General features: G+C 44.3%; 1 protein-coding gene across 1 annotated transcript; it reads right to left on the bottom strand.

Moving 5' to 3' along the window:
* Nucleotides 1–17,063: 17,063 nt before the first annotated feature.
* On the bottom strand, nucleotides 17,064–70,957 carry LOC103175053 (spondin-1; the record flags this gene model as incomplete). The annotated part of the gene is given in 11 exon segments (XM_042345461.1): nucleotides 17,064–18,107; nucleotides 18,510–18,773; nucleotides 19,219–19,383; nucleotides 20,679–20,846; nucleotides 21,767–21,937; nucleotides 22,049–22,231; nucleotides 22,903–22,978; nucleotides 24,319–24,460; nucleotides 26,277–26,478; nucleotides 31,776–31,841; nucleotides 70,809–70,957. Coding segments are annotated over 9 exon segments (1,446 nt in total). The 3' UTR covers nucleotides 17,064–17,943.
* Nucleotides 70,958–72,089: the final 1,132 nt, after the last annotated feature.

The raw sequence follows: 72,089 nt of genomic DNA, 5'->3' as shown, positions 1-72,089 counted from the left end.
ACCCACCCTCCTCCATCCCACCATATTATTATTATTATTATTAAGCTGCTTTCTCAACCAGTCCCAGTGTCCTGGCCTCAACCACTGCTTCCTGCCAACCTGTTGCAGTCGTTAATCATCTTGATGTCTGTCCCGAATTTGCCCTTTGCAACTCTAAACCTACGTCCTCTTGTTCTACTGTCTTGTTGAATCCTAAAGTACGGAGTGAAATAATAATTTATGCTGGAAAAACAAGAGCTAAATAATAAGCCAGCAATTTGAGGTTTCACTCGCCACTCTCAAGTCACGAGCAAATAATTGACAGGGTTTCTTTTTAAGCAGGCAGTTCACAAAAAGTGAAGTATGGACAAATTTCCTCCGGTTTTATTCAGAAGTTAAAGATAATGAGCTGATCGCAAGTTTATGTGGAGAGAAAATATTACAGGTAGCTTCAGGGAAAGATTGCAAAGTGCCAGACGCAAACTGCAATCACCCTGATCTAAAACTGATGTGCTTTTGTTATGGCAGTTGAGTTACCTTTTGTTGAATGTGGTTGGTGCTTCTGATTGCAATAAGTATTAATGCACAGTACAATTTAATATCATCCAAATGAAAATAAGCAGCTTTATGACACCATAAAAAGCGAATAATGGCTTAATGCCCTTTTGCATTTCCATATTCCCCCAGTTTGAAAACACACTTGTTTGCTGGTGCTTTAATTCAAGCAGATTTCAACGCAGTTTCTTGTTCGATGTTCACCAACTGGATCATTTGATATTGTTTTAACTGCTGCAGTAGATGGTATGATTAGTTTCTCAGGGAATATGCCCAACAGAACAGCTGTTACACCATATACAGTACTCCACGTACCCAATCTAAAAACTCCCTTATTAACAAATCAAGTCTCAGAAATAAATTGACAAGCATCAAGCAAGTAACTTTTTCACATCACTGGAAGATAAGGCAAAACACTCTTCTGAAGATTAAAGAAAACTTCACAACGCTTTCTACATACATCTACTGTCTCTCGGTTTCAAGCTCAAATCCAGGGTCAGGTCCCGATCCGGTTTGTCGATGGCAAGCTCCTTGCAATCTGTCTGCCTTTATTGCTCATCTCGCATTAACTGTGGAGCTTGGAAATGCATTCACTCAATTGGACCAGAAATAGATGTATGCTGACTTTGGCCATTACACTGATGTGACATGTGCCTTTCATTGACCACCTGCTGTTAAATCAAAACATGCTCTTGTTCTATGTTTCCATGTAGTAACATCTAGCAGCAAAGAGGGAAAAATGAGTGTCAGCCTAGAGTATGAGCTCAAAGTCCCAAATCAACGTGGACCTTGAACCCACAAGCTTCTGACTCGGAAGCGAGAGTGCTGCCAAATGAGGTCCGGGTTGACCCATCCAGCATAATTACTGATGCCACATGTGTGTGTTACAAACCAGTTTCAATTTGGGCGTTTATATTGCGGATTGGAGCAGGCAGATGGTTAAGGTAAGGAAGCAGGAAGTTATCTGCCCCTGATTTGGGATTGAGTGCCTTCTGGCTATATCAGATCTGAATCAGACGTTTCACCTCTCCAGTTGCAAACTCAATGCTTTAAGCAGTTCAGCTGCTCTGTAAAACTCCCTCTGGGCCGACATATCAAATGAAAAAAAATGCTACCTGCTTGTTTTTTACAAGACAATGTGGGCCATGTCCTTCGGGCTCAGTAGACACTGGATTGCGGTCAGGCTGTAAATAGGCCAAGCAGTCTATTAGTGTGAGACACCCATTGTGTCCTGATGATTTCAATTGGAGGATCAGGGAAGCAAATGGAGCTTTAGCTGTTATCCTGCAAAGAAGTATGACCCCCCGTGAGAAGGAGGATCAGTAGACCTCCCAGCCGTTAACAATATTGCTGTTAGTGTTGAAACACAAGCGACAGTTTAGATCTGGGATTTCATCTAACCTCTAAGGCTGTTAATCACTTCATTGCTTTCCTCCCCATTTGGGGAATATCACAAATTACAAACCATACATGGTTAGCATCATGGAATGCTTAAGTGCTCTGAACCAACAACAACAAATTACAATTTGTATAGAGTCTTTCTCGTCGGGAGGACGTCCCCAAGACACTGGACAGGGGATTGGGATCAGGAGGGGTGGAGGGCAGGGAGGAAAGGTGTAGGAGGGTGGCCAAAGTGCGGTCGAAGAGGAGGGTCTTGAGACGGGCCTTGAAAGAGGCAAGAACCGACCCACAATCTATGACAGGGCACACTTTGTATACAGAGGGTAAAATAGGAATCGTTGCAGCCAGCTGAGGGAAGGCTGCAGAGTAAGTAATGTTGGCTGATCTGAACGATTTTCTGCAAATTCTCCTCAAAAGCATAAAACCAACGTGAGGCGAGGTAAGGTAGGAGGAGAATCCTCACTGACAGGACTGACCCTACTGCAAATCAGTGGCCAGAAAAACTGAGCTGTAACATACAACAAATGCTCACTTTACTTTTTCCAGAATGATGTACGACTACGATATCACTCCAGAGCAGGCGCGTGACAGACGGCATGAAGCAGCGGCTGTTTGTGGAGCTGGCGACCAAACAGGCACCAGCGGTCAATGAACAGAGTGTTTCTCCGCAGTCCAGCTAAGGAACCTGTCATTGGCCTTTTATGAAATCAATAGTATACTTCGGACAGCCTCAGTAAACTATCTTTTTCATCTGTATATAAAATAAATGATTCTGGCCATACTCCCAATTCCTGCTAACTTTCTCGGCTGAGGAATAATTCACAGTAAGAATGAAAGTCACGTAAACGACCTTTGTAAACTGTCCTCATTTACAGGATAAAATAATTCCAAAGTTTGGATTCCCTGCTCTTGTAAGTCCCCCTCACGTCTCCTTCCATCACTAAGTCTGAATATCCAGAGGCTTGATATGACATCTAGTCTTAACCTGTGTGACCATTCTGCTTTAAAATGTAACCGTGGGGAATTCTTAAATCCAATCTTAACGTACACACACGTCTGAAGCTCTGGCTCCAGTGTGGACAGTGACCTCAGCTCTCTGCTCACTCTAGTCTAGGTTCAGCACCTTGGGTCGTCCTCCCGACGTGAAAGGCGCCATACAAATGTAATGTTGTTGTTGTAGGTTAAATAAGCAATCCTTTGGTTGGTTGGTTTCAACAGGAACAAAGATGAAAAGTCTTATTTGAATACGTTTCCTGGATTTCAGGTAGAGTTGTTTCAATAATAAAAATAAATGATAATAATAAACCTTGCATTTGGTATAACGCCTCCCACGTCAGGAGGACATCTCGCTTTACAGTGTTTGCTGTTAAGCGTTCTGGCACGCTACCCCTCATGACAGGCGCTATATAAATGCAAGTTGTTGTTGTGTGTAGTGACCGTGAATTTTTCAGACAAACACGTTAGTCAATTTGTGCACAACAACATCCCATAAACAGCCATGAAGCAAAGGACCGATTGTATTTTATTTTACCGCTCTAAGATGTCAGGCACGCTACCCCTCAAGGCTCACTGGAACTGCCAAACGTGAAGGGTCTGGAAGGCCCATGTGAATTGGGTGGTGGGGTGGGGGGTGGAGGGGGTGCAGTAAGGGAACCTGCTGAATCGAGGTGATAATAAGTGAAAAGGAGTCTGGTTCTTACACAGCAATAGAAGGGGGGAGAAGAGATCGAGGGTAGTAAAGTGCATCGCACAGCTTCAGTACATCTACTCAGGTTTCATTTCATTAGTTTTGCAGTCATTCATCACATTCGTGCTGCTAGAGGTCAAGTAGCACATGTGAGGAACTCGGAATAAATGGTCTCAAAGTCAAACTTCTGTCAAGGAAATCAGTGGCACTCAAAGACGTCTCTCTCTCTTTGCCGGTCAATTCAGATCACGCCTCAAAATGACTGAAGCAAACGTCAACATTCATCATACCATATCTCAATGATTTACGGTTATTATGGGTATAATAATAATCCTTGTATTCAATGCAGCGCCTTCCACGTTGGAAGGACGTCTCAAAGCGCTTTGCAGAATTCACTGTAAAGTGCAATGACTGTGTGTTTAGTAGGTGAAACTGCAGCCAATTTATGCACGGCAATGTCCCACAGACAGCCACCAAGTGAACGATCGATTTGATCTGAGGGATTGTTAGCCGGAACAGCGGGAGCCTAAAACCAATAGCAAAATTTTGTGTCGCATTGATTTCTGCAACTAAGGTGTGCAACTTTCTCGGTCAGTCCCTGTGAGTAAGACATGAATCGTTCCGCAGGGAGAGAAAGAAAACCACTGGATATCTTGCCACATATCGACAATCTTGTCGCTTTTCAGGGTCGAGGGAAGTTTGTGAAATTAACCCATGGGTCAGCAATTGATGCAAACCTCATGGTTTCAGCCTTACAAAGACAACAACAACTTGCATTTATACAGCACTCCACACGCAGGGCAGCGTCTCAGAGCACTTGAGGCAGGTGAAATGGCCAACCAATTTCTCTTTGCAGTCGAGCACTTATTTGGAGCAATTGAACTAACGGCCCAACCAACACCTTATCTCACACCGAACAAACAGACTTAGAGAAGCCGATTGACCCCCTGACTAGAAATCCAAGAAGAGCATTTTGATTTGTTGAAGTGAAATATCACCAACATTCTGTGAACCTGATGTACGTATGTGTAGAGCATCTCCAACGTACACAGTCTATCACAGGAGTAAATCCATTAGTGCTGTATTTAATTACCTATCGATTGTAATATTTAATTGCTTGATATTTCAAACAGAGCACCAGAAGGTTGCCCAGAAGTGATTACAAGTCCTGACCATCATCTGAAAGTAAGGACAAGCTCGCTGCCTTGTAAGCATTCCTGTTTTCACCATATACAGTGTGACGTTTAGGGGCCAGTTTTATCCTGTTTTGCCAGAGGGTCAGAGTGCTAATGAACTTCATCTGAAGTCAACATCACAGCCGCAAGATTAACAAGTGCTAAGTCTCTCTAGAACAAGAGATAAACCTGATGCCATACATGAGAGAGAAGGGTTTAGTAGACGGGAATAGGAGGTGTGGAGGCTTGCGTGGGGTTTAAACACTGACACAGAGTAATTTGGCTGAATGGTCTGATTCCCCACTGTATCACTCCACGCCAATGTGGGCCAACCTTTTGGCTGGAAGTCCTACTTGAGAAACCTTGTGGGTCATACAAGCAATATCTTTGCCTTTCCCTTCCAGAAACATAACCTTTACGGGTTATGGAGGGAGCGGTTGGGCCAGATGAAATGGAGGGAGGGGGAGAAGGAGGGAGGGAGAGAGAGAGGGAAGGAGGTGGGGCAGATTTAATTGGCCCGTGGGCTGCCAGTTGGACCACCGCACTCTACGCAGCACTGTATAATATCTCCCCACTGTGGCTCAACTGAAGAAAGGGCAGGTGACACATGGAGCTTAGCTACAGCGCCCTTCTCCATTTGTAATTGGCTCTTTACTGGCATTGCTGGTTGTTCTTCTAAACTTACAGCTTGTTTATTGATCAGCCTGTAAGACACCAGCTAAACCTTGTCAAGCATCTTTTACAGCCAACACTGGAGCACAAGCCCGCCCAGGGTCACCAAACTGACCTATTTTTAAAATCACTTTTCTGCTGAATCATCACTATTTACCACTTCCCACAGTCGGCTGTTCCTAATATTCCATCCGTGAATCCTCTGTACCATCTGTGAGCTCCTGTCTTCATAAGCATAAGCTGAACAGTAGTAGATCTAATGGGAGCCAAATTGTGCACAGCAGTGCCCCACAAACAGTCGTGGACTGAGTGACCAAATCATTATTATTATTATTTTCTTTTGAAGGGTTTATTACCCCCAGAAAAACAATCCGCCAATCGACTAACTGCCAGGTTCCTACTTACTGCTCGGCAGACAGAGGAGTGTGGAGTAAGTTGGTCAGTCAATCCACGACTGTTTGTGAGATATTGCTGCCACGTTTCGCACACATAATACAGTCACTCCACTTTACAGTATATATTCTGTGAAGTGCTTTGAGACGTCTCAAAGACGTGAGAAGGCACTACATCAAATACAAGGATTATTAATATTATTATTATAAGGCTGGGATGAAACTACGAGTTTCAGTGAAAGTGTTTCGGTGATGGCAATCAGCCCTGTGAAGCCTGAGAGGTGAGAGATGTTGTCAGGAGAGTGTTGGGCAGGTGGGCTATGTGATTGTATGACTGGTTGGAGTACAGTATCAGTGTCAGGCTGGCAGTGATGAGGACGGATGCTGCTTTATGAATATTTCATGGCAGTGTTTGAGAGCTCGATAACAAGGGCAGTGAGTGGACGAGACAGAGAACGACTGTGTGGTTTGCACTATGCAGTGTACTGTAATGTGGGGGGAGGAGGGAAACACAGAATCAAGTGAATTGGACTTGGAAGCAATCAATGAGGATTTTTTGTGTCATCAGCTCAGAAGCAAAATATGGTGATTTTTAAACATTCCCCCTCTTTCACAGACTTCTCACTTAATTTACTGTGTAAAATACAAAGTAAAAACACGTTCTGGTTCTTAATTATTGCCAACCACATTTTTTGAAAAATATATGTATATGTATATATATTGCATTTCTCTGCTGTTTCAATTGCTCCGCTCCTGAGGCTAAAAGTCAAGCTGAGCTGCGCTACAGCTCATTGACTCTGCCGCACAGGTAAGCCTGGTCTTGCCCTCTCTGAATATCCACACACACACACTGACACAGCACAGGTTAAGTCTCATACACTTTTCAAGGCAAGGTAGGACAGTGTCAATTATTAGTGACAATAGCACAGTTATATTACTGTCATCCGCATTTGTTTTGTATAGAGTTGCGTCATTCCGGGGCAGAGAACTTACAAGAAATACAACATCAATTCACATGAGCAGCAGAATATTATCCGAGCAGACTGGGCGGAGGTTACAAATCCCAATGCATTATTTATAGCCAATCTTTTACTATATGCCGTCAGACTCAACTCACGTTGGCTACTGTAAGAACAAGGTATGTCCAAAGGACAGATGCAGCTTTTTTCATCTGTTGATAGTCATAATGATGTGTGTACATGATGTGTGTATGTGTGTATGTATTTTTCATGATGTGTGTATGTGTGTATGTATTTTTCCCTTGAACCTCTGGATAATATTAATTATCATAGTAACCTTTGCATCTGGTACAGTGCCTTATTATGTGATCAGAACATATCAAACCACGAGACAGAATTTACTGTGAAGTGCAGTGACTGTGTGTTTTGTGGGCAATACAATTTGCATGTAGCAATAGCCCACAAACAGCCACACAGTGAATGAGTGCTTCTATCTGGGGAATTGTTGGCCAGGACACCAGGCAAAACCCGATTCTCTTTTACGGATTGTGTTGTGGGATCTTTCATGTCCTCCTGTACAGACAGACGGGACCTCGGTCACGCCTAAAGAACAGCAGTCCTGATAACGCCCCCCTCCTCCAGAATTGCACTGGAGTGTCAGCCCAATCTTCCAATTTGGGGCTTGAACCCAGTATCCTCTGACTCAGTAGCGAAAATGCTATTAGAGCACTAGAAGAAGCCACTCTAACACCTGAATCACAGTGTTTTCATGCACACGTAAATAGCATGATAAAATGTTTCCCTCCACACTTTTTTGTATTTGAGCACAATGACTGTGAAATCAATTGAAATAAATTCAGAAAATATTTATTGCCAACAATTGATTTGGATTTGGTAAATGACAATGTCAATGCCATCATTGGAGACTTGTTTACTGAGGTGAATCCTTAGCAAGAGAGAAAAACCTTTATCCTCACAGAGTGACTCAACATTGCTTGTTTGTGAAAGGTACTCAATGCACACATTGAAACTTCGACACAACTCGTCTCTTGTCTACTACCTGTGTAAGTCAAGGAAAAGTTTTGTGCTGCTTTGCAGGAGTGGGATTGGGGATTGGCCTTCAGCTCTTTACTGGCAACGTACAAAATTTTTCTCAACCTCTAACAACAACAACTTGCATTTACACAGCGCTCTTCACACAGGGTAGCGTCCCAGAGCGCGATCAACATAATGCTCCAAATCCAGCCCGAATCAGACAAGTCACAGGGATCACAATTTCTCAGCATCTTTCATTGCACGCAAATAAAGCCAGATGGTTGCTGTACTGAAATTATATAATGAAAGCTTATTGTTATAATGATTGTTAATGATCTCTGACTAAATGGCTGGCTTTCGTGGTGGGTCACACGACGAAATACAATTTACATTTTTTACAATGCCTTTCATGTCAGGAAGACAACTCAAAGCACTCGAAGCTGTTGGCTGGGCACCCGAGCTGGGGGGTGGGAGCAGTGAGTGAAAGCATGGATGACTAAGTATACATATATATATATATATATACGTACACATTAATAGATTTTTGGTAGGTCAGGTATTAAGGGATATGGGGAGAAAGTGGAAAATTGTAATTGAAAGGATTAGTTGAGGTACAGATTAGCCATGATCTAATTAAATGGCGGAACAGGCTCGAAGGGCTGAATGGCCTCCTCCTATTCCTATGCTCACAATTATATAAATAAGTCCTATCCCTGACAGTGCTTACATGCTCTTTGGTGTGAACACAAACTGTTTATTCAGTAGCTGAAAAGAGATCCACGAAGGGCAGATGGTTCGTCTAGTTAAAAGGTATGGCGTAGTTTAATAAACTATGACACAGAAACATCCCAGGGCAGAAAAGTTAAATGGCAAACAGGGTGTGGCACCCGATGTTGTACGGAAGATGTTCTCACATCACCGAGCAGTCACTTCAAGACTAATTCCAGTTGACAGGATAAAACACTGGTAATTGGCAGCGTATTGATCTAGCCATGCAGCTGATGATTTATTGATGTCTTCTGTGCTTAGAACTTATTTTTCTGAAACAATACGTTAGAATGAGAAACAAAACAAATGTGAGCCATGAATCTAATGACTCCGCCTTCCTCAATCCAACAATATTGTTTTGATGCGCTGGAAAAGCTCTGGACCGCCAGGTGCTGTGACGAGCAGATCAACACTGTGACTGTCATTACAATGGATATGATTGATCCAAGTTCTGGAACCAATACAAATAATGTTGGACTGGAAACAGCTGTGAAGTGGTTCCGTGGCAAGTTATACATTGGGCTACAATATTCAGAGGCAATCAATCCATAAGGGTGGTCAGTTATTACAACCAATCTATCAATGGACAGTCACAAGACTTTGCTACTAAACTCTTCTCTCTGCTGTAACCCACTGTTCCTACTCTTCTCTCACCTTCCCATACAGGTCCAATATCTCCCCCAATATCTGATCTTTCCCAACTGGGGTCCAATACAATCTTCTCATTACTTCACCAGAGCAGGATTCAGATTAGGGTGTAAATCAATCATTTCCCGTTGTCTCTTGTATACCTGAACCTCTAGTCCTACCATCTCGATGGGTTTGCATTTCTCGCTTGTCCCAGTTGATGAACACTACAGACACCTGGTCTGGTTCCTCGTCACAGTCCAGCTGTCAAATATCAACCAAACACAAGCTCCATTCACTCCCCTTGTGATGATGCATGACACCTCCTCCACACAGTTACAGACATAGTTACAGAGTTACACAGAGTGATCAGGCCCAGAAACAAACCATTCAGCCCAAATGGCCCGTCCCGGTATTTATACTCCGCACAAGCCCCTTATTCCCCCTGACATTTACTCCTCTATTTCCTTCTCATGTATGGGTAAAGTTCTCTCTTGAATTAGTTGACACATTTGCTTCAGCCACATTTCCAGCAGTGAGTTCCATCGTCTCACCACCTTCTGGTGCGAAGAAGCTTCCTCCTAAACTCCTTATTACATCAACTGCTGGCGATCGGATATTTATGGCTATAATTTATCAAAACAACAATAACTTGGCTCCACTGGACGGAGGGCGCTATATAAATGAAGTGAAAACCACTTTACAGTAGAGCAGCAGCATCTCGACACCCCTTTCTGATTCCTCCTTCACAGAATACACCACTCCAAGTCCCCCAAACTCATGCATACTAAATATAATTCATACGCAGCGCCTTAGATGAGAGATTATGGAAATGAATGCTTGCAGGCATGAACCAGAAAGCAATAAACACATAATTGATGTGCCTAGTAATAAAGACTTTTACATTCAATTGCGAAGTGCCCTTCAGATCAGTGACATACCCCCAAAGATTAACACAGTGACAGCAACATCTTGCATTTATATAATGCCCTTCACACGGGGTAGCGTCTCAGAGCGTTTAACAGTGACGGAGCCTGATGCAGAGATGGGGGCCATGGGGAGATGACTGTAAGCACGGCCGAAGAGGAAGGTCTTCAAGTGTCATCTGAAAAAGGGGAAGGAGGGGGCAAGGCGGAGGGATTGAGAGAGTTCCAAGATTTCAGGGCGTTGTGGCTGAAAGCATTGGCTGCCGATGGTGGAGCGGAGAGGGGTGAAGGGTGAGCAGGAGGCCGGAGCCAGCTGGGCGGAGACAATGGGTGGTGATCTGGAGAGAAAGCAGGTCGGAGAGGTAGGGAGGTGCCAGTTTCAGAAAAGAAATGCGTGATGTGAATAATGTTAATGACTTGTGACAAGACTTGTATCACTTCCCTGCTGGAGTGCATTGAAACTTTGATATGAATATCGATCAATAATTTGCTCCTTCTGAACTGAATGTTGGATAGGATTTCCTCCCCCACCCCAACCCAGCCTTTACGTGATCTGTTGACCACAAGCAGAGAAAGTAAAAATAACTCAAAGAGAGAAGAGAATTTCAGAACGTGCAGCGTTACAGGGAAGGCAAGCGATCAAAACTAACACCAACGTTCACCCAAGAAGCCAGACACATTTTTTTCCTTGTGTTCATCCTTTGAGAATCAAACCAAACAGAGGATCTTGTGTTTTTAGGTTAATCTAAGAACGTCGCTGTTAACAACCGATCCATTATTGAGTTTCATCTCTAATAAACACTCGGAAATATTCTCAGCTAACATTTTCAGAAAAGAAAACGCCTTTTCTAACCAAGGCATCAATACCGGTCCTTTGCTGACACCCAGAGAGATCTTTCAGTGTTCAAAGAGATAGATTTAATCAACAAAATATATCCAAGGAGAAATTACTGGTGCAATATTGGTGTAGTAATTGCCTTGTTACGTCTTTGCTGCTTATAACATAGGCTTAACATTCACAGAGCTGTGATTATTGAGGCAAATATTTGAATCCACCGTGCGTTATTAACCTCTCAAGTGGGTATAAATATCCCGTTTCATATTCCACTTCATTAGGATGGATTATTCAAATGTTTGGCACGGTGTTCCTAATCCAGCTCGCTCCCACCCTGTGCTCGCGCTGCCCTCCTGTGGAGCACACCGCACAGACAGACAAAAAACAAGCGGCTTATTGGGATGTCTTGTGGGAAGAAGGTCAGTGCTGGAGAACGGGTTCATTCCCACTCCCCAGGTCATGTCCAGCACCCATTAGGTTCAAGTCAACACTCGTTCAATGGCATCCATTGCACTGACGTTTACACCAGCCCGCAACACACACGAGCATGTATGTATTTCTTCACACACAGGCTAATCAGCAGCTGACTGGGTTACAGGGAATGGGTGGTTGAGGTGAGGACACTGGGGGATGGAGTAAAATCTGGGGGGGGATTGAGGGGAACAAGGACCAACTGAGGAGGGGAACGGTGACTGAAAGTTCGGTCAAAAAGAAAAGTTTTAAGGTGGGTTTTAGATTCTCACCCTGGAGTGCGAGTTCAAAGTCATGACTTTCTTGAACCCACAAGCGTCTGACTCAAGAGGTGACAGTGCGACCAACTCTCAACTGAGCCAAAGCATACAATTCACTAGATAAGGAAGTAGTAAAACCAGATCCAAATGTAAGCGTTGATGAGGAATACAGAGTATCACAGAGCCGCTGGTGTTATAAGATTTAAGCAATGTTACGTCATGAATTCCTAAATTATTCTGTTTGCTTCTCACAGCTACAGTGCATTGCAGTGGCTAACCTTTAGCACAGTCAGCAGGAGACAAGCATCTAGTTAACACACAAAATACTCCCAACAAACACCTCTGGACCTCCGCAATATAATTCACTTGGGCTGAACATTTCCACTTAAATTGAAACGTCAATCAGTTGCTTTTGCTGCCAGAAATAGGAGAAAAAAGCACTTCAGGCCTTTGTAAAAGGACCATAAACCTTTATTAAAACCATCAACTAAGAACTTTAATATCTTAAAAACACACCTGAAACATTGAGAAACACATTAAATATCCACTACTATCCTGGCCCCCTCTTCCTCCTTCTATAAAAGTGTTTTATAGAAGCCAACAGCCACTTTCATCTTTAACAATCTCATTACCTAATCCTAACAACACTGCGCTTGATTTTCCAGTGTGGGAGCTGGACTGGAGCAGTAAAACAGGATTGACACCTTGATTTACAGCTGAGGTCGTATTGCGCTGTTTCAAGTGGGGGTGATATAACTGGCAGCAAGTTAACGTTTCCCTAAAACCATGCACCACCTGAAAGCGTCGATTCCCAGCAGGATGAAACCTTGGGCAAGTTTCCTTCCTCCACACGCCTGATAATAATCCCTCAAGAAAATAAAACAATAATAAATTGGTCACTTCAATCCACGACTGTTTGTGGGGACGCTGCTGTGCGCAATTGGCTGCCACGTTTCGCCCACAAATATACAGTCAATTCACTTTAGTCTATTTTGTGAAGCACTTTGAGATGTCGAAGACGTGAAAAGCGCTATATTGAATGCAAGGATTATTATTGTTAAGGGTCGGTGTAAACAGATTCAATAACAACTTCCAAAAGGGAATTGGATATGTACTTAATAAGGAAACAATTGCGAGGATTTGGGGAAGAGCGGGGGAGCTGGGACTGATTGGGTGGCTCCTCAAACAACCGGCACAGGCACAATGGGCTGAATGGCCTCCTTCTGGGCTGTAATATTCTCTGATTCTATGACTTTCTCCTTGAGGTACTGAGCCCTGATGGTATAAACCTCCTCCAGCACTTTGGCCAAGTACTTTTCGATTGAAAGCATCTGTCAGTTGGTTATTTGTGTCAGTCGTTCTCAGTCTGCAATTCCCTCGCCTCAGAGTCAGAAGGTGGTGGGTTTAAAACCCCAGGGACTGTGAGCTCACGATCCTGGTTAACACTCCAGGTCAGTGGTGGGGGGGAAGTGGGGATGGTCCAAGTTGCATTGTCTGAGATGTCGGATCCATCTATCAAACTGTTCAGGGGGATGTTAAGGATCTCACAGCACTATTCTAAAAGAGAAGGGAGTTTCTCTCTTGCTGTGTCCTGGCCAACAATCCCCACAGATAAAACTGATCATTCACTTCATGGCTGTTTATGAAACATCGCTATGTGTAAAATCACCTGCCACGTTTGACTACAAAATGGAATCACGAAACCTCTCAGTAAATCCCTTGAAGGCTTCGAGACGTCTTCCAGACGTGAAAGGCACAACTGTATATCCGAGACAAAATCACTGTTACGGTAATAATCAAAAGCCTCCTCTGAGCCACGCAAAGGTGAAAACACGTGGCAAAGGACCAAATCGAGTGATCTTTGTGTACGTTAGCTCACAGGGAGTCCCAGTTAGATCAGATCGCCTTCTAGTGGAAACAAAGCAAACTGCAAAACTACAGGCTCAGTTCCTTGCAGTTACTTATAATACAATCCTTGCATTTGATACAGCGCCTCATCACGTCTTCGAGAAGTCTCAAAGCGCTTCAATTCAGTGAAGTGAATTGACTGTGCATTTTGTGAGCGAAACGCGGCAGCCAATTGCGCACAGCAGCGTCCCACCCACAATCCTGGGTTCAGCGACCAAATTATTATGTTAATTTTTTTAAGGGATTATTATCCCTGGAAATGCGATCCGCCAATCCACTAACAACCAGGTTCCTACTTACTGCGAGGTAAACAGGCGTGTTGAGTAAGAAAACCTGCCCAACGTTTCGCCCTGCCTGGGAACAGAACCCAGTTCCTCTCGCTTGCGAGGCGAGTGCTCTAATCACTGAGCTACAGGACTCCACTAAGTACTGGGAGGATGGATCCCACTGCAGACACACATAGATTTGCCCCAGTCCCTTAATGTGATCTGGGACATCGACAATTAGCTTTGCTATAAGTACCCAACAGCAGGTTTAATCTTATCGCACAGCACCATCCTGTGGCAGTCCTGTGCTACAGAATAGTTTATGGAAAAGTGTGTGCATTGAAGGCATTATTGATCAGTTCCTCTCTCTGCTCAGCCACCCACTGCTGTGAGTTACTGAGGCCCAGATGTGCTTCAATGCAGTGTGTCCTCAAAGATAATCTGAAGTAGTTGTTGAGCAGGCACCGGTCTGCTCCATGTCTCCCGCCCGACCCGCCCTACCGTCAATGGTCGGGCTTTCAGCCTCTCTGCCCCCACACTCTGGAACTCCATCCCACGGTCCCTTCGCCTCGCTTCCTCCCTCGCTTCCTTCAAGGCCGGTCGCAAGACCCTCCTCTTCGACCGTGCCTTTGGTCGCCCTCCCACCTCTCTACCTTCCCTCACACCACCCCTCCCCCACGTTCGGGTCCCGACACCTGACTGTTCAGTGCTTTGGGACGTCCTCCCGACATGAAAGGCGCTCTATCCATGTCATTTTGTTGTTGTGTGATGAGTAAACACTTTGTACCCAGAGACATCGCTGCTGACCAGCAGCTTTCTAATCCTGTGATTTACACAGAGGAGCAGATGGATGCTCTAAAATGAGCAAGGAGAGGAGACACTATCTGAGAGGAGGATACACTCCATTACTGACGGTGTTCACATCATTTGCAATTTGGATTGAGCAACTGACCTGTGTATAGGAGCCAACCCAGAGAGGAGAAACTTCATGGAGAACATTTTTATAGCTTTAAATTCAGACCAAGAAAATTCTCCACACTTATTTCAAACAGCTCTAATCAGCTCAACGATACACACCCTATTGCTAATCAATGAGACATACATACACCCCATTGCCACTCACTCAATTATGCACTTTGCAATGTCACTGAATTCTTCATGTGAACTTTTACAACCAAGACAATTACTAATCCCTTTAAACACTGAGAAAGCAAGAACTATAGTAAAACAGGAAAACAATTTACATTTAAACAACATGAGATCAGCATTCGTACAAATACAGTCAATTCACTTTATAGTATATTGTGTGAAGCGTTTTGAGACGTCTAGAAGACATGAAAAGCGCTGTATCAAATGCAAGGATGATTATTATATTATTTATTATATCATCAGTGACTTGAAAGAAGGGCCAAACAGCAAGTGTTGTCTTTGCCACTGATGAGCAGTTATAGATACCAACACTTTGCTGACTTTGAGCCTAAAGGTTTTAAACCAAGCTGGAAGCTTCCGAGCTTTAGTTAAGTATGAAAACAGAACTGCACACTGACTATAGCAGCTCACATGCCTGGCAAACTATACACTGAGTGCTCCACTGCCTGACCAGCTTAAACATCGGTTTCTTTGCCTGCAAAAGCCATAACATTAAGTATCTTTCTTTGGAATTGCACAGAAGTGTGATTGTGTATGTTCAGCAACAGTTGGGTAACGGTTAGAAAATGTATATAGTGCTTATCATAGAGGATATCATACAAACCTATTAATCCATTTAATAGAATAATAGTAATCCTTGCATTTGATATAGCACCTTATCACATTTTCAAGATATCTCAATGCGCTTCACAGGATATACTGTAAAGTATATCGGGTCTGAAATGCTGTACACTATCCAGCGCCTTGGGACGTCCTCCCGACGTGAAAGGCACAATACAAATGTAATCTTGTTGTTGTTATAAAGTGAATTGACTGTATAGTTTGTGGGCAAAACGCAGCAGCCAGTTGCGCACAGCAGCGTCCCACAAACAGTCGTGGATTGAGTGACCAAATTATTATTATTTTTTTGGAAGGATTATCTGTGGAAAAGTGATCTGCCAATCGACTAACACCTGAGTTCCTACTTACTGCTAGGTAAACAGAGGCGTTTGGAGTAAGGAAACTTACTCATTTTGCTTTGCCGGGAATTAAACCCAGGTTCCCTCCCTTGCGAGGCGAGTGCTCTAACCACTGAGCTACAGGACTCCATTTATTCACCTTTTGGAGTGTTCTCACATGGACGTGTTCAGTATAAACTTCCAGGAACTTTGCAATCAGCCAGCCACCTGCTCTGTTGCTTTTCTCCCTCTACCTGTAGTGACAGTACCAGGGAAGTCTACCAGGCGTCTGACACATGCGGAAACCAATCACCATTGCTTAAGAGTCTCCAAACCAAGCTGAGAATTTCCTGCATCCCAACTGCACATGGAAATCCCAGAGAGAGATTGTTGGAATGGAACGCGCTCTCTCTCTCTCCCTGGAGGGACACAATCCTGATTACCTTATTCTGGAAAGTAACAAGCGCAGGTTGGCGAGAGCCAAGGCTTTTGGGGGCGGCGGGGGGGGGAGCCTGGAGTGTGTGACGGGGTTTGAGAAACCACGGGAATCGATCCTGTGTTAATTCACCCAGCACACTTTTGCATTCTGAAATTTCTCTCTAGGAATTAATGAATGTGAATGTGCCGACATTTCACATAAGGCATCTCTGACACTTTTGCACGATTGTGTGGGAAGGAGATACAGACAAAGCAGGGGTTGTGGATCCGCAGCTTATAGATTCATAGTGTCAAGATACCGAGAGACGCCGGAGAGCCGCACAGCGAGAACTCACCGTCTTATTCAGCCTCCTCACGGGGGAAAACACAGGCCTCAGCAGCTAATGAGGTCAGAGTGCAATACACAGGTGTGTGTGTGTCTTCTCATCTCCACAGCCCTGATCACTATTACAGCAAAGAGCAGTGAGACCTCGGCAGTACACCCCAGTGTTACTCAATGTTGTACCCCCACCCATTGCAAACGCACCAGTCGTGTTAAGCGCTCTATAGATGGCGTCTTGGTAAGCAATCTGTTTTTTCCAACACTCGGTTCACGTTGTCACTGAATACAACACCAAACATCTTATTGCCATTTTGTTTTATTGTCAAACATGGTAACCAGACGAGTTAATATATAACCAAAAATTATATATTTTTCTTTTTTCTTATTTTTTTTTACAAATGGTAAAATTGGCTGAGCCAGCCTTATACTATTTTAACTTCATCACACTCTCGCTCTCTCTCTCTCACTCTCGTTCGCTCTCTCTCACTCCACAGGTTACAATGGATCTTATAAAATAATAAAACATGTTGTTAAAACTACAGGATGACTTTGGTCAGATATGTATATGTCTGTGATACTGATACCCTCCTCAACATCTGCAATAAAGATACCAAAACTTTTGACAATCCACAAAATAAAACTTTTTCTTTTAAATGTTAAATTCATTAAGATTTTATACTTTGTTTTCAGCCCTCTCTCCCCCTTTACCCTAAAGACAAACAATAACAGTAATGCTTTCCTTTATAAGGCATCTACAGTTCATATAATAACAGATTTTAAAACTTTTTTTTCTCACATACACAGCGCTATAAATGGCAACTTTTTTTCTTTAAAACAGTGGTGGGGAACAGGGGAGAAATCAAAAAACAAACACTGCACCCAGTAACTTGAAAACTAGGGATATGCAACAGTAAAAGACCACAGGGTAAATACTGATGCAAATTGCTTTAAGTGGCTTCTGTGCTAAGTGTACGCGCGGAGGGTACAGATATGTAGAGGGTGATACAGAAGGGATATTTTTGTGTCACACAGAAGAAAATAAAGAAATGTTCTCTTCGCTCTTGTTCGTAAAGAGCATGGAAAGCCTCTTTGCCCAATCGGCCCAATGCATGAGTCAAGCCGAGCCGAGCCAGGCCAAGCCAGGCCGAGCCAGGCCAAGCCAGGCCAGGCCCCGAGCTTCCTAGCAGGGGTGGACGCTGCACGCCCGGATTTCCTTCTTGTCTCTGCAGCTGGTGGGCTGGGTCCCCCTGTAGCGTCTCTTGGCCACCATGTAACGCTCCTGGATCCCACCTCCGCAGAACTTACTACAATCTGTCCATCCCGTCCACGATCTCATCCTGCACCCTGAGAGAGAGAGAGAGAGTGAGTGAGTGTGAGAGAGAGAGGAAGAGAGAGGGAGGGAGAAAGAGAGAGGGAGCATGAGAGTGAGTGTGAGAAAGAGAGATTGAGGGACAGTCAGTGTGCTCGACAGGACCACAGCAAAAACACGACGACTTGCATCCATCTGAGCCGGCAGACAGGCTCCGGGTTTAACGTCTCATCCAAAGGGATGGCACCTCTGACAATTCAAGGTTCCCCCCAAACCCCAACACACACACACAGCAATGGAGCTATAGGAGTTCAGAGACCTGACACAGAGCTCGAGCAGTGCTCCAAGTTGAGCCAGGCTAACAACAACGACAACAACAACAACAAGTTACATGGCTGCACGCGCCCCAGGTGCAGTGACTGTAACCTGCCGAGTACCTGTGAGCTCCAGGAGGTCAGACTCTTCCCTCGTCTGTTTGTTCCTTCGTCTCTCGGGGGCTTCCTTGCGCCGCCTCTTCTCGTCGCTCGAGCCCCGCGAGCATTTCCGCAGTTTGCACTTTTTCCGCTGGACGGTCTCGGGGCACAGAGCCCCCCCGAACTGCGGCTCCAGTTTGATCATCCGCGTCCTGATCACGTGACCCTTCCCACACGACTTGTTGCACTCTGACCAGTCTGCCCACTCCGTCACCATGCAGTCCGTGGCTGCAACGCAACGGAAACGTAACACAGTAAACTCCTGATAACTCAACCCTGGCTTAACTTGTCACTATCGCTTAAAACACATTGCGTCGTCAATATCCCGGACGTCTTTGTTTATTTTATTTATATATCTGCTCAATTAGCTACTCTGGATAACTCCTCATTGAGCCCTTTTCCTGTGGAGTAGCCAGTTATCAGGATTTTACTGTAATCACTCACTCACTCACTCACTCACTCACCCACCCACCCACCCACCCAATCAATCAATCAATCAATCAATCAATCAATCAATCAATCAATCAATCAATCAATCAATCAATCAACCAACCAACCAACCAACCAACCAACCAACCAACCAACCAACCAACCAACCAATCAATCAAAATAATCCTAGCATTTAATTGCTGAATCTCTTCTCCTCCCTTTCCCATTAGGAATGTGTACGTACGGCATTCCGGCAACATGCACTTCTCGATCTGCTCCAGCTCCTCATTACATTCCCCCACTTCAGATGGAGATTTGAGCATCCTCTGTCGTGTCCGCATGCCGATCCCACAGGTCACACTGCAGTCACTCCATTCCGACCAGAGGGTCAGCAGGCAGGGGATGGACTCTGGTGTGTGGGTGGGGATGGGGGGCAGAACAGAGAGGGAGAGATGGGAGGGGGGGGGGGGTGAAAACCATTAATAGTCATCCAACCACGTCTCGGAGTGCTTCACTGCACAAAGTCATAGAGTTATGGGAACATAGGAACAGGAGGAGGCCATTCAGCTCCTTGAGCCTGTTCTGCCGTTCTGTAAGATAATGGCTGATCTGTACCTCGAGTCCAATTGCCTGCCTTTGCCCCATATCCCCTTAATCCCCTGATCTAACAAACATCAATCCACCTCAGTCTGGACAACGAGAATGGATCCACAGCCTTTTGGGGAGTTGAGGGAGAGAGAGTGAGAGGGGGGAAGAGAGTTCCAGATTTCCACTCCCCTTTGGGTGAAAAACTGCCTCTTGATTTCACCCCTAAACGTCCTAGCTCTAATTTTAAGATGATGCCCCACCCTTGTTCTGGATTCCACCACCCACCTACCAGAGGAAATAGTTTCTCTGCATCTACCCCATCGAATGCCTTTGATCCCAGGTGTGTCACGATCAATCCTACAACTACGCATTGTGAGGCTCTGTGAAGGACACACACCGCACTGTGGGGTGGGTTTGTGGCTGGCAATCTGTCCTGGTGTGGACGGTGTGTTACTGGACAGCGATTACAATAGGTTCTCAGCTCTGCTCATAACGAACATTTGGCCCCAAATTCATGTGACTGTAAACACAGCAGATATTACACACAGGAGAGCCGTGGGGGAGCTGTCAGAGTGTAATTGAATCATCGATTCCAGAGATGGTGATGGTGATGTCCTGCTCAAGGTGGTTTGTGGGGCAACTTGCGACATTTCTTAACTGAGTTTTACACACCCTGTCAATCGGCTAACAACCGGGTTCCTACTGACTGCACGATAACCAGAGGGCGTGTAGGTGGAGTAAGGAAACTTGGCCAAGGTTTAGCCGTGCCCGGGAATCAAACCCAGGCTCTCGCTTACAAGGCGAGTGCTCTAACCACCGAGCTACAGGACTCCACGATAATAATCCTTGTGTCTGATATCGTGCCTTTCACATCGGGAAGGAAGTCTCAAAGGATTTACTGTAACGTGCGGTGACTGTGGATTTTGTAGGCGAATGTAGCAGCGAGTGCGCGCACAGCCACGGTCCCCGCAAACAGCCATGAAGCGAATGAACGATTTATCTTTACAATCCGGGGAACTGTAAAACAGGAGAAAGTGCCTTCTCTTCTCCTTTGTGTGATAACCGCTTGTCAATAGCCAAGCTGCGTCTCTCAGGGTCTGATTCCTGGACACTCACGGCAATCTGGCATCAGACACTTCTCTGTTTGTTCCGCCTCCACTTTGCACAAGGAGCCATCGGACGGGTGCATCTTGATCATCCTATGCCGCCTTTTCGTGCCCATCCCGCAGGTGGCGCTGCACACCTCCCATTCTCCCCACTCGGTCACAAAGCAAGTGCTCGGAGCTGGTGTCGAGCAAGGGAACAAGACAAGATACACAGAGTGACCAAAAAGGTCGTGATGCCATTTATTCTACTAATAATTACTTTATTTCTTCAGAAGACAGTGTTCAGGGCATAAAGTACAGACTTTACGATGAGATCAATGTTCTCATTTCTTAGCTATCCAATTACCCCCCAAAAAATCATCATTTATTTAAGTACATTGTGAGACACTGCATTGGGATCACAATGTTTTGGTCACCCTGTACAAGGCACACTCCCTGTGTCACAGCCTCGATGTGACACTTTCAACCGCATTAACTACTATTCCCGAAGACAGGGCTATGGCAATTGGCACAAACCGAACTGCAAACATTACACTGAAGACAGGGATAGGATAAGCTGCAAATTAATCAATCGGCTTGTCATTGGGAGCGGTTACTAACTGTCAGGAATGAGAGATGGCCTGGGATCTAACACCGAGGAAGCCGGTGGCTGATAGCATTACCTATCACCACGAGGCACTGTTTGTTGTAACCTGGAGAAGGTCTCGGAAGATATGATAGCACAGAGGGCAGCGAGCACTGTAAAGCTCCCATACTCTGTCAACTACTGAGACACAATCACAAAAACACTCGAGAAGATAACGGCAAGTGCTCTTCCTTCCTCCCAACCCCTCCAGCCACAAGTCAACAAAAATAATGATAGAATAATAATAATAATAATCCCTGCATTTGATATGAGGGCGAAACCTTAGACAAGTTGCCCAATGCACCAAGCACGGAACTTAAAACGGACGGCTTCGGAATCGAGAAAGAATGCACAAATTTTCCACAATTCTGCGCTCTCCTAAATTGATTTAAGATCTTAAACATTTTGGAAACAAAAACATGGTAAAGACCGACCCGGTGGCTAACTCTGATGTCTCCTGTTAATGTACTTACTGCACTCCTCATTCACGCTGCATTTCTCCGTCTCTTCGGTGGGTAGTTGGCACAGAGAGCCATCCTCAGGGTACTGTTTGATGTATCTCTCTCTGGACCTCATGCCCATTCCACAAGAAATACTACAAGGCGACCAGCTGATCCACTCCGACATCATGCAGGTAGAGACATCTGTGGGGGTGAGGGGACGGCAGTGGGTCAGAGTGACAGAAGCAGATGAGGATTCATCACTTTCAATCATTCTGCATCTCATAGACACGATAGATATCTGGGCTCACTCACCATAGTCTTGACAACCAGGGCCCATACACGGCTCAAAGTCCTGAGTGTGTGGACAAGGCACGCTGAGGTCCAGCTGTGCCTTCAGCATCCTCTGCCTCATCCGTTTGCCCTTCTCACACGTGGAGGAGCTGCAGGCCGACCACTGCGACCAATTGGAGTAGATGCACGTTTCTGGAGTGTCGTCTGCAAACGCCAGGTTACATGTGTTTAATGATCTTCTCCCCCATTCACAGACCTTCACACACACAACCATTATTATAGATATTATTTTCTAGCAGAAATCTCTCTGAGTTGTTCTTGAAATAAACAACACTTTCTGCTCCCACCCTCTGACTCCCTCGGAAGCCTGTTCCATACTTTTACCACTCGCCCACTGAAGTAGTGTCTCTGCAGATTTGTTCTGAATTTAACCCCCACTTCAGTCTCAGGCTGTGTCCTCTGGCTCTACTGTTCAGTATAAGATAAAACAGCTTATCTAGTCTGATTATTATATTATCCGTGAGGAGTGTTCATCTACACAGGGCAGGAGTTTCAGCAGAGATCCAGCTGGCTAAAGCTTAAGGCATCTGTTATGGGGGTGTATCACAGAAACATTCATGATGTTTGGGTACTTCTTAAAGTGGCTGAACATCTAGTCACCATTTCATGCCTGTAAATAAGGATAAGACCTCGACTGCCTCAGACTTTGAAATATGCTCATATATGCTCGTAATCCATAACCTGAAGGAACGATTTAGGAAGAAATTTTAAATGAAATGATTCTTATTTGATAATAACCTTGTTTACATCAGCGCGGTAATGTGTAGCTGGGGTCTGGGTGACACAATGATTTGGAATTAAATGTAACACAATACCTTCATCCTTCTCCTCGGGGCTAAGATCTGCCACTATATCGTCCACATTATCAGGTTGAATATTGCATTGGTCCCCCTGTGGAAAGATCAGTAAAAGATCCATTACAAGACAGACTCACTCGTGCGTTTCGATGTAAAAGAAACTGAGGCAAAAAGCCAATGATCTCCTTGGGAATTTACATCTCTAATCTGCTGACAATTACTCTGTTGAATAAACCGAGGAAGTGTAATAAAATGTTAATCTGCGATGGCGGTGGGTGTGCACTCTACACTGCTCTCTTTAACCTTGTCTTCCTGCCTTTGGTAGGAAATGTTTACATTTGATACAGCGCCGTTCCACACATCGGGGATGATGTCCCAAAGCGCTTCAAAAGATTTTACTGTAAAGTGTAGTGACTGTGAGTTTGGGTGAACAAGGGGATGTGGCTCGCTCTCCTCCCATCTCCAACAGGACCAATGAGAAGGTCGGGCAGAGGGTGCGAGCAAATTCGCGAGGTGTGATGTGCTCGTTCACATCATTGATAAAGGCAGTTAAAGTCAGTCAACAACTGAAGACCGTCCCTGACTCTGGTTTTCTCTGTCACTCATGCATTGCAGTTGAGTGCCTGGACATCTGCTTAACGTAGGCTGGTTTGGCTGTTCAGCCCATAGCTATGGAGTGATTTTTCAGTCCGTCAGAGAACACATGCCTAATAATAATCCCGCAAGAAAAAAAATCAATAATAATTTGGTCACTTCAATCCACGACTGTTTGTGGGACATTGCTGTGCGCAATTGGCTGCCGCACTTTGCCCACAAATATACAGCCAGTTCACTTTACAGTCTATTCTGTGAAGCGCTTTGGGACGTCCTCCCGACGTGAAAAGCGCTATATCAAATGCAAGGATTATTATTATTATTATTATTATTATTATTATTATTGTTATTATTATTATTATAAAACTCCCCAACAACAATCCTGATCACGGTGGGCGGGACATGAGGACGAAGGAGAACTGGGGGATTTGCTCTTCGAGATCCCAATCTCCCAATTTACAGTCCAGTCCGTCCTGCAGTGTGACCTCGCTGTCGCTGGGCATAAAGTAAAAGCTGTGTGAAGTGCGTCCTTCCTCAATCTGCGTTTCGACTGTTATCCAAATGGGAAAAAAAACATTCCAACTCAATCGACTGTGAGTGACCGTTTTTTTAGTATATCTATATATCTATATCTATACATAAAATAAACGACTAAGCATAATCCACACATGCAAGTGTTTAAATAGTCAAAGGCGATTACACTGGAAACTATATAATTAAGGCGTTGGAAACGTTCCAGAAATAACATTGTAAATTTGACTGTAAATCGTTTCAGATGAATGTAAACAGGTCTCATCAGTCTTGAATAAAAACACAATATACACAGGTTGTTTTTTTTACCTTCCGTGCAATCCTCTCTATCACCACTCTGGACACAGGGATAATAGGGCCTCCCTCAGGGTCATAGAAGGGGCTCCTGGGATGATCCAGGCTGGTCAGGGGGCTTGATTCTCTCTTGGGGGGCAGTTGGCTGGTTTGGTGACTTGAAATAGAGGAGACAAAGGAAACAATGTTAAACTCTCGACCACCCATTTTACTTTAACAATCCTTTCTGATCAAATTCATTGGCAGAAAGTCACCCTCTATCTTCCAGGGAGCTTGGTTGGGCGAGTATGTAGATGGCCCTGTTCTTCCAATGGTTGCTGTTTCTGTTTTGTACCATGGAAATAATAAATAATCATTAATAATACTAATAATCCTTACACTTGATATCGTGCCTTTTATATCGGACGACATCCCCAAAGCACTTAATCTCAGCAGAGAGACCAGCCTGCACTTGTGAGATAGCCTCTCCCCTTCTCGTAACTCACAGCACTGACCTTTCACCCTCTCGGAGGGAGGAGAGATTGCCAATTTCATGTCAAATCAGGTAAACTTGCCTGTAAATCGTTTCAGGTGAATGTACGGACAAAGAGCCACATCTTGAGACAGACTTTTCTTTGCTCAACAAACACGGGTTGTACAGTTGTAATTGCATCATCCATACATCTGAGTATTGAAGTCCCCCGTAGCTGCTGATGTCTATTTAATCAGTGTGTAATTCTTCATTTGTGTTCTCTTCAATTGCAAGGCATACAGACACACTGACTCTCTCTCTCCCTCTCACCATTCATTCTGGCCTAAAGCCAAGTGAATCTCACACGTGTCCAAGCCCCACGATAGTTACTCACACCTTGGAATTCACTGCCGCCTAAACAGGGAGCTAATTCAATGCTGTTCGACTGTTAATCCTGAAAGGGAACTGATGGGATTTTGTGAAATGAATGTGAATAACGTGGCTCAGATTGCAATGATTTCCATCAATGGTAAAGTTGGCGAGAAGCTAAGAATGTCCCAAACAAACATTTACTCTGTTTTCTGCTGAACATCATAAAAAGTGGGAGGGAGGGTGGGGTTGTCAATAATAATTCCCCAACAGCTGGTGTTGGGAGCCAAGTGTGTGTGTGGGCGTTGGTGAGGGGTGGGTGGTGGTGCTGGTGAGGGGAAAGTTGATCGAAAGTGCGGACAAAGAACTACATCTTGAGACGGACCTGAATCGCCATTGGCTGAAGTTTATATTGTCAGCCGAGAATGTCACTATTTGAAAGGAAAACACACTCAGTCCATATGTTCACTGGAACAGACGAATGACTGAACAGACAGTCCGGGTGTTGTTAAAACTGAATTCCATCCTATGCTAAGATGAAGGAATTCAATGCATTGGTAAACCATCGAGTGGTTTGACCACATTAAAGATTTACCACAATATCTGCTGTAAACTGTACCAGGCCACTGGAATACAGAAACACACTGTTTTTTGTTCATTTAGGAGTTTCCGTTCCTGGTGTTTGAAACCGTGACAACAGAACATCATTAGATCCCAGACGGACACAGCTCTTTCAGCTCTTTGACACACACACACACACACACATCCTCCCAGAAATAGCTTCATTCATTTTGGCTGTGAAGGAGCTGGCTGACTTGCAATCATGAGCAGGAATGGGGCTGGCTTTCAGGAAAAAACTTTGGAAATTGCTCAGTGGCTCAGTCGAAAGGGTTTGGTCTCCCAGCCAAAAGGTTTCATGCTAAGAGTCTCCAGGGGCCAATGCACTCCAAGGCTCTGCTGGCTTTGCTTTGAGGGAGGGAGGGAGGGAAATCATTCATTAAAAAAGGAGAAAATAAAGCCAATTGGCTTCGAGAGGGTCACGCCACTGGGATCAAAAGGGATCGGTTAACGATCTAGAGAAACTGGTGGAACAGGCTGGGGGGGGAATGTTCTCTTACATTCCCAGAGGCTACGGCTAGTCGTGGGCCCTTACCAGATAGGTGACCCCGTTGTCGGTCCCGGCATCCCAGGGGATGAGGTCCTGAATGACCCTCTGCACCCACCCGCAGTCCTTGGTACACAGGTCCTCGGCCGACAGCCCCACATTCCAGTCAGGGCTCGGGCCCAGCATCGTCACGAAGGACATCAGGTGCCGGTTCTGGTCGACCGAAAACTCAGCAGATGGCGCTGCCCGTCTACACTCGGGGAACAACGGAGAAGATGTAGCTTTAGAACCAGAGAGAATTACAGCGCAGAGCGAGGCCATTCAGCCCATCGTGTCTGTGCTAATCTTACATCTGTTCGTGGTTGGAAAGGTACACTGGTGATTATAATAATAATAATAATTTGGGCAAATTTCCTTAGTCCACATGTCTCTGTTCACCTAGCAGTAAGTAGGAGAAGTAGGAACTCGGTTGTTAGTCGATTGGCGGATCGCTTTCCCAGGGTGATAATCCCTTCAAAAAAAATTGATAATAATAATTTGGTCACTCAATCCACGACTGTGTGTGGGACGCTGCTGTGAGAAATTGGCTGTCACGTTTCGCCCACAAAATCACAGTCAATTTTTATTACAGTGTATCCTGTGAAGCACTTTGAGACGTCTCGAAGACGTGATAAGGCGCTATATCCAATGCGAGGATTATTATTATTATTATTATGTGAAGTGAATTGACTCTATATTGTACACAACACACCCCCTCCCCTCCCCCCCACACACAAAAGCAGGTTTCTTTAACTTTTTAAGAATCCGAAACACGTTTAAAGCTATGCGGCAGAAAAAGTACTAATTGAACTCGATGGGATAACATTGTGTCACAGGGCTAACAACGAAAAAACTAGGGCATTTTATTATTTAAAAAAAACTCTCCACATCAGTGGATGAATAATTAATGAGCTGTACATATGTTTAGTTTAGAGACTCATCAAAAGCTGGTTGGCAATCTGTGTGTGTGCGTATGTGTGTGTGTGTGTTTTAAAAAAATATCCTTCAGAAACCCTTCCAGTAAATCATTCAGAATTGAATTCCTAACTGTGAGAGTCACAGTATTGAGAGAGGGTTGGAAAAAAGTTTCCAATAATATCTACACCTGAAGTAACAATAGCAGTGCACACAACATGCCTTTCATGTTGGGAGGATGTCTCAAATAGTTTTGTGGGTACCCTAGCTAGAGTGACGGGGCAAAGCTGCGGGAGGGGGGAAAGACAATAATAATAATAATAATCTTTGCATTTGATATTGTGTCTTATCACGTCTTCGAGACGTCTCAAAGCACTTCACAGAGTATACTGTACAGTGTGGGGTGACTATATTTTGTGGTCGAAACACAGCAGCCAATGGCGCACAGCAGTGTCCCACAAACAGTCACAGATTGAAGTGACCAAATTATTATTATTATTATTATTGTTTTAAAAGGGATTATTACCCCCAGAAAAGCAATCCGCCAATCGACTAACAAATGGGTTCCTACTTACTATTAGGTAAACAGAGGCGTGTGGAGTAAGGACATTTTCCCCACCCAGAGGCTATCAGAAAGTGGGGAGTGAGACAGAGGGATTGGGATGGGATGGAGTTCTAGACTCATGAACAAAAGCTTCTGCTGCGAGGTTCCTCAACGAACAGAGGTCGGGCAGCTTTGATCCAGTCAGTGAACAGGTAGAACAAGACTGGCCTCAGCTCAGCACTAATTGGCAACACATCGCCAAGCCATATTCAACACAACCCTGAGGTGTGTCACACTGGTGCAGTGGAGGGGATGATTACCTGAGGCTTCTCTCAAGGTATATTTAGTCGGATTCGTCAAGTCCTCCTTAAAGACAGGTAACTTTTGGGAGCCCAAGAATATATCCAGCACACAGAGGGTTAACCTGTGCCTGCCGTCTGCGAATTTCAAAGACTTTGTTAGATAGCAGTGGCCAGCCAGCCCGAGAGTCGCAGCAGATCATTCTCTCTGCAGTTCTGGGCTCATCGCATTACTTGTGCCCTATTAAGGTGAGGTGAAATATGACCGACTGGATCGTAAATGGGATTAAACGAGGCAGGCCATCACTCATGCAGCGGTGTAAGTCAATAAGCACGAGATAAGGAGTTCAGGCCATTCAACCCATCTGGTCTCCCTCTCGTGTCACTATTGTACGACTTGGTATTCTGTCCTCTCGGCATAATTTACTGTTTTTCGAGCTGTTACTCAGGAATTAACCCAGGTTTAGTTATCATAATCTTGGCCTAGATCTGAACTGTTGCAACTCGGATTTCCTTCCATCAGAAACCTATCGTTTTTTGGGGGAAATATGTCTAATGACGTGATGTTCAGCACAAAGGTGGAAATTTATTCCATATATTAATAGCCCATTGAGACAAAGCATCCTTCCTGCACTCCTCGCTGTGTCAGTGAAACTCTGCACTGAGTACCCCTTTCTGTTGGAAACAAAATAATCTGAGTTCCTCTTTGAGGCTGTGTGTGCAGCTCGGTCACCCAATGGACACGGACCAATCCGACTATTCTTCCCTGTAACTTTCCCAGCTCTTTGTACTTTGTGTTTCATTTGACAACGTGCTATAGGAGAGCAGGTGGCCCTGTTGTCTCTGGGGGAGAGGGTTTACCAATGTTTCCTGAGTTGGGGCTTAATCCCACAATAATAATAATAGTAATCCTTGCATTTAATACAGTGCCTTATCACGTCATCGAGGCGTCTCAAAGCTCTTCACAGAATAGACTGTAAAGTGAATTGACTCTATATTTTGTAGGTGAAACGTGGCAGCCAATTGCGCACAGCAGCGTCCCACAAACAGTCGTGGATTGAAGTGACCAAATTATTATTGGGTTTTTTTCTTGAGGGATTATTATTAGGCGTGTGTTCTCTGATGGATTGGATTGAGCGACAGCATTATTATTATTTTTTATATATGGCGATCAGACCACAGCAGTGCATTTGTGTTAGCCTTAATAATTACCGTTTCTCATTGGAAGCTTCATCAATTGGCCCACTTGCAAACCTCAGTACCGTCCCTGTTACTCAGGAATTAATTGCTTGTCCTCCCTGTGTGATACCATGTCATGTTTCTGACTACAGCAGGCATTTGGCAGGGAGCTGCCCAGGTGCTATATCCCTCATTGCTAATTGACCATTGTTGGTACCCGGGCCCAAGCTGTCACTTTGCACACAGCTAACGGAGTTGATGGGCTCTGAAAATTTGCTTCCCCAGGTTCATTATTGAACATGTGATTAGAAGAGGTTGAGGGATCAATTCCTCCACAGTCCTTACACTCACAGCTCCTGATTCTCTTTGTTCTCAACCTTCCGTCCAGTTTTCCGTCCATTGTGCAAGGTTCTCTCTCTCTCGTTCCCCCCCCCCACCCCCAAGACAAAAAGAACCTCTCCCGGTGTCATCAGGTACCTTGACACTCAGCGCGGATTCAGTGAATTACCCCCGGAAAAGCAATCCGCCAATTGACTAACAACCGGGTTCCTACTTTCTGCTGGTAAACAGAGACGTGTGTTTGGAGTAAAGGAACTTGCCAACATTTCGCCCTGCCCGGGAATTGAACCCAAGTGCTCTCGTTTGTGCTCTCGAGCGCTCTAACCACTGAACTACAGGACTCCACAAAGTTTTAGGACTGTAAACTGTGGAGTGAGTGAGTGAGTGAGTGAGTGAGCGAGCGAGCGAGCGAGAGAGGGAGGGAGGGAGGGAGGACGGGCGTTCTGACTGTGAATTAACTTCCCCCATTAAACGGCTAACCTGTGTTTTTACTACAATCCCCGTCTGAAGGGCAGTGGTTTAGCAACATGACTCTCAGGCGTGTGGGAGACGTCTCTGCTGCCACAGACACAGAAGCACAGGCGACAGATGTCTGACCTTCAAACTGTTCCGTGCTCCATGTGAGTGTGAACAGAATTGTATTTACAACTTCATATGTGGGGGCGAAGTGAACGTCCCCAATAAATTATCAGAGTAGCAAACACGGTAGGACACAGCAGCACTTCTCAACATATCCCTTGTTTAAAGATAGCCGGCGAAGGAGCAGATGGGGGAGATTAAGAGAATTTTTCGTCACGCACAGAGCTGTTAGGGTTTACACCCACATCCATATTACCTTTCAAAAGGGGACGAGGTAGATGTATAAAAAGGACAGTTAAATTGTCCTGAAAGAATTATACTTCAATAGAGCTAACACAGACACAAAGGGCCAAATGATCTTCTTCTAGGCTGTAAATTTCTAAGGTTCTGATACAAGCAATTTGTGCATATGCTCGTCAAAAGGACAAAAAGTAAAATTATTGAAATCCGGATTGCGATGGGTGCTGAAAAATGTATATATTGTGTATTATTTGCATTTGATGTACAAACATACAAACGTTTCAGCCCAAAATATACAGTCAATTCACTTTACAGTTTATTCTGTGAAGGCTTTGAGACGACTCAACGACGTGATAAGGCGCTGTATCAAATGCGAGGATTATTATTTTAGTAATAGGGAGAATGTCTCGAAGGACTTCACAGGGTTACTGTCAAACAAAACACCTCTGCAACTGTAGGCAAATGGAGCAGGCAATTTGCACACAACAATGTCCCACAAACAGCTGTGAAGTGAATGACCAAATGTAGTAGACACAGAGGGGAAAAAAATACTGGCAGTAAATTAGACTGCGTGAATTTTAACAGCCAGAAAGTTATGAAACCTGAGTTGAAAGCGTAACTTTTGGAGTGGCAACTCCATAGAGATATCTCTCAGATCAATTTCAGGTGACAAGTATAAGGCAGTAGAAAGGAAAACACGATAAAGTTCAAATAACTCCACGTTCCATTCCACCAGATGAATAACGCAAAAAAAAACTTTTACTCTAACCCTCAATGGATTTAACAGGACCTTTTGTGAGACACGTAATACAATATTCATGGAGAAAAGAACCCTTTCCCTTTTTCTCCAAAAAAAGTACAATTCCTGGAAAACAGTAACACAAGATTTTTTAATATAATAACATAATAATCCTCGCATTTGACAATAATAATTCTTACATTTGATACAGCGCCTTATCACGTCTTCGAGACGTCTCAAAGCGCTTCATAGAATATACTGTAAAGTGAATTGACTATATTTTGTGGGCAAAACGCAGCAGCCAATTACGAACAGCAGCGTCCCCACAAACAGTGGTGGGTTAAGTGACCAAATTAGCATTAGTTTTGTATATTTTTTTTGAAGGGATTATAATCCTCGGAAAAGCGAACCATCAATCGACGAACAATCGGGTTCCTACATACTGCCAGGTAAACAAAGGCGTGTAAAGTAAGGAAACTTGCCGAACATTTCACCCTGCCCGGGAATCAAGCCCAAGTCCTCTCGTTTGTCAGATGAGTGCTCTAACCGCTAAACTACAGGACTCCACATGCACACTTTTTTTTTCCATAAATGCTCCCAGTGACACTGCGCGACTGTAATGATAGCTTGAAGAACAAATGTTCAAAAGACGTTAGGTAAGGATTCGGACTTACACGTTCTGAGGTTGCCAGGCAGGCCACTGTGCTTTAGCCTTGACCACTGTCAAAATGTCATCGACCCTGGAAGAAAAAATAAGAGGCAATTTTAGGAGAAATGAAAATAACACGAGGTGTGGTGTGTCAAACCAGCAAACGCACCAGCAGGCTCCTCAGGAACGAACGGCTGAAGATCAAACCCTATCCAAAGGTTTTAGCCACGAAGATTAACATTAACAATAACAACCCTCGTGGCTGTCACAGCGACACATCACGGACAACAGACGCCTCAAAGTGCTTCGCGGAATTGTACAGTGAAGTGTTCTGACTGACTGCGTGTTTAGCAGCTAAATTTGCAACTTGCCAATTTAGTGGCCATGGCGCAAGTGACTTTATCAGGAGGGAATTAATAGTTAATCTAATCGTTATGCCCTCCCCTCCCTCTCCCAGCCACCCCCTCCCCTATTATCATTTGGTTTGTGGGCCGCTTGCTCAGACACCCACACCACAAAGGCTGATGGCGTGACTGCCCAGAGATCGGGCCAGAAATGAGGCTTTCAAATCAAAGCGCTGCACTTGGTGAGACACGAGCGAGTGTTTCTACACACTTCTACAAATCCCTTCAAAAATAATAACAATAATAATAATTTGGTCACTCAATCCACCACTGTTTGTGGGGACACTGCTGTGTGCAATGGCTGCCGTGTTTCACCCATAAAATATACAGTCAATTCACTTTACAGTCTATTCTATGAAGCGTTTCGAAGACGTGATCAGGCGCTGTATCAAATGCAAGGCACGGTCAAAGGAGGGTCTTGAGATGTGCCTTGAAGGCGGCAAGGGAGGAGGCGAGGCGAGACGAAGGGTCTGTGGGATGGAGTTCCAATGGGTGGAGGCAGAGAGGCTGAAGGCCTCACTCAGAGGTGAGAGCGCCACCAACTCTTGCATTTATTTGCAATCCAGAAAATCGCGAGCAAGAGTAATACTCTTTTTCGTAACCCTTAGGAATTGTGGCTCTGCTCAACAGGACCCAGACATTCTCAGTGAGAATCCTCTCCTCCTGCCAGCTAACCTCATTAGAACCCAGGCTTAGCATCAGTATGCAGTAAAGCAGTTCCTTCCTCCTGTTACATGAGTCAGGTTGCACATGTGAAGGTACAGCAGCCATAACAGCGGGAGCAACAAAAGATGCAAATTGTGTTGGGGGAAATGCCAATGGAAGCAAGAGCGAAGAGAACAAACAGGATTTTGACTGTGTTTCACAATATAAAGAAACCTTGTTTTTCCAAAGTACGTTCAAGGCTGTAGCAAAACCTTGGGTTTCAATAGCTGTGTCTTGCAAGTGCGTTACCATGTAACACAGTCCCCAGGCTTCATTTACTTTCTGTAAATTCATCTTGTTCTGGCAAGTGCACTACTTCACGTTGGTGCTAAAGGTACTGTCCACACAATGCATCTGTTGTTCAGAATTAAATTGAAGCTGTAACTCAGGTTTTAAACAAGTACTACTTTGGACAGTAATAATAATAATCCCTGCATTTGTTATAGCGCCTTATCACGTCTTCGAGATGTCTCGAAGTGCTTCACTGAATAGACTGTAAAGTAAATTGACTGTATATATTGTGGGTGAAATGCGTCAGCCAATTGCGCACAGCAGTGTCCCCACACACAGTCGTGGATTGACCGACCGATTGATTGATTGAAGGGATTATTACCCCCGGAAAAGAGATCAGCCAATCAACTAACATCCAGGTTCCTACCTGCTGCTTGGTAAACAGAGGCGTGTGGGGTAAGGAAACTTGCCTAATGTTTCGCCCTGCCTCGGAATTGAACCCACGTCCTCTCATTTGCGAGATGAGTGTTCTGACCGCTACATCACAGGACATCACAGGACATTTGCATGTATGTGTGTGTTTGTGTGTGGATGCAAGTGTGGGTAGGTGTGGGTGCGTGTGTGGGTGCGTGTTTGTTTATTTCAAAGGTACCCACGTGGTACCTTTGGTACAAGACAAACTTTACACGGTCACTTTGGGAATTGTGACAGGTCCCAGAGCAGGTCCCAGGATCTCCCACTCCCTCGTTTTACAGCTCCCCAGTCACTGCGCTTTGCAAAAGAACATATTGGTCACCGGGACGAGGGTTTTTTTTCCTTTCGCAAAACATTCTGATGGTGTAAGCCTAGCCCTCACTCGCTCGCACGCTCGCCAGCCCCTGTTCCTAGCACAGCCTGCCTCTGTCGACATGGTGGTTTTGGAGATGAAATCAGCAATCATTTTCGATGCGCTTCCACGCACCGCCAGAAAGCTGGCAGTCTCCACGGGCCCCGATCTGAAGCGAATGAATCAATTATGCATGAGAGAAACGTTAGACTGCCAGCAACACAAACAGTGGTTGAATGCGCTGTTTGTGCTGATCGAAGAGAATTTTCCTTTCCGACTGAGCGCATGACAAACTGTGACAGGAAGAATGTGGATATAGCCCAAGGCGTCTGCGCCATGACTAACATGGTTCGTCACCGCTACCCAGATCACCGGCAATTACCACAGGAGCCTTTGAAGACATCCCACCCTCCGCCACCCTCCGCCCCCCACTCTCCACCATCCCCCCCCAACCTCCGCCCTCCACCACCCTCCGCCCCCCTCCCCCACTCTCCACCATCCCCCCCACCCTCCACCCCCGCCCAGTTTATGCAGCTCCTTTCCCATCAAGGGGACGCCTCGAGGCGCTTTGCAGGAGTTACTGTAAAGTCTAGTGAGACCATGTTTTTCATATGCGAACGTGACACCCCATTAGCGCCCAGCCACACCCTCACGTACAGCCATGAAGCGAACGACCGATTTTGTTCATGTACAACAAGTTGTATTTGTACATACAGCCACCTTGATGTTGGATAAGGTTTCAGAGCACTTCTCAGTAGCGGGATCGTAGGAGGTGGGAAGGGACAGGTGAAAGTGTAGCATGGATTAAACACAGTGTAAAGGTTTCGCTCGCTCTCTGCATCAGCCTCTTCAGAAGCACTTTCTTCCCTCCATTCCCATGTGGAATTTGACGTTAATGGAACAAGCTGAAGTATTGTGACCTTTTGCACTAATAGAGTTAGATTTTCCAATGGATTAATCTCCACAGAGAGCTGAGCCCAGACTGTCTAGACTCATTTGACACCAGGCAAGAGAGAGAGTAAAGCTGGAATCTCATATACCTGAATTGGAATTTACGTGGAGATAAATACTGCACACCTAGCACCGAATCACATATAATCATCTCCAACATCTACTGCTCTTGGCTGTGGTGTAAGATAGCTCCAGCACATCTTGGTCTACAAGCGAACCTTGTAGATGTAATAATAATAATAATCCTTGCATTTGATACAGCGCCTTATCAAGTCTTCGAGACGTCTCAAAGCGCTTCACAGAATAGACTGTAAAGTGAATTGACTGTATGTTTCTGTGGGCGAAACGCGGCAGCCAATTGCACACAGCAGCGTTCCCCACAAACAGTCATGGATTAAGTGACCAATATTTGTTTTAATGTGAACCTCTTTACTTTGATGTGGAACTCGAGATATTGAACGTGCGTTAAACAAAGTCTGAACTCCTGTGTCGGGAGCAAACAGTTTTATATCTAGGGACCCGGAGTATCGTCCCAATCATCTGAGCCATGGAACACACACACACACCCACACCCACACCCACATACACACCCACACACACACCCACATACACACACACACATCCACATACATACACACACACACCCACATACACACACACACACCCACATACACACACACACACATACACACACCCATACACACACACACACACACCCACACACCCCACACCATCGAGTCACGCAGATACAGATAGCAGTGTAAACTGCTCTGCCAGTCAGGGTGTGAGTTCTCCTTCCACCCTCTGACGTCACAAATGCTGCTTGGAATTTTGGCGGTGGCATTAGCGTGAGCGCTAGCGTGTGGTAGACTCATTTCCACCAGGCTCGAGCCAGGGAGAATGTCAAGCGTTTTAAAGAGGCAGCTGGGATGTATTACAGAGAGGAGGGCGTCATGCACAGACCACATGCAAGGGCTCTAATAATCATAATAACATAGTTAATGCAGCGCCTCATCACATTGCCAAGACATCTCGAAACGCTTCATGGGATTTACTGGGAAAGTGCAGTGACTGCTGCTGACTTTGTAGGTGAATGTGGGAGCTGGGCCTCGCGCACAGCAAAGTTCCGTGAAGCGAATCATCCATTTTGTCCGGGGGGGACTTGTTGGCCCAGACTCCCGCAGAAACTCCCTTCTCTTTTCGACGAGTGCCACGGAATCTTTAACGAGGCACAGACCCGAGCTCGGTTTAGCGTCTCATCCACAGCACGGCACCTCTGACAAAGCCCCGCTCTCCCGGCACTGCACGGCAATGTAGGGCTGAGACGAAAAACTCATAAAGTCCCGCCGCGAGGCCTGAATCCACAACCTCCTGGCTCAGAGGCCAGAGTGTGCTATTGACGGAGTCGGGCTGAGCAGAACCTGTGCAAGTTAGGCCTGTGTTCGTTGGCAACTCCGTGCAGAGGTGTTTCAGGCAAATAGTCAGAGAACATCCAAACAGTGTCTGTCTTCTGCAGTTAGACCAGTGGAATTCATGGCATCAGCAAATCCGTAGCTTACAGCCGGTACTTTGAATAACTCAAGCAAGCGTCCCACTAACAGTGGTGGGTTGAGTGACAAGTTTTTATTTTTTTAATTATTACCCCCGGAAAAGCGATCCGCCAATCGACTAACAACCAGGTTCCTGCTCACTGCTGGTAAACAGGTGTGTAGAGTAAGGAAACTTGCCTAAGGTTTGGCCCTGCGCGGAAATCAAACCCAGGTCTCTCGTTTGCGAGGCGAGTGCTCTAACCACTGAGCTACAGAACCCAACAAGGTTCCTTTCACACATCAGGTGGGGGGGAGCATCTCAAGGCACTTGGCAGGATTTACTGTAAAGTGTAGTGATTGAGAGTCTTCGTGGGCGCAGTCATACAGCACCTCATCCTCACCTACAAGGCCATTCACGGCCTCGCTCCCTCCTACCTCTCCTACCTACCCGCCCATACCCTCCGTTCCTCTGGCTCCGGTCTGCTCCACATCCCCCGCCCCAACCGCCCTACCATCGGTGGCCTTCAGCCTCTCAGCCCCGAGGCTCTGGAACTCTATCCCCCAGTGCCTTCGCCGCTTCCTCCCTTTCCTCCTTCAAGGCCGGTCTCAAGACCTTTCTCTTTGACCTTCAGCCTTCAGCTCCCCTCTCGACTCTCTACCCCCTCCTCGCCCCCTCCCTTCCCTCCCCTCACCCTGACCATTTCCCCAATGCTCAGGTCCTGACCCAACTGTACAGCGCCTTGGGACATCCTCCCAGCATGAAAGGCGCTCTATAAATGGAATCTTGTTGCTGTTGTTGTTGTTCTTGCTAATAATCTGCAGGGAGAAAAGCAGGTTTGCTGCATAGACCTGTCCACAGATACTCTGATTCAAAAGTAATTATGAAGCAGGTTATCAGTGACTCTCTTCTCCCTGTGGAACCCAAGTGACCTCCTTCCCTTAAGGACTGAACAGCATCAAGCCGAGCACTCGATGCTTTAATGCATTTTAAAATAGCTTGTTTACCAACACTGTTCATTCCCAGCCTGTCTATCCCGGCCCTTCGCTGAGGCGCAATCTGCAGGGAACCAGCACTTGGCCCTTATCCTATATTATCTCCAAATTAACCGTAAAAAAGGGTCTGATTTAATGATAGCAAGCATTCGTCCTACCTTCGAATAGTCTCTGATTGCTCAACTCAGCTGCAATCAAGGTGTTTTGATTGGCGATTTATACACCACACTCCTGTGAGGTAGATAGCACACGTAGCTATGGAAACAAATCCCTTTTTCAAACACCCACAACAAACATATGTGGCTGATTAGAAGCTGTCCTCAGTTTCCTTTCATGCATGGGCGGAGTTATCTGTAGGACGATGAACACCCCAGGCACCCAGTCTTATCTTCACATCAAATCAATAAAAAACAGACTTCAGCTTAAACCCACAGTGGTAAATGAGCTTCCATCTCCCTCGTACATCTGTCCATCACACATCTAAAGCCAACACCGTGCAAGAGTATCCAAAGCGGACTGTGAGTTCCATGTACGTACGCCACTTACACACAGCAATTTCCCTGGGTCTTGAATCCAATATGAATTCTCTCTCTCTCCCTGGAGGGACACTCCCAGCTTACGTAACTCCTGGGAGAGCAATAGGTGCGTGTTGGCGAGAGACAGTGGAAGCAGAAAGTATAGTTCGTTTCAAGAACAAATGAGATGGATTTGTGTAAAGAAATAATATCTGGGAATACAGTATATAGACCTGTCTACAGATACTCTGATTTGGGGGCGCGACGTGTTAAGCAACGGCCAGGATGGTGGAAGGCGAACTAGGTGGACCTTGGTCTTCTTTTGCCAGCAAATTCTTATGTTCTTATGACTAGACGGAGACTGGTGAGAGGTCAGACTTGAGGGGACCACAGAGGGTGACTGCTGGAGTTTAACCAGCTAAAACAGCACAGTTTGACACAGAGAGCACTACTGCTCTCTTCAACATGGCAGAGTATGAGAACTATAAAAGTTACAACTATACAACTATAGAAGCCAACATTTGCACGCAGTCGTGGAATCAATGTTGCAGTATTTCGTTCTTAACGGATTCTCTTAATCAAACCCGACACTTTATATACCCTGCAAATACATCTCAGCATCGCCGCAGGCCTGATAAAAGAGGTCCCTTTCTCTCTGCATCTACCTCCATTAGTCCCGGAATGACATCCATAACAACCGTGAATAATCACCCGGCTCCTGCCAGGGATCATTACCGTTTCAAACCCATTACTTACAGGTTCGGTCGAGTTTCACGCTCAATGATGGGGGAAGGGACCGGCTGGCCTGGTTTATCATTGCCTTAAAAACGCAACGATGATGGGGGTGGCACATGGGTGGGGGGTGGCAAGATAAATGAATTTAATCTTTGATGCTGACTGTCCAAACACCCACTGATCATTCTCATATCGACTCACTCACCACCCCTCTCCCTTGACCCTGTTGTAGATATAATAATAATCCTTACATTTTGAGAGAGTACCTTTCACGTCGGAAGCACGCGCTAAAGCATTTTACAGGATACACTGTAAAAAGAGCAACTGCCTGTTAGACAAAGCCCTTGAGGTGTCACCAAACACTGACCCACGTTTTCAGGAGACATAACCTCTGCGGAGTTTCACTTGTTATTGGGAACCCACGTGATCCCCAGTGTGAGAGCTGTAGAGAAATTGCTGCCTTTGGTTTGCATGACGTGCGTGTGATTAACTTGGCTGGTTAAGTGGTGTGAGCGCAGCAGTTAGTCTGCTCGTGAAACTCCCCCCCCACCCCTTGTACCGTACAGTTGTCTGGATACCAGCAGATAACCTTAACCGGGATCATGATTTAATGTTCCCCTCTGCTGGGAGTATTTTTCCACCCTGGAGAGAGAAACAGTTGGGAAATTGCAAACAGCTGTGTGGGTGTGTGTGTGCATTGCAAGCTATTTTCTGAGAAGCTTCTCCCCACCCTCCCCAACCCCTTCCCTCCCCCCATCACAACCACTTCACATCTGCACATTTACTAACAGCATGGTTCCACATCCAAAGCTAGCAGCCAAAGCTCACTTTTATTTCTAATCTTCGTAATATCTGCTCAATCTTCTCTTCTTTAGTGCTGTCCTGAAAAAAACATCTCAACTACAGGACTGAACGTCCTTGGCAAAGACCTTTCTCTCTCTCTCTCGCTCTTGTTTCTTTTTAAAAGTTGACACCATTCGCATTTGAGGCGTCTTTCATCACAGCTGTTACCTGACCCTGTGAGCTGACCTTGTAGAGGGTCCCAAAATTCCTTGTGTTTATTTCTCTGCAGTGATTTCTCTCTCTCTCCCTCTCTTTCTCTTTAATCTGTTGGTTTCTTGGTAATTGATGGATTATACAATGCCTCTTTAGGATTTTTGTTCCAAAGTTTCACATGTCAAGCGAGAGCTCCCCGGGCAGGGTGAAACGTTGGACAAGTTTCCTTACTCCACCCAAAGGCCTCAGTTTACCTCGCAGTAAGTAGGAACCCGCTTGTTAGTCGATTGGTGGATCGCTTTTCCAGGGGTAGTAATCCTTTCCAAAAATATAGATATATATATTTATAAAAATAATAATAATTTGCTCACTCAATCCACGACTGTTTGTGGGACGCTGCTGCGTGTAATTAGCTGCTGTGTTTCACCCACAAAATATAGTCAATTCACTTTACAATATATTCTGTGAAACGCTTTGAAACGTCTCGAAGACGTGATCAGGCGCTATATGAAATGCAAGGATTATTTTATTATTATTATTATAACACCAGTTTTATGTGAAGCGCTGCTCTGCACCCAGGTGTGGCTGTGACCTCCAGTGTCCTGCCATATAGAGAAGTGACCTCTGTGCTCTTTGTGTCGAACACGCTAATTGCTGCTCAATGGTCTGTAGATCCCTGCAGCAAGAGCCTCACAGTGCGTTACATTTAAGAACCGGAAAGTGTGACGGAGACAAGGTGCCAGCTCACCGCAGTGGGTAGATTGTTAAGTCTAATCCCCAGCTCGGAGCTATCACTGACCTGCCTTCACACTAACACGGCACATTGATCCCTACCATATCCTGGGCTGGCAAAGTTGCTCGATATGCTCCATTTAACACTGGGGCGGAATCATAACACAGGCACAGACACAATCAGAGACAACAGTGACCTTCTGTAAACTTTCATCACCAGAGATGTAAAACCCAAACAGTTGGCCAGTTAACATGGGCTCAGATTAATAAAAATATGACACTCCGACATTGCCTGACACCTCTCTCCCAAGACAGTGAGAAGGACCCAAATACGCCATCTCCATGGAGGGTCACTCAGCCTGAGATGTGTCTGATGGTTTGGGAAGAAGAAAAAAATCTCTTCTTTGTTTGACAATTTCCTCCCGGCCGTCCTGTCCCAACCCAACCCCACCCTCGGGATCACAAAGCTCAGCCTCCGGCGAAGACCCAGATACTAAACGTCAACTGAACCTCAGGCAACAGAGTCCTTAAAAGCTCACATCAAGAGCCCTTCAGAAAGCTCTCCGCACACCACCCACCTTTGGGTTGCTCTGATTACCTTCAGCACAGTGGGCAGCAGCATTAATGACAGAGGGTGAAAGCTGACATTATGTCGCATTTCACGGTTCGTTCATCTCTTGCTTGGAAACTGCACTTTTTTGGACGTCTTAATATTACAGAGAGAAATAGTTCAGCCTCTCTGTACTCCGTCTGATCCCTCAAATCACTTGAATACGCTGCCGTTCTTAGGTAATGCTGTGCAAGATGGAACTGACTTAAGGTTTACAGTGAGCGCTAGAGTCGAACAATATGTCAAGACAAATGATAAAACCATCCAGTTGTGAAAGGAAAGATTGATGCAATTCGCATGGAAATAAAATGCTCTCTTATAAACTCATATTTGTACTGCGAGTTTATTGCTAGGAGCTATGCATTATGTATCCAAACCAAGTTAAGCTGAATGTATATATATAAAAATATCTATACATATATATTTTTAAAATCTCTTTACTGTGCAATGCTACAGCTTCTCATGGTGAAGGAATTCTTGCTCAACTTAGTTATAAAACGCTGAACAAGGACAGCTTAGCTCTCTTTCCACCGCAGGCTACTTTAAATGACATGAGGAGTTCTGCCGAGCTGGGTGCCCTACATACCGAGCTCAGCTTGCAGAAGCCTCTGTGTGTCAGTGTGACACTGACTCACTCCTTTGTGTCCTGGTGTGCTCCACACGCTGCTCTGTTCTTCACGTTGACATCAAGCAGTTTGTGGCGAATGCCTTAAGATATTGGAGCTTAAGATCTCCTCGGGCAAAGGCATTACTGCTAATTGCATTCCCAATTTAGCAACCTTGGACTAATGTGTGTAGCTGGAGTAGGTATTTAAGAGAGCTAATGGGCTGTGATGCACACCCTACTCTGCAGTGGACTGCTAACCCACCCATCTCCTGCTTTATGAATGAAGAGGCTGACATTGCAGACATCACTTGACAGTGGCTACAGATGTAATAAGAGTCCACGCAAGCCTAACTCTCATTAGGCCAAGTCTTACTCTGAGAAGAAATATTTTTAACACTCAACAATTTTCGTTTGTTGTAGTTTAGTAAAAAAAAATTCTTGCATCTGATGTAGTGCCTTTTCTGACTGGGAGAATGTCTCTTCACTTTGCTCTGAGACATCAAAGTGTGTATACATAAAACTGCAGTGATTTGTACTGTGTAGGAGTAAAATATTGTGTCCAACGTAATTTATCATCAAGGCTAAATTTTAGACCATAATTTCTGTCGAGAATCATTGTGACATAAATTACTAGCTATTATATTATATTGTCCACACCACAATATTCTATGGTTTTATTTGTGGTGATAAAACTTAACAGTTATCGAGATTCCACCTCAATAAATATAAAAAATAAAAATGTCCCGAGATACACATTGGTTCCATGAAATTCTTTAGTATATATTTTTTTAAATGATATTAATCTGTGAGAAATATACTGCAGCCAAAGACGTAGTTCCTTGACCGCACCTTCAGTCATCTTTCCCTCCCCTTCCTCCACCAACCCCCAGCTTGGGTGTCCTGCCAGCAGTGTAAAACACTTGAGGACATCCTCCCGATGTGAAAGACGCTATATAAATGTAAATTTGTATAGTATTTGTACAATGTCTGAAATGGAAATGCACTTTGAAATGGATAGCGCTCTGAGCCAGCCAGCAGCATAGGCATGTTGGGACTATAAGAGGAGACAAGATGGGATAAATGAAGAAATGAGGGCTGGATAATGCCAAGCTTACGCTTTCAAAGCCTGTAGATTATATGAGGAAGCGAAGACTGAGGGAGGTCAGGAGTTTCTCACTATTGGGGTCCTGGGAAAGAATGTGTTAAGAGTGGGACAATGTGTAACAAAGTTTAATTTGAACACAGAGTCAAAATGAGGAGAGAAAAAGACTGCATGTTTATAGGCTGGGAGGAATAATGAAGAGAGGTCTGAAGAGGAATGACTGTAGCGTATTCATAAAGAAAGAACTGGCGTTTTTATAGTGTTTCATCACGTCAAAATGTCTCAAAGTGCCTCAAGAAGAATTACTTATCAAGTGTATTGACTACTTGTGTAGGCAAATGCCATTTGCAACAGTAAAGTTCTGCACAAAGGCATGAGATGAATAACCAATTAATCCGAGGGGATTGTTGACCTAAGACACTTAGGCCTTTTTGAAAAGTTCCATGGGAACTTTATCACTGACCAGAAATAGGCAACTTGGGATCTCGGCTTTACAACAACAACAACAAGATTCCATTTATAGAGCGCCTTTCACGTCGGGAGGACTCTCGTCTGAACGGTGGCACCTCTGACAATGTGACTCTTTCCCCAGTACTGCACTTGAGAAGCTTCTGATGGAGCTTGTTCACAAATAGCTACGTAGACATGACATGTGACTAAGTTTTACCAAGGAGCACATTGGGCTCTTTTGACAAGGTGTGGGGCCATCCATATTGACCAGCTTGAACCAATTCTGTATGAGATATCTCGTTCTCAGTGCGTGAGCAGATCAGTGCACAGCAATGATGCGTCTCACTGCAAAGACAATTCAACTGCCTGGGAAAAACTTAAACACACAGTGATTAGATTAGACTTGATAAGATATCCCATGAATCTCTTTGAGAGGTTTCTCTGCTATTGGGTAATGTATTATAGGTTTATTATTATTATACTCACTTTGGACAACCACTGCAGTGTCCAGGATCCAACCAACGCCTGATCTATCAATGGTGATCAGAACAAATTCAGTCCAAGGTGTTTGTGGGACAATTGGCTGCAGCGTTTCACCCACAAAACATTCAGTCAATTCACTTTACAGTGTATCCTGTGAAGCACTTTGAGATGTCTCATTCCTCTCTCTCTCTGTGAGATTAACACATGAAACAACAACCACCACAACGATGATGTAATCTTGTGCGTGCGCATGTGTCTGCATACGTGTGTGCGCGCGCCTGTTTGTGTATATATGTGGAGACCTGTAGCTCAGTGGTGAGAGCACTCGCCTTGCAAGCGAGACACCTGGGTTCAATTCCAGGCAGAGGGCGAAACCTTGGGCAAGTTTTCTTACTCCACACACCTAATAATAATCCTTCAAAAAAACCAGTAATAAATTGGTCACTTTCAATCCACGACTGTTTGTGGGACATTGCTGTGCGCAATTGGCTGCCGGGTTTTGCCCACAAATATACGGTCAATTCACTTTACAGACTATTCTGTGAAGCGCTTTGAGACGTTGAGAAGACGTGAAAAGCGCTGTATCAAATGCAAGGATTATTATTATTATTATTATGAAAAGCAGGGATTATTGTTATTATTGCAGATTTGAAATGGAGTGCACTGCCTCAGCCTCGAGTGTTCACTTTTTTGCTGTAGCATTTGACATCGGGAATCCAGGATGGCTCAGAGCTTATGTGGGATTGACGGTGAGAATACAGCCTCTCACCAGAGTAAAGCCAGCCTCAGCTAACGTACTGAAAACCATGTGGCCAAGGGCAACAAAAGGGGGGGGGGGAAGATGGCCTCAGTACACCTGGATTTAAGTCAGGCTCCAGCTCCAGGCTGCCGATGGTGAGAATATTTCGAGTTGGAATGAAATGGGTTCCTTGGCTGTGTTGTGGCCTTGGCTCTGATTGAATGCTGCTGTTTTGTCCTCGTCTCCCGGCTGCCCCCAGGAACCCATGACACCAGGCCTTAGAAACCGTTCCCGCAGCCCCCGGGTAATTGCTTATTTTGACTAATCGAGGCACGAAAACATCTCAGCTGTTGTGCAGAAACTTGATTAGAGAAATGCATCCCATTATCCCCCGATCTTACGGATCCTGTTGTTTTTTCTGGCTAAGAAAGACTAAATATTTATTTCCATATTCGGGTTTGTCTTTGAGAAAAAGGAAGCTTAAGAACTTTCCTCAACTCGTCCTCCAATTTTCTCCCCCTCCTGCCCTGAAGGCATTGAATGAAGCTCCCTTGTACAGATGGGCATCTGGCAGCATCTTAGCCAAGTGGTCACTGTTCATGTGCAATGCTAAACACTAATCACAATTCATAATAATAATAATCCTTGCATTTGATATCGTACTTGATCATGTCTTGGAGATGTCTTAAAGTGCTTCACAAAATATACTGTAAAATGGATTGACTGTATATTTTGTGGGTGAAGTCCAGCAGCCACTTGAGTACAGCAGCGACCCACAAACAGTCGTGGATTAAGTGACCAAATCATTATTTTTTGAGGGGGGGTTTATTACCCAAAGCGATGCACCCAATCAACTAACAACCGGGTTCCTTCTTACTGCTCGGTAAACAGAGGCGTGTGGAGTAAGTCACAAGCTCCCGAACATGCACATTTGTACAAGGTAAGATGACTTGATTGTGAGCATGAAACTTGGCAGCGTTTCTTCTCTGCCTTAGCCCCGGGTGCTGAGCATAATTGCAAGGCCCTCCCACTGAGATTGGCTGACTCAGCACAGAACTGCGGATGGGTATGTGGGAACCTTCCTGAGCTGTGTGGCCTGGTTCCACGTGGGGCATTCCTGTTGCCAACAAAGCCATCTGGGCAGCATTGCAAATAGTTTCCTTTCTTTTTTTCAGATTTGGAAACTCCAAACCTAAATTCTTTCTGTCCAGCCTCTTGGTTTAAACAGTGAAAACACCTTGTGAAGACATTGCAAACACCCACCCGCCTCCAAACACTCGACACTAACGCTGCAGGTAAATTTCCTGTCTTCAGGGCTAATCTTCTCCGAAGGCAGATTTGACTCATGCTGCAAGAATGAATTGGAGCAGACTTGATTTATAGTTTTCATTTGTCATGGTTTAATGTAAAATTGAGCCATTACCTAAAGACATTTCCTTGGCTGTTCCTGTGGCACACAAAGGGGTTTAATATATTATCCCCCGAAGCGTGTGTAGCATAGGTGATGGCACAGGAGGTTTCATGAACTCCATAAAGAATTACGGCTCTTGGTAACACGAATATGGCGATATATAAATATGGGCTTTGTCATGAATCCTTTCGTGATGGAATTCGGAGAAAATAGAGAGGCAAGGAGCATTCCACAGGAAGGCCATCTCTCTTCTCCACCAGATGGGTTTGTGTTTTAACGCGTGCATCAGCAGCTGCAAAGGGAATAGGGAAATGACTCCTACAAAACCTCCACTGTGCAGAGTGTCCTGGGAGATGCTTCTCTGTCAAACACTGAATGTAACTCCGCAGGAGAAGGCAAATTTCAAGCAGCGAGCCAGATTGACTGACAGTCAAGGTGTAACACATGGGGTTTGGTACCCGTGGGAGATATCTTTTCTTGAGTATTTGGACATTCCTTGTCTCAAGAATAGTCACGTTAAACAAGCTGTAGAGTGAGGCTCAAAATAATAATAATAATCCTTGCATTTGATATAGCACTTTATCACATTTTCGAGACGTCTCACAGAATATACTGTAAAGTTAATGGACTTGTGTATTTGGCTACGTGTGAGACTGTGAGACCATTTTCGTCTTAAAATTGAAGGAAAATCCTTCTGTTACAATTTGGAAGCCACAAGTTCCTGGAAAGAAACTGTCTTCTAAACTAGGACTGATATTAAAGTTCTATTTAGGATATCTTAAGAAGCGAAGAAAAAAATGTTTCTTAAAGGTCAAGGACATTCTTAAAGGGTTCCTGGCCGCCTGGCACTTTTGCGTATGGCAGTTACTGACTTGTTTGTATGGCAGTGGGAATCTGAAAGCCAACTGGAGGTACAGTTAATCAGAATGTAGTTACGGCAATCAATAGACTATTCCTGCATGCGCAAGTGTACGTGACTCTTATTCAAATTCCAATCAGCCTGCACGCCACTGAACTTATGATGCTTTTTGATCGTACTTATGGTCACCTCCCCCTTCCCTCTCCCCCCGGCTCGGCCTCAGACTCTGCCACTGTCAAGTGCCCCGGGATGCTACCCCGCGTGAAGACCGTGACATAACTGCAAGTTGTTGTTGTTGTTGTAGAAAAGCGTAGAATGACATGTCTGGGGCAGGAACACAGCAGACAGCCATTCAGCTCATGGAGTCCACTGTTTAGGTCATGGCGGTGTTCGTACTCAAGTGAAGTGGTCGGGAGTTTAATTTGATTCTTTAGAAAGCTGCGAGCTGCCCCCCTCAACCATCAGTGATGATGGGAACACCCTGAGAAGGGGCTTCCTTGTGAGCTCAACCGCTCAGTGTCAGGGAATGGATTCTGACTGAGCCACTCTGCCACATCAATAGCTTGGGAGTTTGTCTGCCTCTTGCTGGGGATTGATGTGGAAATGGGTTGGACTCGATCTCTTTGCACAGACAGACTCATTCGATGCGGAGTGTGGGGTGCGATGTAAACTCAAGTTGTTGTTGTTGTTGACCACAGCCTGTGCACCACACAGGAGCAGCCCAACACACGGGGACAAAATCTTCCATCAAAGCTGGTTTTGTACTTCAGCTTGGTTACATTCACCATCAGAAAGTACAGTAAACAGTTTGACTGCGGAACACTTGTGCGTGTTCAGTGGTTAGTGCTCAGTGGTTGAAGTCAAAAACTGTCTCAGCGCATTAGGCATCAGTGGACAGGTTGGGAAATTTTCATTGAACGATTCTGCTGTCTCCTTCTTTGATTGTGTCTGTACTTATGAGGGAAGCTTTTAACGAGTGGGATTGGAGGGATTTAATCATTGAGTGATTGAAGTAAAACAGGGTGAGTTCTCTCTCTCTCTCTCCATCTCAAGATAGTATTTCTGCCCCCGGTGAAGTTGCAATGTCTCAAATCACAATTCTGCAGGTTTTAATCACTGCACATAAAAAACTATTGCTATAGGTTTAGTCAATCCTGAAGGGCAGGTTCGTAATTAAATGTTTTATATCCAGGACCAAACAGCAGGAGGAGATTTGCTAAACAAATACACTCTTCTTGTTAAAATGGATTAAAAGACAAATGTGGGAATTGGAGTTCATAATAATAATAATAATCCTTGCATTTGATTTAGTGCCTTACCACGTCTTCTAGATGTCTTAAAGCACTTCACAAGATATACTGTAAAGTGAATTGACTATATTTTGTGGGTAAAATGCAGAGGCGAATTGCGCACAGCAGTGTCCCACCAACAAATGTTTTTGTCTTTTTAAGGGATTATTAGCCCCGGAAAAGCGATCTGCCAATCAACTAATAAACGGGTTCTTACTTACTGCTAGGTAAACAGAGGTGTGTGGAGTGAGGAAATTTGCCCAACATTTTGCCCTGCCCGGGATTCCTCTTATTTGTGAGGCGAGTGCTCTAACCACTAAACTACAGTTCACTCACTGCATAGTCAAGGCATTGCGACGAATCCAGGGTTAGGAAACAGCTCTCTGTGTGAAACATGAGCTCCCTGCAGCTGTGGAGAATGAACCCTGGTCCTTCTCCTGAATTCATTCTTCTGACATTTGAGAAGAAAGTTGGCTAAACTATCTCTCAGTTAAGGCTGTATTAGTTTTATGGAGACACAAGAATCCGTACAGTTCAAAATAGCCAAATATTTCAAAATTCAGCTGATACGCTGCTGGCGACGAGGCCAAGCAAGACAATGCCTCAATGAACACATCTCTGCTCTGATGTATCGCAGAAGGCCCTGGTCAGTGACATGTTATCCTACTTAACCTTTCCCTGCAGCTTTGTACATCATATTGGACATCGGAAACTCCTAAAGTTTGACTTAAGGTGCTTCTAAAGTGATGTACGAGGCTGTAGGGAAACAGATTGTAATGTTTTTCTAAATCCTTGGAAACTAATGGCAAGACTGTGGGTGGGAATGTCCCTCCTAACAAAGGCATGTTCGGGCTCTTCAGTCTTGAGGCAAGAGCTTTCGGAGGAGACCTTCGAGAGGTGTGTAAAATGTTAAATGGGATTGAAAAAGTAAAATCCAGAACAATACTTCAGAGTACAGTAGACAGTAGAACAAGAAGAACAAGAGGATATCAGTTTAGAGTTGCAAAGAACAATTTTCAGACAGACACCAGGAAGTATTTCTGTACCCAGAGGGGAATTAATGATGGGATCAGGTTGCCAGGGACTCCTTCTGAGCAGAAGTTTGTGGGTTCAAGCTCCCAAACCAGGCAAGAATGCTCCCAGTCGAGCCAGGCTGGCACTTGTGTCTGGATTACAATTCAGATCAATAAAAAAAACCTCAACATTCGCCTTGACAGCAATTACCCTGAGGAAATTTACACAAGGCACGCAGAGTTTAAGAAGTTATCCAAGCCCAAGTGCACTGGCCATAAAGATATATACCAGCTGTCTTCCACCATGCCCTCATTCCCTCTACTGTAAGCCAAACATCATACCAGCTGGCCTTTATATACTTATCACTCTCTGATGTTATTTCCTGCCAGCATTCCCCAGGCTGCAACCACTCCTGACCAGCATAAATGATATTATTTGATCTGACTTCAGTTGGCAATAATCTTTTTGTTCAGCAGCTTTAATTTACAATATGTGGAGCCCTGTAGCTCAGTGGTTAGCACGTCGCCTCGCAAGCGAGAGGACCTGGGTGCGATTGCCAAGCAGGCCGAAACGTTAGGCAACTTTCTTTACTCCACACACACGCCTCTGTTTAGTGAGCAGTACGTAGGAACCCTCTGGTTAGTCGATTGGCGGATCGCTTTCCGGGGGTAATAATCCCTTCAAAAAAATAATAATTTGGTCACAGGATTCACTACAAAGTGCAGTGACTGTGTGTTTAATGAGGCCAACGCAGCAGATAAAGATCATTCACCCCAGCGTGAAGATCCCATCGCACCTGAAGCCCTTCCTCTTCAACCAAGCCTAAGGTCCCCTCCCTTCTCTCCCTGGCTCAGCCCCAAGCTCCCCCACTGTCAAGTCTTGCGAGACTCTACCCCACGTGAAGGGCGTAATATAAATGCAAGTTGTCGTCATGGTTGAAGACCACACAAAGGAGGTCTGAATGCAGACGCTCAGCCTAGCCAATTCCATCCGATCTTAATCCTTGCAGAATCCCCAGCACATCGTCCTCCTGCCATTACATCGAGCTGCTCTTTAAACAAACCCAGAAAAGATCCCACCATCACACGGCGAGACGAACTGCAGAGCTACATTCCATCCGCACCAGCTCTCAGCACAAACTCACTGTTTGCCTTATCAGCTGGAAGGTTCGAGGCAGTGGAGAGAAGAGGCACCAGATGGCTAAAGCCTCCCAAAGCACCCGGTCCACATTGATATTAATTAGTTATGGAAGCGTGGAATTTATATTCATTAGGGTTCCCTCCACTTGGGGAGAACCAAAGGCAAATTGTGCCAAACGTAATGAGTGTTAACAATCAACAACCCACTGTCAACCCCCGAGTGTGCGAGAGAGACAAACAGGGAGTAAAAGTGGATTACTTTGGCGAAATTAGTTTGACATAACATCAAGTCAAGTCTGCTGTTTTCTGGCAATAAACGGCAGAAAATCAAACAAATTGGTACAGGTTGGCTGCGTGGCTGTAATCCTCTTGTTGATACAGCCCCCCGCCTCCGGTCTCACTTCAACACTGCAGTGCATTGGACAGTAACAGACAGATCGCTTTTGTACATGTCAAGGTTGAAAATAAACAGAAGCTGCAAATTCTATTCACATTCAGTGCATTGGGACATCCTCCTGACCTGAGAGGCGCTATACTATGCAATTTGTTGTTGCTGTTTGATGCCACTGATAGTGGGAATGCTACTTAACCCGAGCGCACCACTGGACAGAAAAGACCAGTATTCTACTCTTATATTCTCTGAACTGGAATAGACTTTCCTTAAATAGAGATAGGAATTGCGAGTACTTGAGGTGGGGCAACAATGAATAAGTGCTGGTTGTAATTTGTTTCCTCTCTCTAAGTGCACAGTAATGTCACATCTTTCTACTTATGATTTCGGTTGCAGCTTGGTAGTGTTTTGCAAATGTTAAACGCAGAAAACACAAGCAACACCCCACAGCAAAATACTCAGCATTAAAAATGGAACAGCATCAAAAAGGAAACATCTGGTGCAGGACCTGAAGGGTTTACTAAATAGCGCATTACAGAACTGTTATACTAATTGCATGTTAATCATTATGCTAATATCTTCATTACCAAATATTAGGATGCAAATGATTTAATTAATTATTTATTCCAATCCTTATACCGAGGCACAAAAATCTCCGAGCATATGGTTAAGAGGCCAATCTAAATAGTTAAAGAAAGTTTTCTTTGTCCTATGCATTGCTTTGCTTACTTCCAGTCGGTGATTGAGCCAAAGAGCATATTTGACTGCACTGAAGGATACAAAGTTGAATGACAGCCCAAGAACACAAGCCAGACACAAATGAGTTGCAAAGCGAATGAATTACAAGTAGATTTCCATGCGTCAGGATTAGAAGTGCACAGGAATCCAGCTGCTGACATTTTATGAGATGGAAATTGCAATATTGTATATTTAGCACTGGGAAATGAAGGGTGCCAGAGAGAGAGAGAGAGATAATTGTCATGCAAATATTATGTAAATAAGCTCCAAATCCAATTCAGCCTGAAGAAAGTCAGGTTAACAGCTGACAACTCAACTTGTGGATCCTGGACCGCAAACTGGAGAATTCTAGCTGCACAATCATCTGCTCATTGGCCGAGTACCTGCTCACAGGAAGGCTCACAGTGACAGGTGTGTGTGAAACCCGCTGAGTCGAGCAAGTCATTACGGCCAAATAAATGTTCATTAATTAATCCTCCTCAACCATCAAGGCACTGGGATTCTGAATGCCAAAATACTAACACATTGGTGGGTAGGAAATGGAGCATAGGATAATTCCAGAGAATATTTCTTCCTTCAGTGCGGGTTTCACCCACACACCTCGCTCTGTATTAACATGAAGGACTATCAAGAATCAATGCCCAAATTATCTTCAGTGTCAGCCAACATCTACCAGAACAGGCACAGATGGGTTGAACATCTCATCTGAAGGATGGCACCTCTGACAATACAGCGCTCCCTCACAGTGTCAACCTAGACTGTGAGTTTAAAGCCCTGATGTGGGGCTTGAACCCACAACCTACTGACACTGAGGCGAGAGTGCTACCCACTGAGCCAGGCTGGCGCAAGGACAGGTTTACGTTGTACTGTTCATATCGCTGTGGTTTGCTTCCAGTGTTACTGGTCACTCATTGGGCTGGTAGCAGAGCGGAGTTAGAATAGTTATTTGCTTCAATCACGTTTTGAATGTAAATAGAATATCAAGTCAATCAATAAACTCGACATTGCAATATGCGATATTTAATGTGCTTTATCTGCATTCTCCAAACGTGGCTATTTTAGCCATCAGAAATATAAACAGTTTACATTGTAATATCTCTCAGCCTAGACTTTTAGATATTCCTTTGTTACTGTCCATTAAACCTAATTCACTGAGATTCATTGAAAGAGACATCGGCGTAAATATCCTGCAAGTCACATCACAATATTTGTCAGCACAATGGATATGAAAGCAGGAAGGGCTTCCTTTCGCCTCGGAGTCAGAAGATGGTGAGTTCACGCCCAGCCCACGTCAGGGCTTTAAACTCACAGTCTAGGCTGACACCCCAATACAGCAGTAGGGGTGCATTGCATTGATTGAGATGGCGTCTTCAGATTAGAGACCATCAAACCGAAATCCCATCTTGTTGCTCGTGTGGACATTAAGCATTCGCGTGTACGACTCAAAAATATAAAGAAGTTTCTCCCAGTGTCTTGGCCCACAATTCTCTCCCCAACCCCCTCGGATAAAATGAACCATTCACTACAGGGTGTTTGTGGGACGTGGTTGTGTTAATTCTGCTGCCGAGTTCGCTCACAAAATAATCTCAGGAAAATGCTGTGAAGCACTCTGATACACCCTCCTAACATGAGAGGCCCTATATCAAATACAAGTATTATTATAGGTTCCACAATGACATGACAGATAATTTAAGTTACATGTCAAATATATTAAACAGCATAACAATAATAATCCTTGCATTCGATATAACGCTTTACTACATCACTGAGAGGTCTCAAAGTGCTTCACAGAATATACTGTAAAGTGGAGTGACTGTGTATTTTATGGGCGAAACATGGTATCCAATTGTGCACAGCAGTTTTAAGAACCAAGAAGCCTGAAGTTTCTCGTTGTCATAACCTTAAGAACTTGCGATTTTAAGATTGTGCAGAACTGTGGAAATTTCACAAACGCAGTTTTGATTTCATCCCGCAGTTCTTAAAACAAAATCGCGACCAAGCAGCTGGCTTCTAACTTGAACCCCACGTAAGGATTTTCTACGATTCTTAAATTTGACCACCAAGTAGCCATGAGGCTGGAACCAAGTGCAATGTCAAGCCTGAGTTTGCAAAATAAATTTCATGCTGCTTGACCTCAAATGCAATTAAGTTTCATCCCCCACTGAGGTCAACAGGCATCAAACTGTAGTTTTGAGAGATTCGAAGGCTCCACAATGACATGAGAAATTCATTAACACTGTGCCGTGTGACAGGCAGTTTTGAAGAAACAGGATGGGATGTGCCAGGCTCCTGCTTGATACTTAACATCTGTAGTGTAAGCCCCACGTAAAGCTCGTAAAGTCAGAACCAGATGCTAGCCCAAGATTTGATGGCAGTTGTTGGAAAGTACAGCGTGTCTGAGCAGTGGCCTTTCCAACCTGATTTGAGCAGCGTTAAGCCTAAACGATGAAGCCCTTCCCACCCCCCACCCACCCCTCCAACAGATGCTCTTAACACTCTCCATCATTCAGCAATTGGGCACTTTTCCCCACGCATAGAATCATAGAATATTACAGCACAGAAGCTACCCAATCAGTCCCGCTCCTCCACTCTTTCCCCATAATCTTGCAAATTGTTCCTCTTCAAGTACCTACCCAATTCCCTTTTGAATGTTGTTATTGAATCAGTGTCCACCACCTTTTCAGACCGTAACAATAACAATTTGCATTTATATATTATATTATATAGCGCCCTTCACGCAGGGTAGCTTCTCGGTGCGCTGAGCAAGCAAAGATAGCAGTAGGGACAATCTGAGAAACGACTTTTATATAGACGTAGGGTAGACTGACTGGCTGCCAGTTCTTGGGAGCTGATGAAAAATAGGGGATGCTATATGGCGGATTTTATAACACTTTCCACAACATGTGGAATCTGTTACAAAGCATGGCATTTTTCACCCTCTCTCCCCCACACATCCACTCATTTCGAAAACCGTCCATTATATTTGGTTTGGGAATCCGACAGCTCATTTAAAAGCGCAGCGTAGTTCCACATTACACTGTGGAGTGTGTGGTTTATTAGGGAGAGCACCGCAACTGGTTTGAACAAGGCTGAAGTAATCTGCATTATTATTCATGCCTTTCAGGATAAAACTATCCTAATTTGTCAAAAATGTCGAAAGAGGTGGCCAAACGGATTTGACACATTTTTTTCTTATTGCAGATCTCATGCTGGGCTTAGGGGAGAGGGAAAGGAGGGAGGGAGGGAAACAACTGGGACAAACAGGACAGAAGAATTACCGCCAATATATATCCAGCTTTAAAAGCCTGGAAAATCCACCTAGTCTGACCCCATAGGGAACATTTTTTACGCTAAGTTTTAAAGTGAGGCTGAAATTACGGGGCAAAAAATTCTTCAAATCGGACGCCAGTCTCTTTTTTTTTATATAAGGTATTTCCAAACTACAATGGAAATCATGAGATTTCCACAATTCCGTTTAAGACAAAGTGGTCCTACAGGTTAAAGCCTAGGCAGGATGGTAGGTCTTTACAGGGTCCAATGTCATTGAGATTCTCAGTGTGCAGCAAGAGACAGCAGAAAGCTGAGCTCAACCAAAGTGGAAGCAATGCCGGCCTCCCACATGAGAACATGGATTTCCAGGCCAGTGTGGACACACTGTCCTGCACAGTACAGAGAGCTCCGTTTCCAGTATACCCCCTTTGGGAGGCTGAACACTTGCACCTTTCTGAGGAGTAACCTTCACCTTGTTGACCCTCCCAATGAGCACCCGCCCTCCCTCCCAAGCGTGTTTGGGAATAGTGATTCTCTCCGCTTGCCGGTGGACTGTCAGAGATACTCCTCTAAATTCTTGTCAGTGCCGAGAAAAATTCTATTCACACCAGCACCAAGGTCATTTCCCATTCAACAGCAGTGCTTTCTGAATCAATCACCTGTATCCACAGTCACCTCTGTTTCAGGTTAAAATAATAATAATTTACCGTCAAGTGCAGTTGACCGTGTATCTTTGTCGGTGAGCACGACAGCCAATGTGCACACAGCAATGCTCCACAAACAGTCCAATTTTATCTGAGCTATCGTTGGCCTCTGTGGAACTCGGTCAGCCGGCTTTGGGTACTCTTTTTAAGTATGTTGGTGAGTTGGTAACACTCTCACCTCTGAGTCAAAGGTTTGTGGGTTTAAGCCCCACATTTACGACTTGAAACTCACCAAGTCTGGGTTTACAGTCCTATGCACTGCTGTGCCCAATTGGCTGTTGGGTTTCGCCTACAAAGTACATTCAATTCACAGTATATTTTGTGAAGCGCTTTGAGCCGCCTCGAATATGTGATAAGGCGCTGTATCAAAGTTAGGGATTATTATTATTATTATTTTGTTGCTCACCCATTCTGTCACATGTGGGAAGTGAACAACTGGGCACCATTTTTTTAATTATCTGTTCTCGATCCAGAACCCGATGAAATTTATGGACTACAGGAATTTGGAGGAAATTGCTGGGTTTATCTTTATGTTGTGGCAGCTTTTAATCATGTATAATTTACGGATATGAAACAGTGAATGAATTGTGTGTGGACACAGATTGCAGCCATATGTGTAAAAAGGCTTGCAGTCGTCCTGCACTTCGTTACTGGGCAGAAAACCTCACCCCACAGACTCGATCACACACAATCTGCATCAGTGGATGTACAGCTTTAGTTCAGCTTCAAGTTGCTTAATGGGAGGACAGGAGGGCAGATATTCTGGGAAGGATGAGATTAAAATGGCCTAAAGAGTCTTCTTCTTCTTCAGCCAAATGTCTCTTGTGAACTAACATTTTGCTGCGTTCTCAAGTGCCCAATTTCCTCTTTGTCATCTGGGTTTATTCTGGAGACAATTAACCTCTGACGGACTTTAATGTGATTTTTAAAAAACTAAACAAAAAACGCAGAATTAAAGGCAAAAGAAACCCACCAAAGTGCGACTCTATATCTTTAAGCCAAATCTCGAGGCCCGTTCCATTTATTGGTTACTAAGTTCTGTTCCGTTTATGTCAAGAGGCAGACTCCCAATGTGTCCATGTTAATCATAACTTCAACCAATTCCATTTTGAGATGTCCAGAAGACGTGAAAAGCGCTATATCAAATGCAAGGATTATTATTATTATTATTATTTACAGCTGCACAGCAAAAATCTCTGCAGTTTTTTTTTCTTTTAAATGAATTAATTGATGCAGTATTAGCTGGTTTGGTTAGTGTAAGTCTCTGAAAATACTTCTGTTAAAAAAAGCTGCTTTTCGATGTTTACTTTGCAATATGCCTCCCACAGCGACCAAGGAAGTCAAATTGAACAAATTTGAATTCGGAATTGTTCCTGTCTCGGGGTTCGCCCCTAGTTAGGTCACGTTCCATCAAATACCTTGTTACAAAGTGATTCCCATTTATTAACTTCACCAGGAATAAGCCTGCAGATTCATACGGCCCGCCCTGCCCCGAGTTTCCGAATGAATCTGGCATTAAAAAGGATCAGATAAAAAAATGGAGAGCGATTTATATTCAGAAATTCAGCAAGATGCAAGTGAGCTTACGTTGGCTTGAAAGCAAATTGAGGCTTTCAATATATGTCTCCTGTAAAGCATACAGATTCCAGTAAGCCTTTCCTTTCCCAATAAATTCTGCATTAAGTTTCTAACTCCATCTTTTAACCCTCTGGGCTCAATGCGATGGACCCAAGCGATCTCTACGCTACACACATAACCAATATTGCTATTGTTTCAAGGAGTGAATAAAGTTAACTTTTTTTTGCTTTAGGGATTCAAGGAGAATTTCTTTTTCATTCCTTAACTTCCCGAGTGTGCGTTTCCCTCGGAGAGTGTAACTAATTTTTATTAACGGTTCCAAACACTATCATTCTTCTTTTGCCTGCATTAGTATTATCATCATCATCATCATCATCAAGCAGGTTTTAAATTAAATACTACAGGCCCTCACTGTAAGAGTGTCTGATCATTGAGAACATTGGATGTCACATACATTTTTGCAATGTTAGAGCACACAATGTGCAGGACTATTGAATGGACTGACAAGATTCAATTTCCCCTCCGGGATTCTGGTCTCAGTTCATTCTCCTGTCGGGAGAAAGGAATCCTGAATCAAAACCCCTTCTTTGGAGTTTTCCCCCATCGCTAAGCTGATTGTGTGGGAGCAGAGGCAATGGGAATGAAGGAACTCTAGTATTATTACTATACTGGTCTAGAAATGTTCAGTAGATCAACCAACTATCTGAGACTTCTTCAAACATGCAATGTTCAAACATGCTAAATAATAGAGTACTATTACATGCATAACAAACGGAGAGCGGGTTGTTACACACCTGACAGGTTTAGACTGACTACGAACAAAATGTACTGTGCGATTATTTCTCCAAATTCAGTTTGCAGGTGCACATTTCCTGCAACTGCCTTTGCAGAAAACTTACTGGTCCATGGAGTCTTTGATGAACAGTGCGCTTAGCTTGAGTTGGGGCTGTGGCCCTCACAGATTAGTATGCGTGCTGTATTCACCAAACTCGGTAGAGCAGCAAAACAGCAATTAGTTTCAAATTGAATTACAGGATCCTCCAGCTCCTGACAATTATCTGCGAACATTTTCAAACCACACAGTATTAACACTGATTACATCTCTGACAACACGGTCTATTTATAGGTAGGTGTGATGCAGATAGCGCAAGATAGGGTCTGAGGAAGATCGCAAAGGGCACCCAAAGAGTTGGGTCCTGAATGAGGTCCAATTAATGATCAGGCAGTGACCCAACTCTCTGGCAGGTTTAGGCCTGAAATTCCACCTACTTTTAGCCTGTGAAGGTATTTCCCCTCAAAGTGAAAGAAACACTGTTGAAAACATAAAATGAATTGCAACGGGATGTGCAAAAGTTTTTAAAATTGATTAAAAAAATTTTGTAGCGAGCTGGAAAATATATCGGCCTTAACATGTACAAAGAGACAACGGCCCTATTGTAAGGCACAGACGTGATGCTCTCTCAAGGCCACACACACACAAACACACAATGCGTATTCAGCAAAGACATTCATGGCCTAAACTTTTAAGCTGTTCAAAATGGCCAGTTATATAAAAATACAGCGTGGCTGAAAATAAATGCTTCTGTTTGCCCCTGGAGGAAAATCAATCTCATTGGAGTGGATGGTTTATCAATCTATCAACACTTCGGAATTGGATAAATTATGGAGCCAAAGCTATTATTGACACTTACCTTGCTATGTGAGCAGTTAAGCCAGCAATTATAACACCTTAAAAGTCACCAATTTCTGCAGTCTGGACAATTTCCTGTCCCCACCCTCCACGCACACACACCACACACGTACAATGAATTGAGGGTTAGCTCAGTTGGGTGTAGTGGATAGAGCTGCAGTTCACAGACTAGGAGCTCGCTGGTTTGAAACTAAATACGCATAAGCCTTCCCATGGCTACAGAAGGGATAAAATAGCCATCAAAAGTATCTCAAGCCAATGCATTTCTTTTATACTTACGATTTTTAATTGCTTCCCTCTGAATTTTATAACGATATTTGATTCTAATACAGTGCCTTCACATAGTCAAGACGCCTTAAAAAGTGCTTTATAGAATATACCGTAAAGTGGATCGATTGTGTGTATTACACCACAAAAGATTTTTTTTTAAATAAACAGTGCATTGAGACATCACAAAGTACTTAACATTCATTACTGTCAAGTGCAATCACTGTTTTTGTAGACAAATGGATCTGGAGGATTGTTGGCCAGAACATCAGGAAAGACTCATTTCTCATTTTGAACGGCGTTGCGGGATCTTTAAGGTTGGCCTAAAAGAGGCAAGGCCAGACTTTGTTTTCATCTTTCATGCAAAAGTTGGGGCTAACAACACTGCAAGCCTCCCCCAGACCAAGCCAAGGTCATGGGCTAAAGACCCAATGTGTTAAATAGGAGGAAGGGGGGAAAAAGACGTACAGTACTATCCATCCTGCAATTCACGGGTTAAACTTCCAAACAAGTGACTAAGAAATGATCTTGTTGAATTATTTATGACTGGCATTGCATAACCCACGGAGCATCACTTGCGAGCAACTCTGATAGTCTGGCAGAGCAGTGCACATCTGGTGAAACACATGACACAACAACAACAACAAGATTGCATTTATAGAGCGACTTTCACTTCGGGAGGACGTCCCAAGGCACTGTACAGTTGGGTCAGGACCCGAGCATTGGGGGGAAATGGTCAGGGTGAGGGGAGGGAAGGGAGGGAACGAGGAGGGGGTAGAGCGTCGAGAGGGGAGCTGAAGGCTGAAGGTCAAAGAGAAAGGTCTTGAGACCGGCCTTGAAGGAGAAAAGGGAGGAAGCGGCGAAGGCACTGGGGGATAGAGTTCCAGAGCCTCGGGGCTGAGAGGCTGAAGGCCCGACCACCGATGGTAGGGCGGTTGGGGCGGGGGATGTGGAGCAGACCGGAGCCAGAGGAACGGAGGGTACGGGCGGGTAGGTAGGGGGATAGTAGGTCAGAGAGGTAGGAGGGAGCGAGTCCGTGAATAGCCTTGTAGGTGAGGATGAGGATCTTGAATTCGATCCTCTGGGGGATGGGGAGCCAGTGGAGGCGAGCGAGGGTGGGGGTGAGGGTGAGGGTGATGTGGTGCGGGACAGTACACGAGCTGCAGAGTTCTGAATGACCTGCAGTGTGGAGGGAGGACCGGGAAGGCCGGCGAGGAGAGAGTTCCTATAGTCCAGCCTTGAGGTAATAAAGGCGTGGACCAGAGTTTCAGCCGCGTGAGGGGTGAGGTAGTGCCATAGTCTGGCGATATTCCGGAGGTGATGGAAGGCGGTGCCAGTTGTGGCGCGGATATGAGGGAGAAAGGACAGCTCAGGGTCGAACAGAAGAATCTCACCAGCAGCAAAACACTGAACGCACTAATTCCACGGCTTTCGCGATTTACTGTAATGTTCATTTAATAACCTACCCGGCACAAATAAGGCTGCATTTTCCCAGCCCCCCACCCTGCCACCCACCATCCCCCCTCCATCTCTCCCTCCATTTCCCATTATCTAACACCTTCTTGGGGTCCGCCTGCAATCAGCGACACGGAAATATTTGAACCATATTTTCTGAAGCAGAAAGTTTCAGACAGTAGTAAGTTTTGGAATGGGCCCAATATAGCAGAAAAGATCCACTAACCATGTAACCCTATTAAAACAAGGGGCCACTCTCCAGGGCTTTGTTAGTTTTAATTTTGTTCCTTGAAACATCACAAAATGTCCCCACTGACTATCCAACAATGCTTGTTTCTCACTCTAGGTTTGCATTCCACTGAAAGTTTCCTTCCATTGTCCAGTTATTTTCCGAAGGATAAGCACATTCTCTAAATAATTAACTATATTAAGAAAAACACACACACGCCGTTCCAAACACCGTTTACTTAAACAATTGTGTCAGTAATTCCATTAATGACCGGCAAATCTTTTCATAGAGCCTTAGAAATTTGCAGCACAGAAGGGAGACCATTTGGCCCATCGTGCCAGCCTGGCTCTCTCCAAGTGGCATCACCGTGCTTAAGGGTATGGAAATCAGACTGAGAGAGCCATGGGTCCCAGCTACATGTGAAAATTCCAGCACGGTCAGAGATTTCACACTCGTCAAAGTGAATAAAACCCTATTTTACCATTGCGAAATCTCACTTGAATTGGACACCCCATTTCTTTAAAGATCCCATGGAATTAATCTAAAGGAGAAGTTTGACTTGGAAGCACAGTCAGTCACGCATTTAAACAGTATGTGAAGCACCTTCCTCATTCCCCAATATATTTGTGGAATTAAATTCTTGGTTTATTACTGGCTAATGGGTAAGGACATTCAAACGCTATAAATAGTTTTACTGCATTATTTATTACCCGATAACCTACAAAACTCACAGCAGTTGAGATCACAAACTGCTTTGTGCTGTAAAATGTACCTTTTCCCTGGTCATTTGAAGCAATTATAAAAGAGTCTTTCTCACACAAAGGGTTAAGAGAATAACTAACTGGTACAGATGATGTGGTCTTATTGGGTTTTCGGTGGATATGATACCGTAACATAAAGAGTGCATATACACAGAGACTGTGTGAAGAGGAACAAAACTGGAGTCAGTTTGCATCAAGAAATACACGGTGAATATTGGCCAGCTGCATGTTCCACCCCTCACCCACATCCATCTGACCCACCATCGGCGGGTAAGCTTTCAACCCAACTCCATCCCAGAGTCCCTCTGACTCCCTCCCTCACCTCTTTCAAGGCACATCTCAAGACCTAACCTATTTTGACTATGCTTTCGGTCATCTTTCCCCTCCCCCGTCCCCTCCAGCTCCCACCCCCAGCTTGAGTGGCCAGATGTGTGAAGCACTCTGAGATGTCCTCCCGAAGTCAAAAGCACGATATAGATATAAATTGTATTGTGTTGTACGAGCACCATCTGAGAAACATGAGGCAGCTGTAGACAGGCCCACCGAGGAGGAAAATACTTAAACACACAACAGCCCTCTGTGACTGACTGAGTGGCTCAGCTTTGGAGACGTCTTCCAGGTCAATGTTATACAGTATTTTTCCACTGATTTCTTAATTAAGAAAATTGTCAAGGCGGACTCCTGGATTTCTTAATGAAGAAATATGAAGAAATGCAGTGGTGTGTGTGTGGGTGTGTGTGGGGGGGTGGGGGAGAGTGGAGGAAGGCTAACCAGAAATCTGTCCTGCACATTACTCCAACTCAAGGGAAGCCCCGGCCAAAAACACCACTGACATGTAGCGGTGTTCCTGCAGACTGGCGTTGCAGAGCAGACTACAGGATTTCTTCATTTAGAAATCCACGAAGAAATATCGCAAAAATCAGAACCATTATTTCCGCAAAAGCTTCACTAACTATATGGACACCACAAGCTCTTCACAGTCGGCTACAGTGGTGGGATTCCGCTCCGTTGAGCTTATCTGATGATAAAAGTGTCTTTGTGTCACCTGCACACAGAGAGACCTTAAGCCCTCACGACAAGAAATAAATACAGCCATGCTGTTCCATTGACTGCCGGAGCAGGACAAATTACAAAAGCAAAGAGATTCCCTGTGCAGATGTCTTCCAGAGATACATTTTAAAGAGATAATAAAGTTAATAGCAGTCGATGCTTATGCCTAGAAACGAAAAGATTGCTTTTAACTGCACAGAATAAATTTACCATACTGAAAAAACAGATTGAGAGAACATTACTCTGACTGTAGACACCCCTCAAAAGACAAAGTAATTCTTCCGTTTTGATATAGCGCCTTATCGTGTCATCAAAACCATCTCAAAAGTGCTTCACAGCAAGAGCTGAGTATTTTATAGTTGAATGTAGCATCTAATTTGTACACAGCAGTGTCCCACATACATCACAAAGTGAATGGGGAAGGGAGAGAATTGTTGGCCGGGGAGAAATTCCCTCACCTTCTTGAATAAGTAAACATAAGTAAAAATTGAATTAAGATATACATGAATATGAAGTACCATTTTGGTCTCATGAAATCATTAAAGTGCGGGTAAAATAAGCTGGTAGAGGAGCGGGGTTTGTGACTGCCAGGAACAGTCACGCAGAGCAACACTGTAATGAGCATGTCTCTATGACATCTGAGCCAAGTTGCACAAAACAATAGGGAGATGGATGAGTCACTGGGATCATTTTTACATATATTTATATATTGTCTTTTAAATCCTCAAGAGATACCATCTGGACCCCTCCCAGCGAGCAAACATGAGCCAGAAGACGACTTGGTGGGTCTCCTTGAGAGACGAGAACCACTCCAAAAAAGTAGCCAGGGAATTGTGTTAACAGCGCATGTTAACTTCACTCCTGTGTGTACACACGCACACACGCGAGAAAGACACCCACATATACACAGACTACGTGGATGAATAGAGATGGAAATCATTAAGGTTTCGCTGGGTGGCAAAGCAGGAAGAATTCAGGCATCATTCGTGTTAGCTCGAACGCTAACTTACAATGTAATGCACTTTCCATTGATACAACGCCTTTCACATCAGGCAGATGTGTCCAGATGCTTGATACAACTGTCAGGGCACATGAGCTGGGGGTGGGAGCCAAAGACAGTGGCTGGGGAGGGGAGAGATGACTAAAAGCCGGTCAGACTTTGCTCACAGAGTGTCCACGTGCCATGTTGGTGTCAGACTGCAAGACAAGGATTTGGTTCACAGCTTTCTTTTACACTCATGCTGGGCTGTGAGTTAACAGACCAAACGATTGCACCCCACCACCCCCCTCATACCCCCACCAGCATTGCTCTGGATTGTCAGCCTAAGACTGTGAGTTCAAAGTCCCGACACAGGGTTTGAACTCACAAGGTTTTGACTCAGAGGGGAAGAGTGATCCCAACTGAGCCAGGCTGGTGGAACTGAAGGACTCAGGGTGGGGTGGAGAGGAGAGGAGGTTGGAATAGGGCCAAGTGTAAACTAAAGTGGAGTCCTGTAGCTCAGTGGTTAGAGCACTCGCTTTGCAAGTGAGAGACCTGAGTTCAATTCCAGGCAGAGGGCGAAACCTTGGGCAAGTTTCCTTACTCCACACGCCTAATAATAATCCCTCCAAAACCCAAAACAATAATAAATTGGTCATTTTCAATCTACGACTGTTTGTGGGACATTGCTGTGCGCAATTGGCTGCCGCGTTCGCCCACAAATATACAGTCAATTCACTTTACAGTGTGTTCTGTGAAGCGCTTTGGGACGTCCTCCCGACGTGAAAAGCGCTATATCAAATGCAAGGATTATTATTATTATTAAAGGAAACCTTAACATTGTGTGGAAGCTAAAGAAAATTGTGCAACTGAAAATAATATCTAAGATACAGCGTTGGTTCATTAAGCAATAATAACGGAACTAAACAACTGACCTTTCTCTTTTGATGAGTATCCACAGGAAGGCTAGTAATGAGGTTTTGGTGCAAGTGCCGAAATGTGAATACTTTTTTCCAATTGTAATGTGGGGTTGGCTTTTGCGATGAATCAACACTGAGAACGATCCAACGAAAACGTTCAACTCTTTCTCTCCCCCCCACCCCCCTTTCTTTCCCACCACCACCACTTCCCCACCCTCTTCAACCAAAAGCAAATCGTGGAACATCTTTGTTTCCAAGTCCGGCTTTTGTTTGCTTGACTACACTGCAAAAAAAACACACAGGGTTCTGCCGTGCCAGCAGATGTTTGGTGTGGATCCTAAACATCTGTTCCAAGTCTCGCGACAAAGATGTCACAATAGTATGTAGAGCAATTCCAATATCCATGGCAAAGGTTTCTCCATTCTGCCTGTCTGACAGAAATCTGATGTCTGCACTGGGCTGTCTGTCTCTCAGTCTACACAACATCATCTTTGGGCAGTTGTCAAAACTGCTAAATCCTCGTAATTGCTCATTCATATCATGTCTTAACTGATAATAATAATCCTTACATTTGATATCAACAACAAACAACAAAATCACACGGGTCTTATCAAGTCTTTGAGACGTCTCAAAGCACTTCACACAATATACTGTGAAGTGAGTTGACTGTATTTTATGGGCGAAACGCGGCAGCTCATTGCACACAGCAGCGTCCCACAAACAGTCGTGGACTGAGTGACCAAATTATTATTTTTTTTGAAAGAATTATTACCCCCAGAAAAGCCAATCGACTAACAAACAGGTTCCTGCTTACTGTTAGGTCAACAGAGGTGTGTGGAGTAAGGAAACTTGCCCAATGTTTTGCCCTGCCCGGGAATCGTACCCAGGTCCTCTTGCTTATGAGGCAAGTGCTTTAACCACTAAGATACAAGACTCCATATTTCCACCCCCACACTCACTGGAACTCCATCTTGGAGTCTTTCCTCCTCGCCCCCTCCCTCTGCACCTTCAAAACCTTCCTTAAAAGCTATCTGTTTTGACCTCCTGCACTGCACGCAGCCTCCTGCTCCATCAAGGCAAAGATTAATCCCCTAAATCTACTGCCTAGTTTCTGGATTAACTGGTCGAAAATGCTCACAGGCATTCTTTCAGCAAAAGAACAGAGCGAGATCAAATCAAAATCAAAATTATTAACAGCTCTGCTTCCAAACACAAAAGGCTTGATGTATTTAATTCCGGCTTTGCTTCACATGCCTCATCTCCCTAATACTTAACTGGATTGAGTGAAGCACATTAAATGATTCAAAACATTTAAGCGCCTCTTGTTCATGCTGGGCTGTATACTTTAGCTGTTCGTACTCCTTACGCCATGCCTCCCAAGCTTGCCTTGGTCATATGTGGTGTTGCTGTGAATTTTCAGAGTTGGGTGAATGCAATCAATAATAATAATAATAATCCTTGCATTTGGTATAGCGCCTTATCACGTCTTCAAGACATATAATCAAAGGAGAGACAGAATGTGCTGACAATGTCAAATAAATACTATAAACTGAAGGACTGTTTACTTCACTCTTCACATCATTTTCTGCAAAACATATTTCTCTTTTCATCCTCAGGGAAATGGCTCTTTAGTGTTCCCGGCCAACAAATAACACCTTTCTTCAGTGGGTCCTGCTGCTGATGATTGGATAAGGTATTGAAGCCCACCTGCCTGTGTGGTGCATCAACTGAAATAATAAGCGAAAGGCGCCTACAGCCCACGGTTTAACTCAGAAAACAAATGAGCTAAGCCCTGAATTAGGGAGGATGCCAGTGGATAGCATTTGGGAGAAAATTGGGTTCTGTAGTAAGAGTCGGCCAAGCAGTAAGGCAGCTCTTGTGTGAACCGCAGGCAAGCCATCACACCTGACAACAGTAGCTGGCTTCACTAATGAGAAAGCTTACTCTTCAGCGAGGCTGTGGATTGCGCACACTGGCAACTGGGTTTTGCGTCTCAACAACTTCCCTGGAATCACTGCGAAGGCTCCCTGTTGTGTGCCACTGTGATGAAGGGGTGGTGAGCAATTGCTTTGCAGCCCTGCTTCTCTACGTCTTCAATAAGCCCTTTCCCGAAGCACAATTTAAATCATGGATTTGTCGCTTTGGCAGTGTTTTTTTTCCCGCAGTCACATCCTATATATAGCGTTTCAATCTCATTTCTAATAGAGCCAAAAAGAGATCAACATTGACCTCCTCACCCCCCTCCCTCCTTGCTGAATAGCTTAGTGGCCCCAAACATTTACCCAGAGAATCTATTACATTCAAACAATGATAAACCACACCACACTCTAACACACATGCAAATCAATGCCTGATTGCCATAGTCTTTAGCAGCACTTGGGAATTAAATGTTCATTTCAATAAAAATGTGCAATAGATTGAAGGGGGAAAAAATAAGCATCTGAACAAAAACTGCATGATATATGGCTGACCCAGGAGATGCTTAAGTGGAGTTCAAATCAACATGAATAGAACCATCAAATGGTGCACATGTTTCCCTTGGACTTGCATTGTAAGTGGGTCATTATAACACTAGTGTTATTCCATTCAGGTTCCAACAGTAAGTGAATTAAGCCACTGGATCATTTTTCATCAGATAATGGACATTTTATCATTAGAATAATAATAATCCTTGCATTTGATAAAGTGCCTTTCGTGTCAGGAGACTGTCTCAAAGAGCTTCATAGGATTTATTGCCAAACGCAGTGACTGTGCATTGAATGTTACAGTTCACCACATGTTGGTCTGGCCTCGAATATTTTTTCGACCCAAGTTGGCTCTGCCCACAAAATATACAGTCGATTCACTTTACAGCATATTCTGTGAAGCACTTTGAGTCCTCTAGAAGACGTGATAAGGGGCTATATCAAATGCAAGGATTATTATTGTTGTTTCAAACTCATTACTAGTTATCGGGGAGATGTATTTCCTTGATGTTTGCAAAGCTACAGCTCTGTTGTGTCCCTCTGTTGTCTAAGAGAGAGACCGAGACAGAGAGAGTGAGAGAAAGAGATAATTGAAAATTACTTGGTGGGTGCAGTTAATGAAGCAATTATGAATCACAGTGGGAAGCTCATTCATTGCCTTACTTTGATACCTGGTTTTGAAGTTGTGTTTGTGTCATTTGTGTATTCAAAAAACTGAAATGTTTTACACAATAAATAGGTGCTAAAATTACAAATCGGCTCAAAGGAAATTTTACGGATGCTAAACATGAGTGCTAAACTTAAATTTATGCGTAACAAACCAAAAATATAGCAGAGTAAAAATGTGGGCTTGTTTGCACAAACTATTCCTCATAAAAGGATGTGCATGGATTACCGCACCATTACAGAGAATTGCATTAGATACAGCACTTTTCATGACAGGAGGACATCTCAAAGTGTTGCACAGGGTATACTGTAAAATCTAGTCACTGTATTTCGTAGGCGAACGAGGCAGCCAATTTGTGCACATCTGAATGTGGAGGAGAAGAGCTTGAGAGGAAATAAGACAAGTCACTATTAGTCAGCAAGGTGTGTGCTTGAATCCAACACCAGAAGCTGAGCTCATTTTATAATAAAATAATGATCGTTTTATTTGATACGGCGCCTTATCACGTCTTCGAGACGTCTCAAAGTGCTTCACAGAATACACTGCAAAGGGAATTGATGGCATATTTTGTGGGCGAAACGCGGCAGCCAATTGCACACAGCAGCGTCCCACAAACAATCGTGGATTAAGTAACCAAATTATTATTTTGTTTGAAGGGATTATTACCTCTACAAAAGCGATCCACCAATCGACTTAACAACCGGGTTCCTACTTACTGCTGGGTAAACAGAGGCGTGTGAAGTAAGAAAACTTGTCCAACGTTTCACCCTGCCCGGGAATCAAACTCAGATCTCTACGTCTTATTAGGCGAGTACTCCAACCACTAAGACACAAGAACCACTAGAAACAACCCCTAGAAATGACTTATGGACATGTCTAGGGGTTGAGGTGATATTTAAATATCCCATAACACTGTTCAAGAGCAGGGAGATACCCACTGTAACTGCTGAATCTACTAAATTTACATCTACTAATTCTCAATGCAATTTAGGGCATTTTGTTGGCACAGGTCAGCAACACATCTGCCTACATGACTACAGTCACAAGATTAAACAAGAGATTTGGATGAAGAAGACCCTTTGGCCAATTTAATATCATCTTTCCAGAATACCCACCCAACAGTCCTCTCATCATACCATCAAGCATTTTTTTAAAAAAAAATATAGAAAATACACAAATCCTCATTCTCCAAAGTAGCACACGGCACAAGGTGCTTTGAAACATTTTGACATGATAAAGTGTGACATCAAATGCAAGCCTGGTTATAAACTTGTCTAGTCAGAGGCTCGTAGCAGGCACTTATTTTAGATTTAGATGTTCACAAAGGCAAACGAATACATAAGCATAACTAAATTCCTCATTAGGTCTGCAGCAGCTGGAGAGACCATCTGTGGTGAAGATGTGGCATTTGCAGAGCAGTTTTCCTTTGCTACTGACTCAGTCTTGCTGCGTCTCACCAGATAAACTAAAAGCAGTGACTTGCTGAGCAAAATTCAGCTGGCAACAGACTATGAACTCTGTCCTCATTGCACATTCCCCATTAGAATGACATGCGGTCTGTTGCCAAAATTTTTTTTTGGAAATAAGTGTTCTCCCATTTCACTTGACTCGTTGTCTACCAACAAGACGATCGGTGGAAGAAACTGTCACTGCTCCTGCATGTACACCCACAAATTAATTGTCCTGGGTCGTAAGTGCATCCCACGACTCTTTACTGCTTATGTTATATAAAGAGAGATTATGGGATCTAGTTTGGGGTATTCCGCAATGGAATTCCTCAATAAGGAATCCAAGTATCATGTAAAATTACTGACGACGTAATAGCTGTAACACTCAGAAAAGTAAAGTATTCCTCATCAAATTCTTTAGAACAAAGCCTTAACCTGAACACTCGGCGTTGCGGTATGCAGAGCTAAGGTTATTTTGACGAAAACTGGACTAAGCAGCTTTGCACCACAATCGATATTAAACATTCCTGTTAAGGAGCGCATTCCTTTATACAGTGGAAGCCATTCAACAATTGCAATCTGACAAGCCGTTAGCAATCCACAGAAAGCCACACTGCACATCACCCTCATCTCCACTTGGCTCATAATGGGGGGCGAGTGGGGGACGGGGGCAGAAGGGGTTACATTTCCATGAACGGACGACCAGTTATTGGAGTACAGACTTGTTCCATCACTCTTATGGATTTTCAGTGGCGTTTGCAGTTTGGAATGGAGCGTTCTGGCAAGCAAAATGCAATACAAGCAAGAAACCATCTTGAGAGAAACTCAATTGAGCCTCGAGCCATAACAAAGCAAACGCTGGGTTTTGGGCCAGGTCAATAAAAGTCAGTGGAGAAGACAAGATCACATTTCTGGAGAGGAATTCAGGCCAAATTACAAATGTTCAGTCTGCAAAAGCTCTCAGTTGTTTGTGGGACACTCCTGTGCGCAATTGGTGCAATTATTATTATTTATTTTTTAGGGATTATTACCCCCGGAAAAGCGATCCGCCAATACTAACAACCGGGTTCCTACTTACTGCTGAGTAAACAGAGGTGTGTGTAAGGAAACTTGCCCAATGTTTCGCCCTGACCCGGGAATCTCTCACTTGCGGGTCGAGTGCTCAAACCACTGAGCTTCAGGAATCCACTGTAGATGTAATAAGGCAACAGATCAAACTAAAGCATTATAAGTCACTTAGAAAACAGATTCAAGAAACAGAATCTGGTTTCGCCAACCCTTCAGAGAATTAAATACAAAAGAGTTCTGGCAACGTTCTACTATTCCCAATCATAGAATATTTATGCAAATTGCAAGCTTATTATGTGGATCCAATAATCTAGGTAATACAATTTCAACTGAATTTACAGAAATGCTTAATGACATGAGAGCAACGCAAATGATTTAGAGAGTTTGGTTTGTGATCCTCAATGGAAGGGACCTGTGCCACTTGTACATTCATTCCTATTACAGCAACGTCAGTGTAAAACAAGCGATAACAGTTACAAGCCAAGTCAACTCAAAGTCATTTTGCCAATTGTGTTCGCAATTCACTGAGCTTTGTTTCAGAACTGGCTGGACTTTTATTTTATTTTTAAGAATAAACCTTGAAGTTGCGCAAACCGGGAATGAACACTGACAGCTGAACGACACCTTTACAATCTGCGCAGAGGATAGAGACACGGAGGTGCGGTGATCCATCAGCCCTCCCACCTCATGCTTTAAACTGATGTTACATAAGAAATGCGAGACAAAAAAAAAGACAAAGCTTCATTTCGTCTGCATCCCGTAATGTTGTTTCCTAAAAGAGAACGATCTAATTTGTGCTTGAAGGAATCAACAAGAGTTGCTAACTCACTGAGCTGAGCTGTGGTGCTTCAAGAAGGTCTTCCAGGTGCTGTGAAAGGCAAATACTGAGCAGGCATGGTAATAAAATTAGCTGCTGATCCAAGCATGACCGTATCAAATGCAGCCTTTATACCAATCAGAGCTCCAACCGAGTAAATCCACATGGCTCGTGTGTGCACGTGTGTGTGGTTGGAGCCTTTGAGTGCAGTTGCTGAGAGGCTGCCCTTGCTCTGACCTACCTTCTGCCTGATTTCTTCTTCCATTTTCACAGGGGAGCCCCACTCTGCTACCTGCTTCACCCCGTCACTGGCGTATCCTCCGTACTCCCACAGGATATAATTCTTTGAGTGTGACGCTCCGATGATGGCAGACCAGTGCGTTGCGTATTCTTTAGGGAGAGAGAGAGACACGGGCAACACAGATTCATTCACATTTTTATTTGACAATGTCACTTGCTTTAAGTGCAGCGTTTTCTCAGCGAACTCTGGTTAATAATAATAATAATCTATGCATTTGATATTTTGTCTTTCACGTCAGGAGGACATCTCAAAGTCAACGCAGAGAGGAGTGACTGTGTGTATGTCAAAAACAAACTGTAAAGATATGCACTAGATATACATTAACAAATCACCCCGCCATCTCCCCCGAATAATAATAAAAATAATAATCCTTGCATTTGATACAGCGCCTCAATTAAGTGTGCCTGGGTCTTGCAATATAGCCTCTAGGTTACTCAAGACTGGGTGTGACAGGAATCTAGTTAGAATACATTGCAGGCACTCAACACTGAAACCTGAACACTCATCCCCCACATTCCTAATATGTACAACATTCCTCAAAGGTCTTCATAAAAGGCCTTGGTTTATTTGCACAGTTTATGGCAATGAAAGGAAAATGGTATCATTGTCCACACTCCATAGGTGGTATCCTATTAGATGGCTAATTTATCTAAGCAGACAAGGACGATAATGGGCCATTATTGAAGGCTATTGAAGTTTCTATTGTCCTTAAAATGATTTTTTTCAAAGCACCCTGTCCTTGAATTTACACAAGTGCAGCTGTGCTAAGACGGGGCGAACACTGGGTATATTTCCCTCTTCACTACTTAAAAAATGCGATGGGTCAAGTTTGCTGTCTGTGTGCATGCTGCTTGTCGACTTGGAACATAACAAATAATAAACGATTGATATTTGTAATAAATTATAATCCTCGCATCTGATACAGTACCTTATGGCATTGCCACCACATCTCAACAAGCTTCACTGGATATACTGTGAAGTGCAGTGACCTAGTATTTTGTGGACAAATGCAGCAGTCAATTTGCGCACAACAAAGTGCCAGTGAAGTAAAGGACTGATTTTTCTTATTTGCAGATTGTTGGTTAGGTCACTGGGTGGGAGTGCTATGGGATCATTGCACCAGAAGCTAGGAGTGCTTCCTATCAGGGTATTTTTCTTTGGAGCTGTGAGGGGAAAGAGGAGAGTGATGGTCAAGGTAATGTGGCTTTCAACACTTCCCTT

This window comes from Callorhinchus milii, unplaced genomic scaffold, assembly GCF_018977255.1.
Source record: "Callorhinchus milii isolate IMCB2004 unplaced genomic scaffold, IMCB_Cmil_1.0 Scaffold50, whole genome shotgun sequence".
NCBI classification, from domain to species: Eukaryota; Metazoa; Chordata; class Chondrichthyes; order Chimaeriformes; family Callorhinchidae; genus Callorhinchus; species Callorhinchus milii.
Note: the sequence above shows the minus strand (reverse complement) of the source record. Positions and strands in the feature narration are given on the sequence as shown.